The following is a 72,089-nucleotide window of genomic DNA, read 5'->3' as shown; positions in this document are numbered from 1 at the left end:
AAAAAACGAGAATAAAAAAAGAAAAAATTATCAATTCAAATTGGGGAATAGTTTCATGTTGAAGTATGCCACCAGAGTGCCATACAAAATGAGTCTTTTTCCCTTATTGTATGGATGGGAGCAACCCGACAGAACAAAATATATCAGATAGAAATTTTAAGACACCTAAAAGGGAGAAAAGGAAGATGTTGATCCTCATTAAGATTTAAGATACAAAAACTGTTCTCTAACAGTATCATCACAATTTGTTTATGATGAAGGCAAGGGAAATATCTTCACAGTACAGTCCAATTTCGAGAATATATGAGACTGAAATCCCAAAAAGAGCAGGGTGGCGTTTCTCAGACAATTCGCTCCAGCTCCCTTGCATAGCTGAGTGTTTGAGTGATAAGCTGCAGGGATGGTATCTCCTTGCAAGGCACGGAATCTTTTACTTTCTGGAAAATCACAAAGCCATTTTTGATCTCCCACTCTGGATGCTCCTGCAGAGAACAATAATAGCTGCTGTTGCTTGTAATTGATCGCTCTATGTGCAGAGAAGAGTGGCAACAGTATCGGGAAGGATTCAGACAAACACAAGAGTCAAAGGCCATCCACAAAACCGGCAGGTACACATCCAGTATCCCGGAGGCTGAGAGAGCTGGGTTCTATGAGGTACAAGGCTTTAAGGCAATGATGTCCAGTATAAGCCACATGTGGGGTTTTACTACTGGTTTGAGCCGGCAGTCCTTTAAACAAGTATCTGGCTGGTGCAGTTGCTATTTTCTGATTTTACCATCATATTCTCTGATGCTAAGCAAGACTACTAGGAATATGAGGAATATTCATACTAAGAACCTAGCACAATACAGTAGTACTAAGGTACGTCAGCACCTATCAAGAGGACTCATCTACTTTGTACCTACTTTGTCCTTGGAGCCTCTACCAGCATATCTTGCGAACAGAGCAGAGATGAAATAAAGGTGTTCTATGTGAGAGGCTCAGCAAGCTGAGAAAAAAATTCTATCTAATTCAGTGAAATATGAGAGTTTCCCATATATAGTTGAGGAGAAGGGCAAGTGACAAAAAACAAGAAGCACGGGCATTTACCCAGGCTTTGTTGGGTTACGGAGATTTGTGGTTGAGGGGCGGTCTGGAAAAGAGTAATAATAAGAGAAAGATGGTCTGGAAAGCTGGTATGGAGGACTCTTGCGAGTATTTAGCAAATGGGAATGCTGTCTGGGTGCGGGTGTGGCCCGGGAGTGAGTTTCTCAGAGATATGGTGGCGAAAAGAGGTATAAGAAACAAGATTTCAGATTTTTTTTACTATTCCGGCATCATATATAGGGCTCCAATTTGGTGAAGAATACCAAACACAACAACTCTAGGGCAAAGGGTGGTGGAGAAATTTGAGACAAATCGGAAGAGGTTGCTAAACCCTAGTTAACAATTTATCAGACAGCCTTTCGCCTTATATTATGCCATGTTCCCGCTGCTGTCAAAGTTGGAGAAATTGGGAATTAGAAGAAAATTCCTATGGATAAAGTGGAACACAATGATCCAACCAAAGGAGGGGCGTTTCAGCGTGCAAAGGAAGGTGTTTGGAACTTGAGAATATATATATATATATATATATATATATATATATATATATAGAGAGAGAGAGAGAGAGAGAGAGAGAAGGAGACTCAGATGGAAAGTTGAAAGTAGAGAAAATTTGATAGTAGAGGAGAATTGTGTGTGAAAGCAGCTTATAATGTACCATCCAGCTTTGTAGACAGTTGCATCCATTGGTCATGGCAGTTACAATGGGAAACTAGAATCCCCCTGAAATAGCAGGTCTGGATCAAACTTCAAGACGCTTGTTTAACACAGAACTATTTAAGCAAAATGGGTTTCATAAACAGCAGATCTCAACAGATTTGGGGTTGACGCTTACTTGATTGATTGAATAATAGATGGAAAGAAAAAGCTACCTGAAGTGCTCAGAAGAGGCAGAAACATTGTTGCTTTGGATATTCAGTTTAGGCAAAACTTGAAGACTGAAGCGGTCGACTATCAGGAGGAAGTTTATAACAATTAGTCCATGCGGACCACCATTGTATAACCATTCATCAATGGATGCCGCTTCCAAGATTGGGTAGTTTTCCCTGAGCTGGTTGCTTGAATCTATAGGCTACCTTTCCCATCTGCTTTTCTACAAGGTCTACTTTCAGACGGGACCAAGCCTTTAGGTTGTTTAAGTAGGTTTGGGCTAAGGTCAATCTAATACCAATATATTTCTATGTCCTGTACTTTATATTTTATACTAGTCAATAAAATCTGTTGAATTGTTGTTCACATTGAAAGGAGTCGAGATTGATAAGGACTATACTCCTACTTTACAGTGAGGAGATCATGGTAGAAGGATCTGACTGCTGGAGTTAAATGCAGAAAGAGGGTTAATTCTCTGTTAAGTCTTCTATAATTTTCTGCTTAGGGGAAAGTTTGACACTCTAGGGCTCCTTAGATAGCTTAGGCACCTAAGAAAGTGAATTGTTTTATATTTCTCTAGACAGCAGCACAGGAAGGAATTTTAACTGAAGAAATTTGGGAAAAGAAGATTTAACACACTAGCCGGTGTTTGCTCTCCAAACAGATGGATATGAACATCTGTTGGCGCACTATAGAATTGATTTAAGACTTTGGACCATGAAGGTTAACCTTAGAAGAACCACTTGGTTCATCAGGCAATGTGAAGAGCCTTTTATGGAACTGGAAAGGACACCGAAGTAATAAGAGAGACAAGGCATGGTAAATGATCCTGAATGCAGTGACGTGGAGAATATGGAGGGGAAAAAAAAAGAGATGAAAATTTGAAGGAATACGGTATTCTACATCCCAAACTGAAAACATTATGATGCTTTTGTGTACTTCTGGAGTACTTAAAGCTTTCTAACTTTTCTTCTTCTTGTTCTTTTCTTTTTTCTTTTTTTTTTGCTTTGAACTCAGAGCTTTCTGACTTCCACAGAAGATTGGATGTCATTTGCAGAAATATTGTTGTATAGTACTATTTGCCTTGTACATGACTTGCATATTTGTATAATAGAACTTATTTCAGAACAGAAAAAGGGAAAGAGGTAGATTTACCTCCCTAACATATTCAAGTAGTTCTTGGTCTGAGGAGAACAGCAACATCTGTCGAGCATCACTACTTGAAAGACAGTCATACGCCTTCTCACTGCATCCAGCTATCTCATCCCTAGCAGTGACAAGATGATTTACACCATTTAAATCTAAAGCTGAAATTGTCACAAGGAATTATAATTGTATACAATATGATGGATTGGCAATCAGCAGTGGAACCGAGTTTTATTGACAAAGTTGTAAATTGTCTGGCTAATAGTGAGCTTAGCAAGACAGTTCCCAAAAACAATTGAGGTTAGGTTATAATAGGTTGTCTGAAAGTTCTTGTAAGTCATTCTTCAAAGAGCACCAAAAGAGTAAGCAAAAGTAGCATCCAGTATCATCAGCCTGGTGTTCTGCCAATAGCTATAGATACTGTTGGTGATATCCGTTATTTTGCTAAAACCAATAGAACATACCTTACAGTCTTTGCTAACAGGTCCATGAAATAAACGTAGGTTGCATCAGGCACGGATTGCCTCGCACTCAACACACGGTGGTAAGCCCCTTCCATGAAGGATTGCTCCAATTCCACAGCATGCTGTATACAAGGGTTGTCCAAAGCACTAGGAGAAAGCAACTCTAGTTCTGTGTGGAATTCAGCAATCCTATTCTGTACAAGGAGTCTCAAAAGATTGAGACCTAAGATTGGATATTCTTGTGCAGAAGGTGGAAGACGGCCACTGTTCCATCACAACAAAAAGAGAAGCACAAGCACAATGGTTAAATTCAAGTACATTGCAGCAACCAAGCAGACTCAACACGCCGTTCTTACAATGATAAAAACAAAGCATGTGAGAATAATACTTAACATGTTCTATTCTAAACTTTAAACCCTCAATTAGTTGGAAATGGCAATTTGAAGCTTGAAGAGAAGCACTGTAAGGTGCCAATCCAGTTGCAATTTAGCTTTGATGCAGAAAGCTTATTCTGCAACCTCATTTGACATGTATATTTGACGTGTGAACATCAGATTTGTTTCCCCTTTCTTTTTGAATATGCAGAAGAATGAATGACAGGCAGGATTAAAGAGTGACCAGCTAGTTACCGAGCATCTGTGTAATAAGGTTTCAGCTGGAAAAAGTCCCTCTCAAATGCATCCTGGTCTTCCATCTTTACAGCTAGAACAACTGCATGCTCATATATATCTCCTGTAAATGTTATGTCACTGATCGTTAATCCATTATGAGTGTGGAGAACAGGAAAACCATATACTTATACCAATTTCCAAATACATACAGCTAAAGATCTATCATTGTCACATTTGAAACCCAACAAGAATCCCAACAGATTGAGTATAACAAAATGAAAGCAACAACAACAACAACTACCCAGTGAAATCCTACTAGTGGGGTCTGGGGAGGTTAGTGTGTACGCAGACCTTACCCCTACCCCGAGGGGGTAAAGAGGTTGTTTCCGAAAGACCCTCGGCTCAAGAAGACAAAAGAAAAGAGGCAATATATCAGTACCATCAATAGAAATCATAGAACAAAGAACAGCATCACCAGAACCAGAAAATAAGTGAAAAGCAAAATAATAACCGGTAGTTAAAGCATAGCACTAAGAGGAATGAAAGAGTAGTGTGAACGCAACGTTTATAACAAAATGAAAGCATAGGTAATAAAACCATTGTGTTTCCTAGCTTTGTGAAGCTATCTGCAATGTGTTCTATAACAATGAATAACAAGGATGCTGGGATACTTAAAGCAACTATCGCAGGGAATAAGCAAAACATTGAGATTTATTTTGAAACTACCACAAAACTAAAAGCGCAAGCAAGCAAATTCTCATCTTTTTAGAGTTTCACAAAACAATGATGTCCAATTATTTTCTCACTAGCCACACCCACCAGATAGGAAAATGGTACTAAATCTACCTGATAACTGGCCTCATAGAATATAGGTCTTGTCTTCTCACAGTCACTGATTTTCTGATTTACTCTCGTCTCACACATGAAAATGTGTAAGCATCTGTATTCATCTTTAATTATTTGTTTAACAGTTCCATCTTTCAAACTTTCATATTACTTTATGTACTTCCTATCAATGTTTCAAAAGTCAGTAGAAAGCAATAAGCAGAGAACTAAAATAAAATCAGATAAAAAGAGTGGAGCATATTACTTGCAATCGTCAACTCTCGGATAGCATTAGGTGTGTTCTGAAATAGGGGAGGCAGGCTCTTGTATTCGGTCAATAGAACCTGCAACATCAAAAGAAGATAATGTTAAGAATAAAGAAAATAATTAACACTGATTTCAACCAGTCGGAAGAATTACTGCCAATGTCTAGCAAAGAGAAAAAGGAGAAACAATTCCGCACAAATGCAAGTATTGATGAGCTTGAGCATTTGGTAGTGGATTTGAAGCGATTACCTTCAGTTGGGAGAGAAATCTAGTGCAAGTTTCGAATTCGTTCCGTACAGTTGCAGCTTTGAATCGTTCGAACAGCTGTGAAATCTCTGTAAGCTTTGGATCCATGTCTATGTTCTTCCAAAAGCTTTGCTTCCCTTCGGCGCTCACAAACAAATCAACAGGAACATCAGAATTTTTGGGATTAATTGGGGGACAAAAGCCACTAGCTATTTAAAATATAGCCATTATTTGCATTGTATTTTAAAAAATAATCACTATTTCAAAAAGGGGTAAATTATGCTATATACCTATAGAAGACAAAATAATTAACCGTATCTACCCATGTTCATTTATTTTACGTTTTATACCTATGCGGCATATTTATTTTGCCCCCTCCATCCATTCTTACCTTCCCATTGTTTAGCATGAAAGCTCGTGTTCTCATAGATTCATTTATGCATATTTTTTATATCTTTTAAGTGTATCACATTTTTTCAATATTTTTCATCATCTTATCATAATAATACTAATTAAAAAATAATATAATATTTATTAAATAATATATAATATTATAAACATATATGAATTTGTAGAACACAAAAGGATATTACTATTATTATTATTTTAAAAAAGATATCCATCAATATTTATGCTCACACATTTAATAGCATATTTAGAAAGTAAATTAGCAAATACTGGTTTTTATTTCAACGTATGCCAAAAAACTTTTTTTTAAGAAATTTTATGTTTCCCCATCTCTTCTTTTCTTTATCTTTTTATCCTTTGATATAATTTATCTTCTCCCTTTTTTTGTCTTTTTCTTTTTCTTGAAAAAGTCAAAACCACCATTGAAGGACCTTGAATCTTGAAATTCATATATTGAGTTTATAGTTGTTTTTATCCAATTGTACTTGGGTTTGTTTGAAATGTTAATTGAAGGTTGTAGCTAAACATTGAGTGAATTTTTGTGGAGATTTTGCAGTAAATTTTTTAATTTGGATTAAAGTTGAGTTGAACTAGAGAAGAAGAATTTGTATTGTATACCAAAATGATATAGTACATACCATTCTGGTATACAGTTCATTCCAACGGTATACTGTTACAGTATATTATATAATGTAACAGTATACTATTACAATTTTGTCCTTTTGAATTTTTTTTAAAATTTTAATTGAGTATTTTTCAACTTTTCAACAGAGTTCTCATGTTTTTTAAAAAAAAATTCTTCAAAATATTCAGTTTGAAATATTTGATTGGAGGTTGTGGCTAAAGTTTGATTTAATTTGATGGAAATTCTTGGGTAGATTTTTTAAATTTAGGTTAAAATTGAGTTGAACTGGCGAAGAAGACTAATTGTTACTATATACCAAATTAATATACTATATACTTTTTTGGTATATAATATTTAATTCAATAGTGTGTAATTTATTGCATTGAACTGGCGAAGAAGAATTTGTATTGTATACCAAAATGATATACTATATACCATTTTGGTATACAGCTCATTTCAACAGTATATTGTTATAGTATACTATATAAAGTAATAATATACTATTACAATTTGGTCCTTTTAAAATTTTTTAAAATTTTCATTGAGTTCTTTTTCAACGGAGTTCTCATATTTTTTAATTTTTCTTTAATCAAAATATTTAGTTTGAAATATTTGATTGGAGGTTGTGGCTAAAGGTTGAGCCAATTTGTTGAAAATTCTGGAGTAGGTTTTTGAAATTTAAGTTGAAATTGAATTGAACTAGCGAAGAAGACTAATTTGTATTGTAAACATACTATATATTATTTTATATATAATATTTAATTCAATACTGTATAATTAATTACGTTGAACTGGCAAATAAGAATTTGTATTGTCTACCAAAATGATATATTATATACCATTTTGGTATATTGTTTCATTCTAACGGTATACTATTTCAGTATACTATTAGCAAGCAATTGGTCCTTTTAGAATTTTTTGAATTTTTCATTGAGTTCTTTTTCCACTTTTCAACGGAGTTCTCATATATTTTTAAAAAAAATTATTAAAACAAAATATTTAATCTAAAATATTTTGATTGGAGGTTGTGGGTAAAGTATGAGTCAATTTGGTGGGAATTCTGGAGTGAATTTTTGAAATTTAGGTTGAAATTGAGTTGAACAAGCGAAGAATACTAATTTATACTATATACCAAAATAACATACTATATACCATATTGGTATATAATATATAATTCAATAGTGTATAATTTATTGCAAAAATATACTATTAAAGTATATGATATAACATAACAATATAGTTAAATTTGGTATTTTTTAAATTTTTCAAAAAAAAAAATACGGGTCCTTTTTTAATTTTCTAACAGAGTTCTCGATATCATATACCTAGTCAGTATATGATATATAGTATGTAGGTATCATAGTATACTGCAATAATATACTTCAATTGCTACAAATATATTATTTTTGATATACCATATGGTAAATGTAAGTTATTTTCTAATAATTAAAATATAAAAAATACAAATAAACAAAAAGAACAAAAATAAAGGAGCTAAATGTGTGTGGAATTAGATTGCGAAAATAGGAAATAAAAAATGATTTGAAACAATAATAAATAAAATTAAAAAAGAAAAAAATGAGCGCAAAAAAAGAGAAGAGAAAACAGTTATAATGTAGTTGCTCTAATAATTAAATTAATAAAAAGACAAAATGCATATTATACCAGTTATATTTTCAAAAAAAAGGTGAACAAATATTTATTTTATTAATTATTTTTTTTATTATATAAAAAAGAAGAATAATAAAATAGAGCAAAAAAAGTCAATAAAATTAGATTATGAAGAGAAAATGAAAATAAAAGAAAAAGGAGTTAAATGAAATTAGAAAAGAAACAACAAATAAAGAAAATAAACAAATAAATAAATAAGGAGCCAAATATGAGTGTGAATAATAATAATAATATGATTTGGGGAAAAAAAAATAAACAGAAAAGAAGAAGAAACGAGAAAAACGAAAAGGAGAAAAGAAGGAAAAAAGAATAGAAACAGAGAAATAAAAATAAAAAAGGAGAAAAAAGAGGAAATTACTTACAAAAGCTACTATGGGCAGAAAAGGTGATTAGTTTGATGGGTAAAAAAGTAAATGGGTAGACAAGGATAAATAGTTTTATTTTTGTGGGTAATTGTGTCATTCACCCTTAAAAAAGCAACGGAGACCCGCCTTTTCTTCTTCTACTTGTTTGCGCAAAAAAAATTTGAATGCACAAATAATACTTTAATTTCTAACTTAATTCCAACAACTTGCCGTGCACCAAAGATACATCTCATTTGTATGGGGAAAATATTTAATTTTGAACCCTCTATCTATTTATTCTGTTAAACAAAATCAAACAAAAACTTATCCAAGCTTTTGAATTGAAAAAGAAAACTCCAAAGACGAAAACATACCCTGAGATTTTGGTAAAGTATAAAGTACGAGCATATGCACATTTATTTTTTTGTTTATTATTAAATTAACTACTAGATGAAATAATTACATCAAATTTTATAGTAAGGAAAATAATATAGAAAAGGGGGGTGGAGATAGTGTGAGAAAATTTACACTTTGAGTAATGTAAAAATTAAAATAAATAATACTCAAAAATATTATTGGTAAGTTTAAATATTAATCTGAGCTATAGAATAAAATAACACAGGAATAAAAGTAGATGAAAAATTTCATTACAAGAAAAAGAAAAACCAAAGTCTTTGTTATCATGAGAGTAGCAGAAAATATCAACAATTCTAAATTATGGGTAACTTAAACATGGACAAGAAAATCCCAAAAAAGGGAAAAATATGTAAATACAAAATTTTAGTGTTGAGATATATAAAAGGATAAGACGTATTTGATCTTTGAGATGAGAACGTTTTTTGAAATAATTCATATGGTCATGCTATATAGATAAAATCGTGTAACTGAAAATATTACAATAGATAAAATAAAAACAAAAAATATAGACAACCAACATAATTCTACGAAATAAATAAAAATATAAAGAAATAATTTAAATTTTAATGTAGTAATTTTAATAAAAAATTAAAATCAACTTTCATACTAAATACAATAAGGACGGAGAATTTAATTTAATTGCTTATTGAAAGTGATACTAAAATAATAATTATTATAGTTCTTAGTAGATTTATGATATATAACAAATGAACTTCTCTGTTTAAACTTTGAACTAATTTAACACCACGTATTTAGAAAAATAGCATATTATAGATAAACGCTAAATTTAAAAAAAACTAAAGTATTATATGTAATGACCCGACAGGTCGTTTTACTTTTTAGATTTCCGTCCCCCTAATTAAGACTCTCCGTATGTACTTTTACTATTTTATGGCTTACGGGGATGGTTAGTTCGGGTTTGGAAGGGTTCGGGTTGAAATCGGAACAAGTAGGTTCCTTAATATTTGCCTAAAATAGTTAAGTTTGACTTGAGTCAACATTTTGAATAAACGACATCATAACCGGGATTTGACGATCCCAATAGGTTCGTATGATGATTTTGGACTTGGCGTATGTTCAGATCAATTTTCGGATGACTCGGGAGCGTTTCGGCGCTTAATATTGAATGTTGGCGCATTGAAGGTTTTTCAAGTTCTTTAAGTTTGGGTTTGGAGTAGGTTTTGGTATTATCGATGTCTGTTTGGGATTCCGAGCATGGGAATAGTTCTGTATGGTGATTTGTGACTTGTATGCAAATTTTGGTGTCATTTCGAGTAGATTTGATAGAAATCGGACGCGCGGAAGTGTTTCTAGAAATTATTGAGTTTTATGATTTAATTCATGGATATTGGCATCCTATTCGTGATTCTAGATGTTATTTCGGTGTTTTGATCATGTGAGCGAGCTCGTATGGTATTTTTCGACTTGTGTGAACGTTTGGTGTGGAGCCCCGAGGGAATGGGTGAGTTTTGGACGCGTTCGGAGGGGTGGAAGGACTTCAGTTTTCTGGGTTTTTTTGCTGGTGCCTCGGGTATCGCAAATGCGAGGTTTTGTTCACATTTGTGAGGTGGGCTTCGCAATTGCGATGAAGCCTGGGTGAGGCAGGACTCGCATTTACGAGCTTTTCCTTCGCTTTTGCGATCAATACCTCTTCGCAAATGCGAAGTTTTTGGTCGCATTTGCGACCATGTCAGAGATGGCCAGCCTTCGCATTTGCGATGGTTTTGTCGCAATTGCGACCCTCGCATTTGTGAACAAGATGTCGCAAATGCGATATCTTCGACTTGTGCAAGAGTATTTTATTACGGGACTTAGCTTCATTTCCTTCATTTCCCACTTGGTCTTAGGCGGTTTTGAGAGCATTTTGTGGAGGGATTTCATCAACATCAAGAGCTAAGTGATCCCTATCAATTCTTTAGCTAAATACACGAATCATAAATACATTTAACATGGAAACTCGTGAAATTAAAGGGGATTTGCGAAAAAACTAGGGTTTTGGTAAAAATAAGATCTAACCACGAAATTGGTTATGGAATTAAGTAAAAATTATATATTTAAGTTCGTGAGGCTATGAGTAATATTTATCTTCAAAAAATTCCGAAATTCGGGTACGTGAGCCCGGGGGTGAATTTTATAAATCTTCTAATTTGGGTTGGGTAATTACTATAATAGCTAAATTATGAACTTGTGAACGTATATTGATTAATTTATATAACATTTGACTAGCTTCGGATTGTTCGGCACCAAGTTGAGGCTTTAGAGCGAATTTGTGGGCCGGAAAGTGAGCTTTGAGACGAGGTAAGTTTCTTGCCTAACCTCGTAAGAGGGATTTTACCCCATAGATATTTTAAATTACTATTTGCTTCTAATTGTGGGGGTTACGTATGCACGAGGTGACAAGAGCTCGTGCATAGCTACTAATCATGCTTAAGTCCGAGTAGTTTTAGGATCCAAATCATGAAATACTTGTGTTGTTTGCACTCTACTTATTAATGTAAGTTCCTAACTTATATTGAAACTTGAAAAAGGATTCGTAAAGGCCGAATTTCACTTACTTTGAGTTTTGGCGGGTTATTTGACCGTTAATAAAAATTGTGCTTCCTTGTATATTAGTCTTGTGATAACTTTTAAATTGGATGTTCATAAAGTATTCTCTCTTCTTGTGGAGCGGGCCGAATGCCTCGCCAGTATAATAGATGCATCTATGGTTCGTGCTGCTCGACCCTCGACAATGTACACATTATTCTGGATCGGGCTGTACGACCTCGCCATAAATCGTGCATGTTAATACTTGGAGACCGAATACACTTGATATTATTTTTATGACTTAAGAGGTTATAATTTATTTATTGGCCCGGAATTGTTTTGGAGTTAGTATGTGTTAGTTGGAGATTTTGGAAATTACTATCAGTTAAAGAATTATTTATTTACTACTTGCTATTATGCTATTATGCTATTATTATTATTATTATTATTATTATTATTATTATTATTATTATTATTATTATTATTATTATTATTATTATTATTATTATTATTATTATTATTATTATTATTATTATTATTATTATTATTATTATTATTCACATATTCCATGCCTATTTAGAATTTTTGTATTTTTATTATTGGCCCATAGTAAGTGTCGATGTCGACCCCTCGTCACTACTTCTTCGAGGTTAGACTGGATACTTACTGGGTACATGTTGTTTATGTACTCACGCTATACTTCTGCACTAATCGTGCAGGATCTGAGGCAGTTGCATCTGGTATTCATTCAGGCGCGCACCCCCCGTTACCCTACGGCAAAGTGGTGAGCTGCTCTCCGAGTCCGTTATGCAGCATCCGTCGTCTCTCTCTTTTGTATTTACTTTCTGTCTATCTCATTTCAGACAGTAGTTTAGGTGTTTTGTATATTCTACTAGTTGCTCATACACTTATAACATCGGGGCTTGGAAATATGCTAGTAGACACTTGATGGCTTTTGAGTATTTATTTCACCACACTTGTTATTTTATTTGTTTGCGCTTTACTTTATCAAAATTTTCACTTCTCATTTACTTAATAAATAAAAAAATCAACTACTTTGAAATAATTAAAGGAATAAATACATGGCCAGTTCGCCGTTGGCTTGCGTGGCAACGTTAGGCGCCATCACGGGCTATAGGAGAAATTGGATCGTGATATTATAGAACAAAAACTAATATATAAAGAGAAAAATAAAGATAATATGATTTTATCTATACTTTAAATTTATTTGACAAAAATAAGTAAATAAATAATACTCAAAAATATTATTGATAAATTTGAACAACGAGAGAATCCTGATAAATAGTCATACAAGATAAATTCAATTTAAATTCTACGAGTAATACAAAACTATATCCATTTTATTAAATTAATGTGGTAAGTTACTAAATATTTCATGTCATAATTTGATAATACTAATAAGCAAGGAACAATTTTTTTTTTATAGAAAAAATATAGAAATATAAGACTTATAAGTAGCATTATGATGAGAAAATTCGTACATATACTCATAATTGAAATTATAATAAACAAAGAGTCATAAAGGAAGAATATTAAAGAAAGAAAGAATTCCAAGTGATAACGTAAAATGTAGATATTAATTAATTTTTTCATATAGGAAGTTTTAGTTATTAAATAGAAGAATATAACTCATACTTTCAAATTAAAAAAACAAATAATAGTAGGATATTTATACATAAGATAAAAATATTATATATATATATATATAACACAAAATAATAATTATTAAAAATATCAGTATATTTTTTTAAAAATTAAAAGACTTATATTTTTATATTTTTGATGAATTCAAAATTATAATTTATCCAATAAAAAGATATTACATAATTCTAATTACAAGTAGAATGCAAAATGAGAAAGCTAATCAAATATTACAGTAGAAAAGAATGTATAAAAAGAGAGGGATAAAGATAATATTAAAATATTTTGTAATTTATATTAATTAATAAAAATAATAGGTAAATAAATAACACTCAAAAAATATATTAATAAATTTAGACAATTAAAGAATTTTAAATAGTAAAAATAATAAAAATATTTTGAGAGTAAGAACATATATATCTATTTTATATTATAAAAAATAGTGATAAAATATTAAGCCAATTGATAAGTGTTTAGTAAATATTTAGTACTAAGTACTTGCTAATTTAATAAAAAATAAAATAAGAAATACATAATTTATTTAATTACTATATGATGTGTATCCTTTAATTATATAAATTTGTTATATTTTTGCACATTGTACTAGAAAATAGAATAGCAACTAAAATTTATTAAAATAATATGATATATCAGATCATAATTTCATAAGATTCTTTTGGTTTGTCCGTGCATGGCGCGGGGTATAACACTAGTCTATATATAATAAAAGGAAAGGCAAAAGCACATTATTAAGACAAGTGACATAACCACAAAAAGTCAAGTGGCATTATTAAGACAAAATAAACTACCTTTTTAACTAAAAAAAACTTTTAAAATTTTGAATTAATTGGTTACTCTATTTGAATTAATAAATATAGATATATTATAATTAGCTATATTAAAAAAACGAAAATATATAAAAAATAATAACTACTCATTCAAATTGGGGAGTAGTTTCAAGTTGGAGTTTAAAATTTATTTTAAAATTAAAAAACAAAAAATCTATATATAATAAAAGGAGAGGCAAAAGCACATTATTAAGACAAGTGGCATAACCACAAAAAGCCAAGTGGCATTATTAAGACAAAATAAACTACCTTTTTAACTAAAAAAACCTTTTTAAATTTTAAATTAATTGGTTACTCTATTTGAATTAATAAATATAAATATCTTATAATTAGCTATATTAAAAAACAAAAATATAAAAAAAATAACTACTCATTCAAATTGGGGCGTAGTTTCAAGTTGCAGTTTAAAGTTATTTTGAAAGTAACAAACGAAAAATAAGAAACAATTAAATTAGCTACAATAAAAAAAATAACAAAATTAATAATAAAACAAAAATACCTATTCAAGTTGGGGAATAGTTTCAAGTTGGAGTTTTAAAAAATGAAAAATCTTTATATAATAAAAGGAGAGGCAAAAGCACAATATTAAGACAAGTGACATAACCACAAAAAGCCAAGTGGCATTATTAAGACAAAATAAACTACTTTTTAACTAAAAAATACCTTTTTAAATTTTGAATTAATTGATTACTCTATTTGAATTAATAAATATAGATATCTTATAATTAGCTATATTAAAAAAAACAAAAATATAAAGAAGATAGCTACTCATTAAAATTGGGGAGTGGTTTCAAGTTGGAGTTTTAAATTATTTAAAATCTATATATAATAAAAGAATAGGCAAAAGCTCATTCTTAAGACAAGTGGCATAACCACAAAAATCCAAGTGGTATTATTAAGACAAAATAAACTACCTTTTAACTAAAAAAAAACCTTTTTAAATTTTGAATTAATTGGTTACTCTATTTGAATTAATAAATATAGATATCTTATAATTAGCTATATTAAAAAAACGAAAATATAAAAAAAATAACTACTCATTGAATTGGGGCGTAGTTTCAAGTTGGAGTTTCAAAGTTATTTTAAAATTAAAAAACGAAAAATAAGAAAAAATTAAATTAGCTACAATAAAAAAATGAAAAAATTAATAATAATAAAACAATACCTATTCAAGTTGGGGAATAGTTTCAAGTTGGAATTTTAATTTATTTTAAAATCTTTATATAATAAAAGGAGAGGCAAAAGCACATTATTAAGACAAGCGGCATAACCACAAAAAACCAAGTGGCATTATTAAGACAAAATAAACTACCTTTTTAACTATAAAAAAACTTTTTAAATTTTGAATTAATTGGTTACTCTATTTGAATTAATAAATATAGATATATTATAATTAGCTATATTAAAAAAACAAAAATATATAAAAAAATAACTACTCATTTAAATTGGGGAGTAGTTTCAAGTGGGAGTTTTAAAGTTATTTTAAAATTAAAAAACGAAAAATAAGAAAAAATAAAATTAGCTACAATAAAAAAAGGAAAATAATAATAATAAAAAAACTACCTATTCAAGTCGGGGAATAGTTTCAATTTGGAGTTTTAAATTATTTTAAAATAAAAAACGAAAATAAAGAAATAAAAAATTGCCAATTCAAATTTGGGTGTGGTTACAAGTTGGAGTTTTAAAACTATTTTAAAATAAAAAATGGAAATAAAAAAATAAAATATTGCCAATTTAAATTGGGGAGTAGTTTTTTTCTAATATAGTAGTCTTTATATATATATATATATATATATATATATATATATATATATATATATATATATATATATATATATATATACACACACACACACACACAACACGAATAAAGAGAAGTAAATAATTATATGATACCAAGTGGTATATCCATGAAACGCCAAGTATAGATTTTTAGGATAAAGCTCCAACAAAGTTGGTGTTTTAAAATTATTTTAAATAAAAAATGAAATTGAAAAAAATAAAAAATTACAAATTCAAATTTGGGAGTAGTTTCAAATTGGAGTTTTAAGATAAAATAAGCTACTTTTCTAACTGAAAAATCTTTGAATTAATTGATTATTCTATTTGAATTAATAAATATAGATATCTTATAATTAGCTATAATAAAAATTGAAAAACAATTACCCATTAAAATTGGGGAGTAGTTTCAAGTTGGAGTTTTAAAAGTAAATTAAGATTAAAAAAACAAATGAAAAAGTAAAATTAGGTATAATAAAAAACGGAAATATATAAATAAAAGAAATACCCATTCAAATTGGGGAGTAGTTTAAAGTTGGAGTTTTAAATTTATTTTAAAATAAAAACGAAAATAAAAAAATAAAAAAACTTTCAATTCAAAAATAAACTACCTTTTCTAACTAAAAAATCTTTTGAATTTTAAATTTTGAATTAATTAGTTAGTCTATTTGAATTAATAAATATAGATATCTTATAATTAGCTATATTAAAAAAACAAAAATATAAAAAAAATAACTACTCATTCAAATTGGGGAGTAGTTTCAAGTTGGAGTTTTAAAGTTATTTTAAAATTAAAAAATGAAAACTAAGAAAAAATCAAATTAGCTACAATAAAATAATGAAAAAATTAATAATAATAAAAATTACCTATTCAAGTTGGGGAATAGTTTCAAGTTGGAGTTTTAAATTATTTTAAAATAAAAAATGAAAATAAAGAAATAAAAAATTGCCAATTAAATTGGGGTGTGGTTTCAAGTTGAAGTTTTAAAATAATTTTCAAATAAAAAAGAAATAAAAAATTACCAATTTAGATTGGGGAGTAGTTTCTTTCTAATATAGTAGTCTATATATATATATATATATATATATATATATATATATATATATATATATATATATATATATATATATATATATACACACACACACACACACACAAACACACACACACACAAAAAAAGTAAATAATTATATGATGCTAAGTGGTATAATCATGAGATGCCAAGTATAGATTTTTAGGATAAAGCTCCAACAAAGTTGGTGTTTTAAAATTATTTTAAATAAAAAATAAAATTGAAAAAAATAAAAAATTACAAATTCAAATTTGGGAGTAGTTTCAAGTTGGAGTTTTAAGACAAAATAAACTACTTTTATAACTAAAAAATCTTTTGAATTTTAAATTTTGAATTAATTGGTTACTCTATTTGTATCAATAAATATAGATATCTTATAATTAGCAATTAGCTATAATAAAAATCGAAAAAATATTACCCATTAAAATTGTGGAGTAGTTTCAAGTTGGAGTTTTAAAAATATATTAAAATAAAAAACAAATTAAAAGTAAAATTAGTTTTAATAAAAAACGAAAATATATAAATAAAAGAAATACCCATTCAAATTGGGGAGTAGTTTCAAGTTGGAGTTTTAAATTTATTTTAAAATAAAAAACAAAAATAAAGAAATAAAACAACTTTCAATTCAAAAATAAACTACTTTTCTCACTAAAAATCTTTTGAGTTTTAAATTTTGAATTATTTGTGGAGTTGTTTCAAGTTGGAGTTTTAGAATTATTTTAAAATAAAAAACAAAATAAAAAAATAGAGAAACTTTCAATTCAAATGATAAATACAAAATACAGAAATAAAATAACTTTCAATTCAAAAATAAACTACCTTTCTCACTAAAAATCTTTTGAATTTTAAATCTTGAATTAATTGTGGAGTAGTTTCAAGTTGGACTTTTAGAATTATTAAAAAAAACAAAATAAAAAAATAAAGAAACTTTCAATTCAAATGATAAATACAAAAATATAAAGATACTATTAGGATATTATACATAAGATAAGCATATTATATATATAGCATCTCTTTATACTTTTGATGAATTCAAAATTATAATTTAGTAAAAAATATTACATTATTTAAATTTTTAATAAAATACAAATTTAGAAAACTAATCAAATAAGTATTACAGTAGAAATGAATATACGAAAAGAGGGGGATAGAGATAATTTTATGATATTTATATTTTAAATTAGTTAAAAAATAAAAGATAAATAAATAACACTCAAGAAAATTATCAGTAGTACTAAGTACTTGCTAATTCAATAATAAAAATAAAAAGGTTCAAATAATTTATTTGATTACTATATGACGTGTATCCTTTAATTTTGTATAGATTGTGTTATATTTTTGCACACTATATTAAATAATAAAATACAACTAATATTGATTAAGTTAATATGATATATTAGATCATAATTTTATAAGATTAATATTATATCATATTATCCGCGCATCGCGCGGGTTCTTATACTAGTGTTGAAGAAAAATAAAAAAAAGACTTTATAAATATTTTGCGTCACCACTATGGAAGCAGAGCAAGAAGTGCTTTGTAGCTCTCATCGTTTTAATTCTTTTCATTCGCAACAGATACATATTTTCTCCTTCACTTGCTTGATAATTGAACTATAAATAATAACATATTTGTTATCTGGACAACATAAAATCACTAATTAAGTGAAACTGTGTCTTGAAGTTCAGGCTTGTGTCTTGAAGCTGGAACTCATGTCCTAAAATTTCAAAAAGTGTCTTGAAATTTAAAATAGCGGGTCTTTGCTGCTCGAGATGTGGCTATATCTTAAATACTCTGCAAATGTTGAATATTTTTTGAACAGCTACCTTAAAAATGGTTCCAAATTTCCAATACACTTAGCCCGATAATTTTTCATTTGATAGCTTAATTCGTAGCTATTTAGGGGCTGGCCAATCTGACCAAGAATATTTGTCATTTGATAACTTCTTTCATATCCTTTTCGAAGGGAAGAAATTCAAAAATAGCCAGATTTACAAGTGATAATTAAAAAATAGCCACAGTTTCAAAAATAATCGAAATTTAATCATTTTCATGTAAAGATAAATCTGAATGAAAACACTATTCAAAATTCGGAAAATATTCCAGCATAATATGCTGGAGTTCCAGTATAATATACTGGTCCAGCATAATATGCTGGAAGTTCATACACATGTGCTCCAATCTCCAGTATATTATGTTGGAACTTTCCGCGTGTTGGAGTTCCAGCATAATATGCTGGAAGTTCATACACATGTGCACCGATTTCCAGTATATTATGCTGGACCGGTCTGTATTGCAGCAAAATAGTTGCTATTTTTCAATTACTTTACAAACGCTGGCTATTTTTGAATTACCAGTCCGAAAACTGACTAGCACGTGCTATTTTTACTTTTCGAAGCTGGCCAGTCCAACCAAGGTATTCATGGGCTTTTTAGTTGGGTTGGATGATCATGAGATATTCTAATTAAAACGAATACCACATTATAGCACGTGGAAAATGGGCCATATGCACAAATAATCACTTTTAATGTAGCTCTTTAAAATATAATCACAAATTAAAAATTAGTGCAACATTAGCCTTAGCCAAACTTCAAACCACACAAACTACTAGTATGAGCTATGAAGTTTGAACTGGTGCAAATTAATAGCCTTCGTAGTTCGAATTAACGCAACCTACTAGTTTGAGGTTCGAACTGATGCACCTAACTTAGACAACTAAGTCCATGAGAATAGGAGGGAGGCTAAAGAAGAAGCAGGAAAGAAGAGGAAGACGAGGAAGTAGAAGATGAAGCCTATGTGCAAATAATGACTAGGTTTGCAATACTTGTTTTAAATTGTGGCTAAATTTAAGGTAAAAACACGCATAAGCGGCTACAAGGTGTAAATAATCATGCAGAAAAGTATATTTTTCTCTGCCAACACATCAAATCAATTAGTAGTATAAAATAATTAAAAAAAAATAGTTATTCATTTATTATATATTAAAAAATAGGTTGGATAACAAACTTTTAAAAAATGGGTCAAATATATTATCTACTTAGAAAATAAATAATTAATAGATTTAAATTTTATATTTGAAAAATCTCCTCAAAAGTAATCATATTTAAGAGGTAATGGATAATATGAATTATACCTGTTAACTTATTTTTTGTTATTCTTATTAAATATGGGTCGGTTCTATTTTTGCATTATCCCGGTTTGACCCGCCCATATCCCGACTCCACCCCGTTTGCCACCCTAGAACCAACTCTGCTTTCCCCCCTTATCCAATCTCTTCATCACTTCCAGCTCTTCTAATCGACTCTCGGTCCACACCTTCACCATATGCAGTAACATCAAAACCAAGTCACAAGAAAATGTTCTCTTCTTCACTATCCCCAGCTTTGACCTCCACACCCTCTTCATTGAACCCCCTCTTAACGCTTTCTCATTTTCACCCATTCTCGACTTTCCCCATAACTTCCAATGCCAAAAATGTGAACCATTCTTGTTTAATTCTGAAGGCTCAGACTTTAGAATTTTCGGGTTCCTTCTTTGAACGTGGGTTCGGGGGAGATGACGACCCGCCAACTGCTCCCGGGTCGGGCATTACCGCTGTTGAAGATAAAGAGGAGCCCCAGTGCCCTCCTGGATTGAGGCCATATGAAACTATGGCGGTTTTAAGGCCTGATATGTCTGAAGATGAGCGACTCGCTCTTACCCAGAAGTATGAAGAGGTATATATATTTGTAGATTGATGTGTGTACATTGTTTAATTTTAGTGCATTGTTAAAATTCCTTATACTGTCTAGGTATATAAGTTAAATTTGTATGTGATATAGCATATAAATATGATTTTATGCGTTAACTGTGCTATTAGTATAATTTTTTGGCTAGGTTAATTGATGGTTCAGAAAATTGCACATTTTAACTAGGCTCGAGACAGAATGTAGTTACCCTCATTTGTATTGGAGAATTAGGGAGGGAAAATGAATGCAGGAAGAAAATAGTAAGCTGAAATAATTTATGCTGTGTTTCCTGTCAGCTCTCAGGCTGAAGAGATGAACAATAGTGAAGACTCAACCAAACATGAAAAAAGTCTCGCTCTAAGTTTACGTTCTAGACAAGCTACATTTTATGTACTATGCTTTCGTTGAATTAATTGTTAACCAAACATGACCTATAGACCATGTTTGATGATATTTCACCTTTAACATCTAAATTTGCTTCGTTTATGTTTTCTAGCTAGTAGCTATGATTCTGTACAGTAGCCTTAGTTTGATCTGTGATTAGTGACAAAGATTTGTTCGTAGTTGATCGTTAAGGAACAGAAAAGAAGAAAAGGAAAAAGAAACAGAGAAGCAAAGCAGTGGAGGGAGGGATATCTCTTCTCTCTCAACAGTTGATTCACTTGTAGGATTATCTAGTCTGGGAAATACTTTTAAGGGAAAAAAGACATGCTTGGCATGTAATATCTTGATCAACAGATTGCTATCACTATCTTCATTATTACTCTTATCACTATGTTGAAGCTTGTTATTTTAATTTGCCCCTCTCATTTTCAAAACTACAGCAACTTCTATTAGAAAGATAGAGATTTGATGAAGAATGGGAGAAAACTACATAGAATCACGTAAAAGAATTACTCAATGACAACGAACTATGTCTCATCTTTCACAGACAAATGAATGGAGAAAATGTTCTGCAGTTTGTGAAATCCATGATATACCAAAAGAAAAACGAGGAAACTTTATATGTTAAAAATTTATACCAAAGAAACTACAAGCATGCATCTTCCTGTCCTCCACCCTCCCACCTATGTTTTTTCCAAATTTTATAGTAGTATTTTACTTAAGATATTTACTGTCAAATAGATGGAACTATGAGCACTAATGTTTCCAATCTGCTTGTTTTCCGGCTAAACTGCTCTATTTTACCATACAAAAACTTACTTGAACCCCACCTACCAGGGTTTGGGAGGGAAGGGAAAAAAAACACATTTCTTTACCATCTATCCTTTTCTGTATATAGGAATCTCTCATCGTCAATGCCTTTTGCAGCGCTGATCTCATTTTCTCTCGTTTGGTAACCGCCCCTCAGCCCACATCACCAAAAGTTCCCATAACCAATCGATGAGAGTATGGCTTGTATTACTTTCGTTTCTCCTTAATAAACTGACATACAACCTCTAATGATAAATCTAAGAACTGACTCCTCTCTAAGCCTCCACTACCCAACTCAAAGTCTCCACCTACATAAAGTGTGGCAAACCTGCTTTTCTTCTTTAGGGCCGCAACAACTCTCCTCTTCCTTTCTCCCTTTTCTGATTGACCAGAATAACTTTGTTTCTTGCAATCAGTTCAGATTCAATATCTCTTCCCCACCTTCACCCTCCCCAACCAGTTACTGTCTAAAGTCAATAAGTATGCTTAATTAGAACATAACCATTTTGCTTTATCAGCTATGTCTTCTTATTTCAGCAATAAGTACCTTAATTTGGATTCTTTTTCAGAGAATTTCATCCGGTCAGTATCATTTTGATTTCAGCCTTGAATTGCTCTCTAAATTGTTATTTCAATTCTGATCTTTTAATGCATATAGTCAATAGCTCTATCTTTGTGCATTATAGATTGATAGTATTTGCATTACAAAGCTATACAAAGTCCTGATGTCTTTTTCCCTCAAGTGCAACTGCACAAGATTGTTGATTTTGAAAGAAGATTCGACCACAGGGTCTTAGACAAGTGTTTTCCAATGTCTTTTTGCTTTTCTTTTCCTTGGACAGTTGCTTGTTGCTGGTGGTGGCATGTATGTGGAGGTGTTCAACCGAGGGGTTATTCCCCTAGCCTACAGCATCAGGAGGAAAAATAAAGCTGGAGAGACCAATACTTACTTGGACGGGATCTACTTGCTATTTACTTACTTTACCAAACCCGAATCCATGACAGCTCTTGAGGCAACACTTAATACTGATGATGATGTTATCCGATCGTCCAGCTTCAAAATAAGGAAAAGAAAATACTAGGTAGATTAGTTAATTGATTTGTTTAGCGGTGAAAGGGGACGACCGCGATGAGACAGGTATTGCTCATTTCACCTCACTAATGTTATCTTCAGAAAGTTTTCAGAATGTATCAATTTCTAATGTTTGTAAGATTACTGAAAATTGCAAATACATTCTGCTTTTGTATACTCCAATTCGGCTTCATTGTAATTGGTTAAATTATTGAGCAGCTGATAGTCCTATCTGAGGCTTGTACACAGTGCATCTCTTTTCTTCTAGTTTCTTTGGTGCCAATTTCATACGTTAAGGATCTTAAAAATTGCCATTTAAAACATGAGAAGTTACATAATCTCCCTCTTCTCTCTCCTTCCCTCCCGCGATCTATGGCTGCCTGGCTGGTGAGAGGCTTGTTTGATTGTATTTGCTCCTAATAGAAGCTAAGTTGCTCGGACTCTTCACTTTTGGTGCTGCACCCGTGTCGACACGACGTGGGGTGTGGGTGTGAGATTTGTACCGGATTTGGTCAATCGATTTTGGGTACTTTGACCAAAATCGACGGAGAAATTCAGGTTAGATAATCAAAACAAAAGTTAGGGCGAAATTGAAGAAAATGGAATACCTTGTATATAGAAATTTTTATGTCAGGCCTTTTCCTTTTTTCTCCTTCTCGGATTCTCCTCTTGATCAATATTTCCTCCTTGGAATACCTTAAGTTTACCACATAATGTCCCACATAATGTCTCATAATTTAGACACTTTTATAACTCTACTTTTAGGTATCTGAATTATTTTTAGCCGAATTGTCACACCCATATCCCTACCTGTATCCATATCCCCGAATCTTAAAATGTAGATCATGAAAGATCCGACCTCTAGATCCGCATTCGTATCGGACTCCCGCACCCGAGTCCGAGCAACTTAGAATAGAAGTTGAGAAACTATATTTCTCGTTTGCACCCAAGTGTATGGCCTAACAGTTCTCTATCTTTGTGATATACCAGCCTAAAATAGTAGTAATTATTTTGATCATTAGTTTTAAAGGATATCCCCCATTAGTTTTTCCAACTAGCTGTATTGGCCGTATAGTAGCTCCATGTCAACTTAATTATAGTTAACCAAAACTAAATTATAGTTATATATAATAGATCGTTGACACTAATTCTTACTATTAGTAAATGATGAAAAATAGTAAGTGTACAACGGCAACAACAATCCAGTATAATCTCACTAGTGGGGTCTGGGGGAGGGTAGTGTGTACGCAGACCTTACCCCTACCATGAGGTAGAGAGATTGTTTTCAATAGAAATTCGGCATCCTTCCCTCCAAGAACTCCCCACCTTCCTCTTGGGGTGACTCTAAATTCACAACCTCTTGGTTGGAAGTGGGGGTTGCTTACCATCAAAGTAACCCCTCTTGTTGAAAAATAGTAAGTGTGATTTTTTTTTTTTTTAAAGGAGAAAATGTTTATGTTACTCTCAATTCTTCAGTTATCTATTTGCAGTTTGCTTCTACCTTGATTGCATCGTCTTTTTTTGCTTGTGTCGATTACTTATTGAAAGGAACAATATGTCATCGCTTTTATTCATATAATAGAGTTGAAGCCATAAAAACTACTTTATGGTAGGAACATATAGGGCTGGCACCCGGGCCGGTCCCAAATTTAACGGGTCAAACGGTCCCGGGCTAAACGGTCCCGGCCCGCATGCTAAACGGACTAAGTGGGCCCAACATATTTAAAAAAAAAAAAATAAATTAAATAGATATTAGAGACAAAAGGATGTTAAAAAAAATATCTAAGACAATGCTTTGTAAATTTTATTATAGAATTGTGACCTAAATTTTAATATTTAATATTTAATATCGAATATATATAGTATATAAGATGTATATATAGTATAGTATATATATATATAAGTAATAAGCTATATTCGATAAGCTATATATAAGATGTATATATAGTATAGTATAGTATATATACTAAATGTATAAAAAGTTTGGGGTTAAAACAAAGTTTGGGGGGGGGGATTAAATGACTTTTTTATAAATAGCCAACGGCTATTTTTGACAGGCCAACGGCTATATTTTTAAATAAAATAAAAATAGCCGTTGGGACCGTTTGGCCCGCTAAGGGACCGGTTCCGATCCTTGGCGGGCTAAATCATAGGACCGGCCCAGGCCCACTAAAATCGGGCCAAACGGTCCTGGCCCATTTAGCCCGTTTGGCCCGCGGTCCCAGGCCTGGACTGGTCCACTTGCCACCCTTAGGAACATACAACAACATCCATTTGCAAAGACGATTAACGAGTTCAAACTTCATTTAACTTGGATAGTTCGTGCAGTTTCAGATTACACACACACACTACTGCATCATATTACATTTAGGACATTACTGGATTTCAAGGGGGGCAATTTCAGATTGAAAATTCTAGAAAATGTAGCAAGCTTCTGTACTTATCTATTACCATATTAATATATCAACAAGAGGAGATATATAGCCTATAGAGGAATATTAGAAGGATACTCTTTTGGACGTCTCTTTATAGCATCTCTAATATACCTCTCTTGTTCTTGAAGATTTGAAGGAATCTGGTCATAAACATCAGTAAACAAATCTACCAACGGAGGTTTCTCTTCTTCCTCAGCAGCTTGAATTGCTTGCAACACCTACAATAAATAGATAATAAACAAATAAACACTGTAATAGGATAGAACAAAATCAGATACACATTTTAGGATTTTGAATCTTGAACCTGCTCTCTGATATTTCCCCGGAATTCGAATTCATCTTCATCGCTCCACCAACCATTTTTCTGTATCCATTTTCTGAATCTGGCGACTGAGCTTCGTCTTCTCCGGTACTCGATTTCCTCCATGGATCGGTACTTGGTAGAATCATCAGATGATGCATGGTCGCCCACTCGATAAGCCATGGCCTAATAAGTGAACAAATGAAGTTTTTATCATAAAACCTTAAAGGAATAATATGTTCATAATACTGCTAAGATTTTATATTTGAATAGTAGTCAAGTTCCTGAAGTGGCCCCTGGAGCAACGGTAAAGTTGTCTTCGTGTGGCCTATAGGTCACGAGTTCGAGTTAAGAAGCGACTAATGCTTGCATTACATCATACCCCTTTGGGTGCGGCCCTTCCCCGGCAAAGGCGAAACCAAAATTTGAAGCTTACGTGTTTAGTATTCTAGTTCTTTTAAGTTACTGGGTTTTAAATTAATCATTTGTACAAATTCCATAGATTTCACAAGATAAATACAGGATTTGGACAAAAGTTAACGGGTTCGGCCGAACCCGTAAGCAAAGGTCTAGCTCCCCCTCTGTTTCTCGGACCCTGTGTGAATACGGGATGCCTTGTGCATCGGGCTGTCCTTTAATATAATAGTAGTTAAGTTTCCATTTAGTTTTTATATAGATGTTTTCAGATTCAACGTGATCCGTAACTTGAACTATATTTAGTTGGATCACAACATATATATGAGAAGATGAATTTCACACCTCTACTAATATTGGCCTTTGTTCTTTTATTGCCATTTTACGAGCAGAACGAATAGCACTATAAACTGCAAGAGCATCATTGCCATCTACTCGAATGCTTCGAACTCCATAACCCTGCCCTTTAATGGCGATTCCATCACCTACATTAAAGAAATGTAGGAGAATATAAGTTAAGTATATGTGGTATTAAGACTATGTTTGGTATGATGAAAGTCGTTCTCAGAAAATATTTTCTGGAAAAAAAGAAGGTTACTCCATTAAATATTGATATTATATTAGCAAATCGTATAGTGTTTTGATGATTTTTTGAGTATTAAAGGTTGATAATAATATTTTAAGTATTGATTAAAAGAGTGCTATGAATATAAGAATTGAGATATTTTAAGTTTTGATGATTGTATGAGTTTCGGGAAATACTTCGAAATTGTTCAGCCACAGGGGTGCTAATTGCCCATCCATTATTGCGACATAGAAATATAACAGGAACTTCCAGAACTGCCGCAAAATTTAAAGCAGCATGGAAATCTCCCTGACAAAAAATTCAAGACAAATCTCATTAAAAAACACCACTTCATCTTCAACTAAGAATGTGATAAATATATTATACTTAGGGCCCATTTGGCCATAAGTAATTTTTCATTTTTCTTCGAATTTTTTTTACTTTTTTCGGAGTCAATATTTGTCCATAAAATTTTTAAAATTTCACTTGAAATTGAATTTCGGAATTTTTCAGAAATTTAAAAAACTCCTAAAAACTGTTTTTCAAAATTTTCACTTCAAATCACTCACAAAAATTCATAAACAACTCCAATTGTATTCATGTCCAAATAAAACTCTAATTTTCAAATACCATTTTCACTTTAATTTTTTTTTTCTTTTTTTGGAATTTTATAAATTCTTTTGTCCAAACGCCCACTTAATCCAAAATCACCTCACTAGTGGTGCCATCTCCAAAATAAGTGACAACACAAGCCTCCTTTTTGTCCATTTTCAGAGAATAAGCCACGCCTACTGCCTGTGGAAGCTGTGTGCTGGAGAAATGAACATTAATATACTTAAATTGCTTAAGTAGACGAGATATATATGATCTGAATCATGTGCTAATTGGGAAATAGATTCTTACGCAATAGTTGAAGAAACGGTGAAGTAATTGAGCTTGTTAGAGCCATAATGTATTGGCATTTGCCTGCCTTTCCCATTGTCACCCTTGTTTCCAAGCAATTGATTGGCAAATTCTTGTAGGGTGAAGCCACGCCATAAAAGAACCCCGGGCTCCCTGTACTGCAAAAAAACAATAACAACAATAATTACGCCCCAATCCCAAACAACTTTAGGGGCTCCCTATACTGCAATCATAAATTCATAATAAAATATTTAAATTTGCATTTAGCGAATTAAAAGGCGGGGGCTGAGGCATAACATTTTACCTGACATGTCACGGAACAATGGTCAAGACTATCAAATAGCCGAGTTTAGGGACAATTAAGACAAAAAATAATTCAAATATGTACTGAAGAATCAGTGTCATTTTACTTCTACTACTGTCTAGCCAGGGCCGGTAGCACCTTGTTCTACGCACACCAATTCGTCGAAGTTTGTTAAATAATATGTATGTACAAAATAATAAATAAAATTAAAAATTAGCTATAAATATTTAAAAAATGCCACTGCTTGCTATTACAGTAATTTATTCATTCAAATATTGAGTTCATTATTCAAATGGTCACTCAACTTTCCGAAGTTATCTACCAAAGTCATCTTTCTTTCGTTTGTAACAACAAACTCACTTAACTATGTCTATAGCACTCAGAAGGTCACTCAACCAGATTTATCAAACTTTTGATCGCCAAATACCTATTTTACCCTCTAAATTATTAACTTTTATCTTCTTCTTCTTTTGCTTTTTCAATATTATTATTTTTAATCAACATTATGAACTTACCTATAAAATAAAAATATTTTTCTAGCATATATAATGTCAAAATAATAATATAATTGAGCATAATATTCAAGAATATGTAATGTATATTACCAAATACCTTTATTTTAAATAATTATTTTCTATAGTACGTGCGTGGAATATATATTTTAAAACCTTTATTTTCTTTCATTCTCAATTGTGTAAATAATTTTTTGAGTTATTTTTGTTAATATCAAAATTATTATTACGAACAAATTGTTCTAATTAACTTTCTACTATGCTCAATATTTTATTATTCCAATATTGTATATGCTTAAATACTATTTTAATTTTTTTAATTTATAAATAAAATTTATTTATTCTAAGGTAAGTCCATAATATAAATTAAAAATATAAAATTATCATATTAAAAAGCTAAAAAAATAAAAAGAAGATAAAAGTTGATAATTTAGAGGGTAAAATAGGTATTTGGCGATCAAAAATTTGAGAAATCTAGTTGAGTGACCTTCTGAGTGTTATTGACATAATTAAGTGACTTTGTTGTTACAAACGAAAGAAAGATATATTTGGTAGATAATTTCGGGTAGTTGAGTGACCATATAAGTAATGGACTCTTCAAATATTGACACTACTTGCTAAAATTCTTGCGTACGCCACTGTAACTAGCTAATTAGTTGTGTGCATTTTATTGTGATGTGATAGTAAAATGAGCTGGAGAATTAAGACAGCCGAATTACCTGAGGCAACACAATGTCTTCTGGGGTAAGGGCAGCAGCAGAAGCTATGTTAATGACCTCTTCTCCAACAGTTGTTAGATAAAAGGATAACCTGCCCTGTTTTTTTGCTTCATCGAAAATGGAGTCCATAATTTGAAGGGTAACCATTGTTCTATACATTTTCACTGCCAAATCTTTACTCACCTACCAAACAGCAAACGACATTACTTAAAAATTAATTTCTACTAGTACTTAACTATTTACATGCACCCAATGTTTTTTAAAAAAAAAAACAATTTTACCTTAACAGTTAAAAATTAAAATTGAGTACTAAACATATCATTTGACTATATTTAAGTGATAAACATTTATATGAAAGACAATAATGTTCTGCATTATTTGATTTAGTGTAAATGCAACGTACACGTAATATTTTTACCGAATTGAAATTACCTGCTCGAATACACTGCCTGGAATTAGATAGCCATTATTGTCAAGGATACGATAACAAGCTAACCTTGTTTCGGATGATTCAGGAATGAATTTCATTTGAGAAGTAAATGGAATTTTTCCTCCTGGGAAATCCAAGACCTGGTAATGGAGTATTGATTAGCTAGGAAAATAGGATCATCAAAAATTTCACAGAATGATGAAAATCAACATAATGTTTCTTTCAAACAAAAAATAAAACTATCCTAGTTTAAAAGCTTGTGAATACAATTATCGCAATATCATCTTAATCAACTTCTTAGCATAAAAAGGAGTGAGAGAAAAACAAAGTAAATCCATGGTCTGATTGATACTAACATGAATATAATGTTTATAACTCAAACACAAAAAGAAAATAGGGAGGAAAAATACTCCGTAGTTCTTTATTTCTATCGGGTTTGTGAATAATTGGTAGCTGAAAAATTGGAAAGCTACATATAAGATATATGAATCTATTAATGATGTGAGGTCTTTTGGGAAAAATTGTATGTGTTTAGCCCAAAACTCATAATATCACACCATGTTAAGCCCTTCTTTGAGCTGGTTTAATCCAAGATTTTCATTTCATTCATCTTTTACAAGGCAAAATAGAAAATTGGCTGGTTGTTTGATATTAATTGCATTTGCTAGCCGAGAATATATATAACATATGTAATTTTTTTTATATAATACACATATATACTTTAACAACAAAAAAAAAATTGTCCGCTATTATTTTTGGAAGCAACCAAAAATATACATTTCTCTACTTTACAAGCTGAAAATAGTACTAGTTGTATTTAAGGTGCATAAGGAAAGATTTAGAATGAGAAAATAAAATAATCCTGCTGTAACAAAATAACTAATGGGGGTATTTGTGAAATTAATAGTGGCTCATTTTAAATATTTTTGACGAAATTACTTTTATATCTTGATACTGCATTATATTTATTTGAGATAGAAAGACTATCAAAACCATTCTTTTTTCATCCAATTTAATTTGATGTTGAATATGATCAGAAAACCGCCCTTTATATATTTACTAGTCCCTTGTCATACTACCATAGTACCATTGAGAAACGTTGCAAAGGGGCTGGTCGAATAAAGGAGAATTAATCTATTAACGCAGTCATTTTATTTTTATAACTGACTTATTATCAGATTAAATTATCATCAGTGAGTGCATTATGAAGGGATTATAATGAAAGGAGTGTACAGTATAATAGTATATTAGATCAATTTTACCAATGCTGTGCTCATTGTGTAAATTAGGATCATTATTAAAATTTTAATTTTCCGAAGCAAATTTCTCATAAGGAATTAAGAATATTTAAACCTATGAATAATATTAGAACTCAAAGTGAATAATATTACCACCTAAAGGGTACATGTACATTAAATAAATAAGGTGCGGTCTCAGTGTTAAGGGTGTGAGTTTTCTAGAAATGGAGGTAATGGGGGAAGTAGCTAGTAATCCCTTTGGTATTTTTATATGTGAGTAGCGTAAAAAATTAAACACAATCATATTAATTATTAAAACATAACTACTTATTAAATTATTCATAACAAATGAAAACTAGTTACATGAAAAACAAAGCAGCTAACATGTGATAATCCATTATTCCTAAATTACATTGCTAGTGTAATTTTTTTAGAGCGTTAATCTTGTATCTTTTCTTACCAGAAAGGTGTAAAAAAATTCATATCGTCAGTATATCACTGTGGGAGTAAAATACAAAATAAAGTAAGATTATACATTGATCAGCGTGGAATAAAAATGGAAATAGTATAAAGAAGAAGGTGAACAAACATTACTTGGTTCTCATCAAGATTAATTTCAACATGATAATTATCCTTCTCATAGTTGTGTGGGCACTCTATTTGCTCTCTTCCTTTCGTGGACTCGAAATAGGAAAATGGCCTTGAACTTCTCTGGTGGAAAAGAGACAAGGGACAAGCCCTTTGAAGAGAATGGTTAAAGATTCTTGTAATTGATCTTGAAATCCAAATGGCCATTGATGTTGCTTGTGGGAGAAATGAAAAGAAAAGAGCTAGAAGATTGGTTTTATATATTGAAGAATACTAAACATGCACTACTCCAATATTGTTAAAGGACGAACGAGTTTCCTCTTTAGGATATAGAGTTATAGACAGACTCCCCTAATTCAAGCATTAGTGGCTACTTCCACGGCTTGAACCCGTGACCTATATAGGTCACACGCAGACAATTTTATCGTTGCTCCAAAGCTCCCCTTCAAATAAATAGAAAGAAATTTGGGATTCAAATCCGGGTATCGGACACCGACGGAAAACCAAAAAATGATAGAGAGAAATTCGGTTTTAAAATAACTGTATGCACTAAAATAAAGTCAAATATAATAAATGTACACTTTGAAAATGTCTTTAGCTACATAAAAATAGGGAAGGAAAAGGAAAAGGAAAAAGGATACGTGATTATAAAGGGATACAACATTATATAACATATAGGGAGATTGCATATTAAGAATGTGTAATTAACTAGTAATTATCTGAACTAAGAAGAAATATTTTATCAACATAGGTCGCAGAGAGAGGAAAAAAGAAATAATGGAATAAGAGAGCTTCAATTTATGTTCATGTTAGTGGTTAGGGAAAGATTTAGAGCTATATGGATAGGTTTTATTTCATCCAAAATGATTTATAAATGATAATCGATTTTGAGCCAAGTAGAAAAGGCAGTAAATGAATCATATGTTAGGCACATGGTTTTTCTTTCTTTCTTTTTTTGTGTTAAAATATTAATGATGTTAAAAATAAGATTCCATTTGAGATCTACCAGGAGGGTGCTAGCTTTACAAAGGAATTACAAGATTGTGGCTATTTTTTAAGAGATTGTGGCTCTAGGGTTAGAGGTAATTTTGTAAAATTTGCGAGAGGTAGAGTTAAATTTGGCCGGATAATATAACGGATGTTAAATGTAGACAATATTCGAAAGTAAATCTAACCTTTTTCTCTTTAAAAAAGTTAGGATGGTTCGGCCAAAGGAATAATGATAATAATTTCGAGATAAATGATGATATTATTTTATCTTATGTTTGGTTGAAATTTTTTTATTCTCATATAAGTAATTTGGGATTATTTATATAGTTATGATTTTAATATAGCTATCTTGAGCGAATCCCAGTATAACTAAATTAGACGATAAATTTTTGTGACTCGAAGATTCTTCTTCCGAAGTCCTTTAAGAATGTAAAAATAAAATTTATCCAAGATTATTAAATGTAAAATCAAGCACATAATTTATTTTAAATCATGTATATCTCATTTTTAATCTAATACACTAAATATCTATAGGAAAAAATTATTCATGAAATAATCTCATTATTATTTAATTCTTATATTATAATCTTAGTATAACTTGTTTGCAGACTAAACGACTCCTTTACTAAATTATGCGCACATTAAAAGAAAGGATTTTTACACAAATAGTCAGCGAGATTCACTGTTTATTTTTCTAACCGGTATACATAGATTATACATTAATTATACTTAGTTACATATATATTATACATTCGACGGCTATTTTTAAGAAGAATTAACCCAAAAAGCCGTCCATCCAATTGCTTAAACTAAAAATAGTTGGTGGATGTATAATATGTGCATAATTTATGTATTATATGTGTATAATTATGTATATTCAATGTATAATCTATGTATATGGCTAGAAAAAGTAAACAATAAATAGACCGACTATTTGTATAAAAATCCCTATTTTTAATTTACAAAATTAGGCGGGCGGGTACAAAACACTACTTACTACTATTAAAAGAATGGGACAAAACAACATACAGACCATATAGATTAGGTACCAAGATGCTCATATAAAAGTAGCGATGAAAAAATGGGATATTTACGCAACTAGTCAGTTCAATTCAGCTTTATTTTTTCTAGTTGGTACATATAAATTATAAATAATACATAGATTATGCATATATTATATACCTATCAATTATTTTTAGTTTAAGGGATTGGTAAACACCTATTTAAGCCCCGTTTGTTTATAAATTTTTTTTTCAAAAATGTGTTTGTCCATAAAATTTTGTAAGTTTTTTAAACAATTTTTAAAATGAGCAAAATTTTCCCGCTCACAAAACTATAATATTTTTTTAAGTGAAATGTATGTGCAAGGACTTACTTGCATTAATTCTTGCATGCCTCTGCAACATATTACTACAAAAAATTGTCCTACAAGTTAATGGGTCGATGTCGAGGTGGATTGGTCCACTCAAAATCTAAATTGTTTTGACTTTAACTGTGCGCACTATAAATGAGACGGAGATAATTGATGATCGTAACATTTACCCTTTCCTTAACTTGGTAAAGTCCCCAACTCCCCTCCTCTGTTCTTGCCCATAGCTTGCACAAAAATGGAAAAAGAAAAAGAAAGACATTTCCTTTTTCATCAAAAGCAAAAAAACCCTTTCAGTATAACTACACTATGCAACGTCTGCTACGCATTAATAAAATCATAAAGATGTACCTACCGAAAGTTGAAAGTATTTGCAAATGACGTCAGGGCCAAACATCAAAACTTTGGTTGGTCATTTACGCGGATCTAGGATTTGAAGGTGGCGGGTGCCACAATTTCCTGTAATGTACACCTTATGATAATCAATATAGAGTTTATTCGAAACGTTTGTTAGGTTCATTTTGTTTAGTTTATTCGGGCAATTTAATAGGTATTTTTTATTTACAAATATAAAAATTACATCTCTTTTTCAGACCCTACTTGTGAGCTTTCACTAGGTATATTATTTTTTTTTGTATGAAAATTACATCTAAGCAAATGACATAAGCATTTTAAAGAATGAATCATACATTTATTATTAAAAATATAAGTAAAATCAATATTTTCACTAGAAAAATACATCTTTTTTTATGCTAAAAATAAATATGCACAAATAAATAACATCTTCATAAGGGAATTCCATCAATCAGAATAAGAAAAATAAAAAAATTATTTTCAATAGATAAATTATACCCCATAGGTAAATGTAAAATTAAATAAACTACAAGATCCCAAAAATTAAATTCATAAATCTCATACTTTTTTAGGCAATGCTTGAAATATTCATCATAATTTAATAGTAAAGAGATTTAAATTATATTTAAGAACCATAGAATAGCACATTTTTTTATGTTATAATAGAAAAAAGAAATTACAAAAATTAAATTTTATCTCAATCAAAAATTCCGATCAAGACCCAAGTTTTTTTTATTTTGAAAGAAAAAAACTAAAAGATTTGTGATTAAGAGTTATTTTATGAAAATTTTTAAATTTTGGATGCTCTTTTATGAGTGTTCTTGCTAAAGATCACAAATAAAATAATAGAATAGTGGAAAAAAAATATAAAAAATAATAAACAACAAAGAGAAAGTTGGGAGGTATCCAAAAAGAAAAATAACTGGGACAAAGGAAATAAAAAGCACAAAAGGGAAAGTCAAATAAGATTCAAGATAAATTCAAACTTGAATTTTACACACGAGAAAAGCTTTTAAAAAGGTATATCAGTCATGACACCTTTATCTAGTTTGCGACTGGAGGTGACAGGATCAAATATTGAACCTAGTTTAAGAAAATTTCTACATAAATATAGAATAATTTTACTAACCTAGCGGGTGTCATACCACCCCATCCTAAAGGGTGAATCCGCCACTGGCTAGAAGCCTAACATGAAAAATTCCTTGAGGTGACATTGTAAACTAAAAAAGACGTTAGTGGGAAGGTGTAATTATAATTTGAAATTTATACATTCCTACAATTACATATTTTGAATTAATATTTCCTCCGATCTATTTTACTTATTGTAGTAATTAAAAATAATTGGTCCAAAATACTTGTTATTTTAGAAAAGTAAGATAGAATAATTAACAGTTTTCATCTTTTATCTTATTCTAATAAATAAGGAGAGATATTAATATGGTAGAAAATAAATAAGGGTAAGTTAGCCAAATTATTTTTGTATTTAATATTTTCTTAAGGGGCGTGTAGAAGATAAACATGACCAAGTGAAATAGATCAGTGGAAGTACTACAATAAGACTTGATTTACAGTTAAATATTTATAGATATTTAATATATTTTTTAATACTAATTTATAAATATTTATACAGCCGACAGACAGACAGATTGGTTTCAGAAAATAATCTCTTTTCTCTAAACCAAACACACCTAGAAAACGAACTAATTACACAAACTAAAACGAATAGATGCGCATTCAATTTGAAACAGGAATAGTATCAATTTTTTAATTTTTTTCAATGAAAGCCTATGTTCTTCGGATTCGATTTCTTTTCCTCTGCTCCCTGTATTGGTGGTAAATAAATGATACACGCGGAATTATATTTAGCTGACAGAGCATGATACGTGGAACAATGAGGAAATGACAACTGACATATTTCATTTAAAAGATGTATGAAGCGCAAGAGGTACGAGGCAAACACCCACGAGATAATGGAGAATCAATATTCGAACCTAAAACAATTGCTGAAGAGGCACGAGCGGAATGAATCAAGACTGGAAAAAGGGAAGATTCACGGACCTACAATTAATGAAGAAGGGGAATCAAAATCGTTATAAAATCTTCATAGACAGTTACGATTACCAATCATAACGTACAATTAATGATGTTAAAGCTCATAATGATTCCGCCATAAATAGGAGGAAATGTTATATTTGTAAACTCCTATATAAGGGAGGAGAATCTCATTTGTAAAGATACGTTCGGAGTACTATCGAAATATATTCACTTTCACTTGCTTATTCAGGACAATCAATTATTCTTTCTTTTTAATTACTTTTTGTCAACTTTATTTCCTTCTAAGTAAATTACTGAGGAAGTAGGGAATTATTTGGTTATCAGTAACCCGAGTTCTTTTAAAAATAGGCTTTGACTAAAGATCTTATTTTTTTGGTTAAACAAATTTGTTTTGTTACCGGGAATCTAATAATCTTTTTACTTTCCAAATCCTTCTTTCTCACAACTAAATTATATCAACTGTCAACGAAAATAACCAACAGGAGGGAGGATCCCCTCCAATTCCTTCACCACAGGAATCTCCACATCATTCTCGAGAAGAAACACCTGAAAGATCCTCGTCTCACACAAATGAACAACATGGAGACGAGCAGACTGCCGAGCAAGATGCTTTAAAATAATTTATAGCCGAACATGTGAACAATGCTATCCAAGCTTTTGTCAGGGGATTGCCAACTGCACCACCAACTCCTCCCCCAAATAATACGACAACTATAGAAAATTCACGCTCGAGGCTTGCCAATTCAGGAAGCGGGGGAACTCCTATTGAATCACGTGATGGGGGGTCAGGTACACCAAATAACTCTGATTTACAAAATTTGGTACTAACTTTGCAAAAACAGATGAAAGAGAAAAACGACCGTATAGAACAAATACCTGGCGTACCACCTGTGATTAAGGGAGTGGATATCGATAAATATTCACAACAACCTTGGAACCCGAGCGCGGCCCCACTGCCCATTCCTAAGAAGTTCAAAATGCCTGACATCCCAAAATATGATGGAACAACTGACCCACGAGATCACGTAACTGCATTCACAACAGGCGTAAAAGGCAATGATTTGACCAAACAAGAAATTGAGTCAGTTTTGGTCAAAATATTTGGAGAAACACTCACGAAAAGGGCATTAACATGGTATTCTCTTTTATCTAAAAATTCTATTGATTCTTTTGCTGAGTTTGCAGATTTATTCATAAAAGCACATTCGGGAGCTCAAAAAGATAAAAAGGGGATGGAAGATATCTTTAAGGTAAAACAAGGAGATACTGAGTTACTCAAGGAATTTGTGGATAGATTTCAATGTGAAAGAATGATGCTTTCACGAGTACCTGATAATTGGGAAGCCATGGCGTTCGCAAGTAATTTGAATGAAAAGAGCTCAGAAGCCACGAGAAGACTCAAGGAAAGCTTACGAGAATTCCCTGCTACAACATGGAACGATGTATATAACAGGTACATCACCAAGTTGCGGATTGAAAAAGACATCGTCGCACAGTCAAGGGTTGATGAAAGAACAAATTCAAGGCGGTCAGGGTTTGAAAAAAGGTCTGGTAAAAATAGGTACGAGCCTTATATGGGACCCGCAAAGCGGGACTCACGATCCAAACCAGAAAATGTACGGTCTAACCCTAGATCGAGGAATAGAGATGCGGGATCATCATCCAGGTTCAGAAAAGAACGAGATGTACGTGATAGAGATACCAACACGAATACAAGGATTGGTGATTACAGTTTCAATATTAGCACATCTGAGTTGGTAGATATTTTAAGGAGTATGGGAGATAAGGTTCGGTGGCCAAAGAAAATGAGATCAAACCCCAAGCAGAAGAAATCAAGATTTCTGATGCGAGTTTCATAATGACCATGGCCATAAAACAGCGGATTGCAGATGATTACAAGGTAAAGTAGAGCATTTGCTAAAGCAAGGTTATTAACCGACTTATTTAGCAAGAAAGGCAAGCAATCTTATATGAAAAATAGACAAGAACCTCTAAAACCTCCGTCTCCAAAAAGAACAGCTAACGTGATAAGCGGAGGGGAAGAAGTCAATGGTGTAACATACACAGCTGCGAAAAAGACGTCAAAATTCATTGTGACCCAGGGGAAGCGAGTTCGCCAAGTTTTGGAAGAAGATAATATAACATTTGATGATGCAAATGCAAATGGCTTGATAATACCTCACAATGATGCACTGGTAATATATTTACTTATACATGATACTAATGTAAAACGAGTTTTGATTGATCCAGGTAGCTCCATGAATATTATTCTTCTAAGAGTGGTGAATGAAATGCAAATGGGCAACAAGATAGTACCAAAAGCACGATCCTTATCTGGATTCGATAATTCAACCGTTATTACAAAAGGGGGAGATAGTGCTTACCACATTTGCAGAAGGAGTTATCAAGGATACGAAATTCCAAGTAATAGACATGGACATGGCTTATAATGTGATTCTTGGGAGGCCATGGATTCATGACATGGATATTGTACCATATACGTTACATCAAGTCATTAAGTTTCCTTCACAATGGGGAATTCGGCAAATCCACGAAGATCAACAGTTTCTAAAAATATTAATTCAGTGGTAGATTCGTGCACGATGAATGAAGATACGAACAAGAATCCCGTCGAAGATGTGGTAAATCAGATCTCAGCTGAAAGTGGCTCAAGGCAAACAGATGTAGATTTCAGACCTGATGTCATTCAAGAACTAGAGGAGAATGAAAATATCAAAACAACGATTGAAGAACTTGAAGTTGTTGTACTATTCGAGCAATGGCTAGACCGAAAAGTTTATATTGGAGCGAAGCTGAGCCCAGAAATGAGAGGTAAGTTAGTTGAATTTTTAAAAGCTAATGAAGATTATTTTGCCTGGTCGCATTCAGATATGACAGGTATACCCCCGGATGAGATGACTCACAAACTGAATGAAGATCCCTCGTACCTACCTGTCAAGCAAAAGAAGAGGAAGCAAGGCTCTTTCAAAAATCAAGTGATTCAGGATGAGATGCATATTCGGGTTATAATCAAATAAAGATGAATCCCCTAGATGAGGAAAAAACTTCATTTATTACAGACATGGGGACTTATTGTTACAAAGTTATGCCTTTTGGTTTGAAAAACGCTGGGGCCACGTATCAAAGATTGGTGACCAAAATATTTCAAGAATACATGGGAAAGACTATGGAAGTCTATATTGATGATATGCTAGTCAAATCTGCACGAGTAGGAGATCACTTTCAACATCTTTCAAGCACCTTCAGAGTTCTTCACAAATATAATATGAAATTAAATCTAGAAATATGTGCCTTCGGCGTGGCTTCAGGTAAGTTTTTAGGTTTTCTTGTATCTAACAGAGGTATTGAAGTGAACCCTACGCAGATCAAAACCATTGAAGAAATTCCAGATATACTCACGAGCAAAAAAGAGGTACAAAGGCTGACAGTGAGAATAACAGCTTTGGGAAGATTTATTTCCAAATCATCGGGGAAAAGTTTAAAATTCTTTTCAGTATTGAAAAAGCAAAATCAGTTTGAGTGGACTGATGAATGTCAACACGCCCTTAAAAATTTAAAAGCATATTTATCAAATCCACCCCTGCTAGCTAAACCAAAGGATGGAGAGAGGCTACTCGTCTATCTCGCAGTATCAGAAATGGCAGTAAGTACGGTTTTAGTACGAGAAGATAAAGGTAAACAATCTCCAATTTATTATGTTAGTAAATCTTTGTTAGATGCTGAGACTCGATATCCTCACTTAGAAAAACTTGCTTTAGCATTAGTTATGGCATCTAGAAAGTTGAAACCTTATTTTCAATATTATCCTATCTCTGTAATAATTGCTTACCCTCTAAGGAATATACTACATAAACAAGAATTGTCAGGAAGATTAGCTAAATGGGCTATAGAACTCAATGAATATAATATTATGTACCAACCTAGAACTGCAATAAAATCATAAATTTTAACAGATTTTGTAGCGGATTTTAGCACAGAAATAGTTCCTGAAACAGAAAAGGAACTACATGTATTCACCGGATTTAGTCCAGGTACATGGACTTTATTTACTGATGGCTCATCGAATGTTAAAGGAGCAGGTTTAGGTATCATTTTAATACCAACTTCGGGAGAAAGTATAAGACAAGCAATAAAATGCTATCCAATTACTAATAATGAAGCAGAGTATGAGGCTTTAATTGCAGGTTTGGAACTGGCACTAAAATTGGCTATAGAGTAAATCATAATTAAAAGTGATTCCCAGCTGGTAGTTAACCAGATGCAGGGGACTTATATAGCTAGAGAGGCACGAATGTAGCAACATTTGGAAAAGGCACGAGAATTGATAAGACAATTCCAGACATGGAAAATTGTGTAAATACCCGGGGAAGAGAATGCGGAAGCAGATGCACTAGTGAATCTCGCGTCAGTTACGGAAATAACAAATGCAAAAATTACTATCGTAATACATTTGTTTCATTCAGCACTCGACCAAGATAAAAATGAGATAAATTTCAATAATATAACTTGGGACTGGAGAAACGAATTTGTTAATTTTTTGCAGTATTGAACCTTACCTGAAGACAAGAAAGAGTCTCAGTTACTTTGACGAAAAGCTGCCCGTTACTGCTTAATTCGAGAAAATTTATATCAAAAAATATTCGGAGGACCTTTAGCAAGATGCCTCGGACCTGCTCAGACAGAATATGTGATGAGAGAAGTACATGAGGGACATTATAGAAATTACGCAGGAGGAAGATCCTTGGTAAAGACTTTAATTAGAGCAAGATACTACTGGCCGAAAATGGAAGAAGATGCAGAAAGTTTTATGGCAAAGTGTGATAAATGCCAACGATATGGTAATAACATGCATCGCCCAGCAGAGCTATTATATACGGTTATTTCCCCATAGTCATTCATGAAGTGGATGATGGATATCGTGGGACCATTGCCACAAGCTAAAAGAAAGGTACGGTTTTTGTTAGTATTAACAGATTATTTTTCTAAATGGGTAGAGGCAGGAGCCTTCAAATAGGTACGAGAGAAGGAAGTCATAAACTTTATTTGGCGAAACATTATATGCCGATTTAGAGTGCCAAGAGAAATCGTATGTGATAATGGCCCACAGTTCATAGGCACGAAAGTCACAGAACTTTTTCAGAGTTGGCAGATTAAACAAATAACTTCCTTACCTTATCACCCCATGGCCAATGGACAAGCTGAATCAACAAATAAGATTATCATTAATAATTTGAAGAAGAGATTAGAGGAATCAAAAGGCAAGTGGCCTGAGGTGCTACCAGGAGTATTATGGGCTTATCGAATGACATCAAAGATAGGCACGGGAGAGACTCTATTTTCACTTATTTATGGTGCTGAAGCCTTAATTCCAGTTGAAATAGGTGATCCAAGTATGAGATTTACACAAGTAACTGATGAATCAAATGGTGAAGAGATAAGAACGAATTTAGATTTACTCGAGGAAAAGAGAGAAGCTGCTCTAATAAGAATGGAAGCTCAGAAGCAAATTATTGAGCGATACTACAACAGGAAAGCTCATCTTAGATACTTCAAGATTGGAGACTTCGTTCTCAAAAAAGTTTTTCAAACAACAAAAGCAACTAGTGCAGGGAAGTTGAGTTCAAATTGGGAAGGTCCTTACAAGATTCAAAGCATCGCTGGAAAAGGGGCTTATGAGTTGGAAACCATGGAAGGCAAGGTACTACCGTCGAATTGGAATGTTGTTCATTTAAAAAAGTATTACTTCTAGGCAAAGGAAGTACCCACTGTTAGGTATCGCTCAATTGTGATTTTATTTTGTTCTTTTAAATTATACTAACAATTTTAGATGATAGGCAAAAAGCTAGCCCATACCAAATGATGACATTAGACCCGAAAGACACGCGGAATACAGAATTATTCCCGGTCTAGGTTATAACCTTTCTGATGGAATAAAAAGGGTTAAGCAGTCATCATCTAAATGTATAACTCTGAGTCCCGTATGTATTTTCCTTTTCAGGAAATGGACCAAATGGAAGGAACAATCAAGTGCTTGAGATTTCATATTTCAAAGCTCTAACACTTGGGGGATTGTATATATAAAGGCAAAGAAGACTAAAATTCAGAATTCAAGCCTGGATCAGCCCAAAAGTCAAAAGTCAAGAGCTAACCAAGAGCCAAAAAACAAGCCTGAGTCAAAAACCTTTAAAATAGCCTTGATAAGGTATAAACTCGTGGGAAAGATACAAGATGGACACAAGATATATTTCAAGTTCCTACGAGTTGATAGGTTAAGGGCAATAATTAGTCGCGGGTTACTAAATAGACCCGAAATTTTGAAACTTGTTACAAAAAAAATAGTTATGAAATAATTGTAGATGTTGTACAAAAAGCTATTTGTATACATGAAAAGTGTTATATAAAATTTGAAAGTTCAAAGCATGAAACCTCCTCAAATTATTCATGAAACTTCCTTAAAGTATTCCTTTTTCTACTACTTTCATATATTTACACCAATATGAAGTTGAGACGTCTTCTTCATTAGTGTCACTTATAAAAGGGCCATCTTTTATAAAAATTCGTGTCTATCAAAATTACGAAATATTAAAGCATTTTAAATGCATGTTTAAAAGCCAAAGAGTACAAAAAAAAAACTCAACATCAAAATAAGCAAAGATTTATATATTAAACTTGGCCAAAACTAAGGTACTTGTTTGTTATCAAACCCCAAAATAAGATAGGGGTAAAAACTAACATCCATTCCAAAAAGAAAAAAAAACTTCCCATCAAAAAGTTTCAAATAAAACTAAGGGGCAACATCCAATGTGGCATCATCAGTAACGGGAGAAGATTCAGCTTGGGGAGTAGGGGTTTGAGCACTAACTTCACCAGGAATAGGATCGTCACCTTCGGAAACATCAATCTCAGGTGAGGAAAATCTTTGACTTTGTTGAGTTTTTTTAATCGTTTCTTTAGCTTTGGCAATCTTAACATTCAGGTCGAAGCCTTCCTGGCTAGCCTCTATCAAAGTTTCGAGGCGGGTATTCAAAAAAGCCCAACTCACATCGAGTGTCAACTTATCTTCAAGAGCTTCATAATCTTTCTCCCAATGATCAATCTCAGCCTTCAGCTCTTCTTTCTCAACTTTGGAAGCATCGAAGGCAGTCTTTAAAGGGGCAAGAGAACTCTCCAAGAACTTGATCTTATCAGAAGAGGCACTGAGATCTTCTTGAGTTTGTGTAAGAGAATGAACTAACTCTCCGGAATAAGTCTCTTTCTGGTTAAGAAGTTCCTTCAGACCCCTTATCTCTTCAGTGACTTTCGAAAGCTGCTCAGTGAATGAAGACTCAAGGATATCCTTGTCTTTGCCAACTTGACTTGAAGATGCATTTTCAATTGCTAACTCAGCCGCAACCATCTTTGCTTGTTTCTCCAAGGCATTCTTCGCTTCAGCCAAAACTTCCTTCTCCAGTTGAATACTCTCAAATTGCTCCTTCCAGTTGTCAGCTTCGGTACGATAATCAATGACTTGTTGCTCGGTATGAACAATCATTTTCATAAGCTTCGTGCCTATCAAATTGATCTACAAAAGAAAGGAAGGGAGTTATGGTTAAATAAAAGAAAACAACAACAAGGAAAAGAAAAGAAGTAAAGTTAAAACTCGAACCTTCAAAGATGAATGAACAATATCATTCATCCAAGTCAATAAGTCGTGACTCTCCAATTTTGCCTTCTCTACTGGACCAAGCAAAGGTTTCAACCATACATTAGCTTGACCAGATTTTTTCAGCAAGTTCCCACTCTCAGGAACCTCAATGATAATCTTCTTCATCGCTTTATTGCTACTAGAAGGCCCAACTTCTGTATGAGAAGTAGTAGCAACTGGAATAGTAGAGAAGGTGGAAGCAGTCACGGGGGGAGCAGTAGAAGCAACTTCAGGTAGGGGAGCTTGAGAACGAACGAGGACTGACACTGGAAGATAGGCTAGAGGCAACTCTTCAGAAACGGGACCAAAGGCTTCATTATCAAAACCACGGGTAAACAACTGATCAGCAGAATCACAGGGAGGAATGTTCATCTCTTCAACGGAAATCACTAATGTAGCACTTTCAAGATCATCTAAAAGTCTCGAAGGGATTGAACTTGGAGGAGGGGTAGCTTCATCATCGGAAATAACGCGCCTCCTAACCCGAGGCCTGCACACTAAAGAACCATCTTCTTGTTCTTCTTCATCCTCAGAGCCACGGGAACCATCAACTTTTCTTTTAGATGAAGAGCTTAAAATTTTCTCTTGAGCAAGAGATACAGAAAGTCTTATAGAAGAAATAGAAGCTGGATTGACACCACAAATAGGAAATCCTAACAAAAGAGAGTAAGTTTGGTAAGAAGCTCCTAAGCCAACACAAGAGAAAAAGAGAAATTGAACAGAAAAGGTACCGCGTGTTTTGACTTTCCAACCAAACCTTTGAGAAAGGTACTTCCAAGACATTCTCCCCATAGGGGCAACTGACAATAACTTTTTTACCCAAGCACAGAAGTTAGGAATCTCCTCGAAAACTTCCATGGTTGCTGAAAAAGTAGACACGAGATTAAAAGTTTCTTGTTTCAAGAAAGAAAAGAAAAGGTAAAGGAAAAACACTTACGTGCAAAATTCCACTTTTCTGGAAAGGGCATATTCTCTTCACCTACCAAAGCACTTGTGGGAGCAGCTACAAAGCGAGCACACCAGTCACGGTCTCTATCATCCTTGGGGCTAACCAATACCCTCTTGCTTCTGGCCACAAGTGAAAACACTCCTTCACGAAATAATTTGAGGGAATAAAGATGAAGCAAATGATGAAAGGTGAAAGGCAAGTAAGCCAAGTTAGATAGGTAACGAAGGCATGCAACGACCCTCCAAACAATGGGGCTAATTTGTCCCAGGCATACATTAAATAAGCGGCAGAATTCAATGATTACTGGGTTAATGGGTAATCTAAATCCTAAAATGAAAAGATATGTATAAATAAAGGAATAACCAGCTTGATATGAGGTTATTCTTTGGTTTGGATCAGAAACTAAAACTAGGAAGTCAGGTTTCCAGTTACATTCTCTTTGAACAAGAGAAATTAAACAAGTGGTAATTTGAGTAGGATAAAATCGGCACGATCATGAGAAGCTAAAGAAGAAACTTGATGTCTTATGGTTTCTTGATCAGATGAGAAAGAAAATTCCTGTGGAACAATTTCATCAACTGTTGGTTCACGTATAGATTCACTCGATTCCCTATTTCTAGAAGAAGATCTAGGGGTTAAAGAAGCCCTAGGTTTAGAAGAAGAAGTGAGAGTAGTGGTTTGAGATGAAGAACCACGAGTGGACAGCGAACCTAAATTACGAAGTCTGCCTCCTCTTCTACATCTCACATGAGCAGATGAGGGAGCAAGTTCATCATCAATTACGACTTTGGGAGGGTCAGGAGTTAATGAAGACATGGTTGTATAAGGAATTAACAGAGGAATATGCGTCGAAAAAAGAAGGAAGAATGAAGAAGAAGAACACTGTAGAATAAAGGTTTCATAAAACCTAAGAAGTGTGAAAAGTCCTAAAAAATGTTGAGAAGCCATAGAACCAATCATCAAAAGCCACATGGCATATACATTAAATGAAAGTGACATACAACGCGTTAATTCTGAAGAAAGCACAATGATGTTTGGGAAACAGCGGCAAAGAATTCCCGCCATAAATACATATCACTTACCGAATATTCAATTGTAGAATATTCAGAAAGTGGGGGGACTATCTGTATTGGTGGTAAATAAATGATACACGTGGAATTATATTTAGCTGACAGAGCATGATACGCGGAACAATGAAGAAATGACAACTGGTATATTTTATTTAAAAGATGTATGAAGCGCAAGAGGTACGAGGCAAACACCCACGAGATAATGGAGAACCAACGTTCGAACCTAAAACAATTGCTGAAAAGGCACGAGCGGAATGAATCAAGACTAGAAAGAGGGAAGATTCACGGACCTATAATTAATGAAGAAGGGGAATCGGAATCGTTACAAAATCTTCATAGACAGTTATGATTATCAATCATAACGGACAATTAATGTCGTTAAAGCTCATAATGATTCCTCCATAAATAGGAGAAAACGTTATATTTGTAAACTCCTATATAAGGGAGGAGAATCTCATTTGTAAAGACATGTTTGGAGTACTATCGAAATATATTCACTTTCTCTTACTTATTCAGTACAATCAATTATTCTTTCTTTTTAGTTATTTTTTGTCAACTTTATTTCCTTTTAAGTGAATTACTGAGGAAGTAGGGAATTATTTGGTTATCAGTAACCCGAGTTCTTCTAAAAATAGGCTTTGACTAAAAATCTTATTTTTTGGTTAAACACTCCCTAGATCAAGAATCAAATTCTAATAGATTGTCAATTGATGTGGGTAGAAGAAGAAAAGCCAACCTCCAATTTACTTTTTCCTTTTTAATCTGTCCGTACAAATATCTATACACATCTGCACATATTGCAAGTATATCATATGCCATAAGGCTCAGAATTTCACAAGTCACAATCACTGTTTGGATCAAACCTTGAGCTTTTTTTAGGTTACATGTATGAGTTAATTAAAGAACTTAGTGTTGTTAAAAATATTCCTATACTTCCAAGGAGGTAGAAAGGGGTAAAGTACTTAATTAAAGTTTTACGATGTCACATTGGTGTTAGTAATTCGTTAGACAAGAATTAAATTGTACTATCCTGCACTTGCGACGTCTGAACCTTATAAATATAATGCTATAAGCAATTACTTAGTAATTAGTACATAACATAGTTTCTGTTAGATTAGTTAGTGTTTGATGGGTGTATTGATGGAAAAAGACATGACATATGGACTATCAATAAGCTGACAGGGCATGGTACGTGGAACATCGATATAAGGACAAGTGACGTTCTTAATTAGACGAGTTAAAGAATGCGGAAAAGGCACGAGAGAAACACCCACGGGGTCACACTGAGGAAAAATCCTGACCTGACAACTGTAAAAGGAGAAAACATGAACGAAATGAATAAAGAATGTGAAGAAGGGAAGATATACAAACCTGCCTTAAATAAGGAAGGGAAATCGGTGCAGTTACAAGAAATCTTTAATCATAAATATTTCTGTTACGGTTGTACATGATAACGGGCAATCAAGGCAATTAATATCATTAGTGAGCCCAAATTAAGTAAGGGAACCGTTATAATTATATGCTCATATATAAGGACTGAAATCTCATTTGTAATGGCAAGAAACAATTATTATTGAAATTTATACAATTATTCTTTGCTTTACTCTCAAAGTTCTAAGCCGTAATTTTGGGAGTGATTATCAGTTCATTTCATATTTTCTTTGTCAATTATTTCCATTTCTTGATCTATTCTTTCAAATTGTTGGGAAAGTGAAGTAAATCTTGGTTATCAGTAGCCCGATTTCTTCTAGATATTGACTTTGACCGAGAAATCTATTTTTGGGTTAAACAAATTGGTTCCGTTATCGGGAATCTGACAATCTGTTCACTTTCCAATCTTTAACAATCAAATATTTCAACCGTTAACGACAACAACCAGTTGAACCAAACAAGGTGCAACTCTACCATGCCATACGCCTATGGGATCCCCTCAACAGTCTCGTGGAAGTTCGCGTGAAAGACCTACTTTACGTACTGATGATCAGCAGGGAAACAACTAAACCGTGGAGCAACATGCCCTAAAGCAATTGATTTCAGAACACGTGAACAATGCACTACAAGCTTTTGTTAGAGGATTACCCATTGCGGCGCAAACTCCTCCACCAGTTAATACAACGACTTTGGAGAACCCGTGTTAAGGGCTTGATAATTCTGGAAGTGGAGAAATCCTAATGAATCTCGTGATGGAGGGTCAAGTACTCCAAATAATTCTAATTTACAAAGTTTAGTGCTCACTTTGCAGAAACAGTCAAAGGAACAGAACGATCGTATAAAGCAGATACAAGGCGTACCACTCGTAATCAAAGGGGTGGATATTGACCAGTATTCACAATAACCCTGGAAGCCAAGTGCAACACCTTTATCAATTCCCAAAAAGTTTAAAATGCCTGATATTCCCAAAAATGATGGAATAACTGACCCTCGAGATTATGTAACTGCGTTCACTACTAGCGTGAAAGGCAAGGACTTAACCAAACAGGAAATCAAATCGGTTTTGGTTAAAAAGTTTGGTGAAACATGCGTTAACGTGGTATTCTCTTTTACCTGAAAATTCTATTGATTCTTTTGCTAAGCTTGCAGATTCATTTATAAAAGCACATTCGGGAGCTCAAAAAGTTAAAAAAAGGATAGAAGACATCTTTAAGGTTTAATAAGGGAGTACAGAATTGCTCAGAGAATTTGTAGATAGATTCCAGCGGGAGAGGATGATATTACCTCGAGTACCTGATAACTGGGCGGCTATGGCATTCGCAAGCAACTTGAATGAGAAAAGTTCAAAGCCATGAGGAGGCTAAAAGAAAGTTTGCGAGAATTTCCAGCAATAATTTGGAACGATATGTACAACAGGTACAATACGAAGTTGCAGATGGAAGAAGATATGGTCACACAACCAAGGGCCGATGAGAGTCCAGGATCGAGACGTTCAGAATTTGAAAGAAGGTCCAATAAAATAGATATGAGCCATACATGGGACCTGCAGGTCGAGACTCTCGATCTAAACATGAGAGTGCACGATTCAATTCAAGAAAAGACACGAGTTTTTCATCTAGGTTCAAAATAGAACGAGATGCCCGAAGCAATGATTCCAATACACAAGCAAGAATAGGTTATTACATATTTAACATCAGTGCCTCCGAGTTAGTGGTTGTTTTAAGAGGTATGTGGGATAAGGTGTGATGGCTTAAAGAAATAAGATCAGATCCAAGCAAAGGAAATCTAGATTTCTGGTGCGAATTTCATAATGATCATGGCCATAGAATATCAGATTGTAGGGTTCTGCAAGGCATTAGTTGAAGAAGGGTTATCTTACTGATCTGTTCAGTGAGAAAGAAGGACAATCATACATGAAGAATAGACAAGAGCCCCCAAAACCTCCATCACCAAAAAGAACAGTCAACGTAATAACTTGGGAGATGAGGTCAATGGAGTAACATATACAGCTGCAAAAAAGAAATCAAAAGTCACGGTCACTCATGGAAAGAGATTTCTCCAGGTCTTGGATGGCGACAATATAACATTCGATGATGAGTATGTGGACGACTTGATGATTCCTCACAATGATGCACAGTAATATCTTTACTTGTACATGATACTAATGTAAAACAAGTTTTGATTGATCCAGGTAGCTCAGTGAACATCATTTTACTGAGGGTGGTGAATTAAATGCAAGCTAATGATAAGGTCATACCAAAAGCGTGATCCTTATACGGGTTTGACAATTCAAGCGTTATTATAAAAAGGGAAGTTGTACTAACCACATTTGCAGAAGGGATCGTCAAGGATACAAAGTCCAGGTGAGAGACGTGGACATGGCCTATAATATAATTCTCGGAAGACCGTGGAATCATGATATGGACGTTGTCCCTTCCACATTACATCAAGTTATCAAATTTCCTTCACAGTGAGGAATCCGTCAAATCCGTGGAGATCAACAAGCTTCAAGAAGTATCAACTCACTGGTGATCACAAGCACGGTAGCCAATGATGCAGACGTGAAATAGTAATTATAGAATTTGGTTGAGGACATTGTTGCGAAAACCTCAGCTAAAGACACGTAAGGATAGACTGATGTTGATTCGAGACCCGATGTTATTCAAGAGCCAAAAGAAAATAAAAATATTAAAACAACTACCGAGGAGATCGAAGCTATAATATTATTTGTCCACTAGCCAGAAATAAAAGTTTACATCAGAGCAAATTTAAGCCCAGAAATGAAAGGTAAGTTAATTGAATTTTTACGAGCTAACGCATATTGCTTTGCTTGGTCGCACTCAGATATGACAAGTATACCACCAGAAATGATGACTCATAAGCTGAATGAGGATCCTTCACACCCACCTGTTAAGCAGAAGAAAAGAAAGCAGGGGTCCTTCAAAAATCAGGTGATCCAGGATGAGGTACAAAAGCTTTTAAAAATTAGTTCAATACGAGAGGTAAAGTACCCTGACTGATTAGCTAATACCGTTGTGGTTCCAAAAAAGAATAAAAAGGGCGAGTTTGCGTAGACTATATTGATTTAAATAAGGCTTGTCCTAAAGATTCATTTTCTTTACCACATATAGATTAATTAATTGATTCTACTGCAGGGCATGAACTTTTAAGTTTTTTAGACGCATATTCAGGTTATAACCAAATAAAAATGGACCCTCTAAATGAAGAAAAAACTTCGTTTATCACAAACAGGGGGACTTATTATTACAAAGTCATGCCATTTGGCTTGAAAAATGCTGGAGCTACATATCAAAGATTGGTGACTAAATATTCCAAGAACATCTAGGAAAAACTATGAAAGTCTACATAGACGATATATTGGTCAAGTCGACACAAGCAAGGGATTATTTTCAACACTTGTCAGACACCTTTGAGATTCTCCGTAAGTACAACATGAAGTTAAACCTGGAAAAATGTGCTTTGGCATGGCGTCAGGTAAGTTTTGGGGTTTTCTTTTTTCTAACAGAGGTATTGAAGAGAATCTCACACAGATCAAAGCTATTGAGGAGATACCAGATATACTCATGAGCAAGAAAGAAGTGCATATATTAACAAGCAGGATAACAACTCTGGGGAGGTTTATATCAAGTCACCAGAAAAAAGTTTTAAATTCTTTTCAGTGCTGAAGAAGCAAAATCAGTTTGAATGGACTGACGAGTGCCGGCAAGCTCTCAAGGGCCTAAAGTCGTATCTATCAAACCCACGTTTGTTGGCCAAACCAAAAGAAGGTGAAAGATTGCTCATTTACCTTGATGTGTCAGAAGTAGCAGTAAGTGCGGTGTTGGTACGAGAAGATAAAGGTAAGCAATCCCCAATTTATTATATTAGTAAGTCTTTACTAGATGCTGATACACGGGATCCACACCTAGAAAAGCTCGTGTTAGCGTTAATTATGGCATCTAGGAAGTTACGACCTTACTTTCAATGTCATCCTATTTTTGTTATAACTGTTTTCCCCTTAAGAAACACGCTGCATAAACATGAATTATCGGGTATACTAGCTAAATGGACAATAGAACTCAGTGAGTATGATATCATATATCAGCCTAGAACAACAATAAAATCGCAGGTGTTAGCAGATTTTGTAGCGGATTTTAGTACGAATTTAGTTCCTGAGGCATAGAAAGAACTACAGGTGTTTACCGGAGCTAATCTGGGGACTTGGACTCTGCTTACTAACGGTTCCTCAAATGTTAAAGGAACAGGTTTAGGAATTGTTCTAATTCCACCCTCAGGTGAAGTCATAAGACAAACAATAAAATATTATCCAATCACTAACAATGAGGCCGAGTATGAAGATATGATTGCAGGCTTGGAATTGGCATGAGAACTTGGTATCGAACAAATTATGATAAAAAATGACGGGCAACTAGTGATTAATCAAATGTAGGGGACTTACGTGGCAAGAGAGACGCAAATGCAGCAATACCTGGAAAAGGTACGAGAACTGCTTAGATAATTTCAGACATGGAAAGCCGTGCAAATACCCAGGGAGAAAAATACAGAAGTAGACGCATTGGCAAATCCCGCGTCTGTCGCGGATATAACAAATGCAGAAAATGCCATTGTGATACATTTGTTTCATTTGTCACTCGATCAAAACTAAGAGTGAACTTTTAATAATTTAACTTGGGATGGGAGAAACAAATTTGTGAACTTTTTGCGGTATGGTATCTTGCCTGAAGATAAGAAGATGTCACAATTGTTATGGCAGAAAGCTGCTTGGTATTTCTTAATTAGTGGAGATTTATATCATAAAATGTTTGTTGGACCTTTAACACGGTGCCTCGGTCCATCACAAATAGAGTATGCAATAAGAGAAGTATATGAGGGGCATTGCGGTAATCACGCCGGGGGAAGATCGTTGGTGAAAACATTAATAAGAGCAGGATATTATTGGCCAAAAATAGAAGAAGAAGCAGAAACAATTGTAGCTAGGTGCGATAAATGTCAACGATATGCCAATAACATGCACCGACCGGCAGAGCTGTTGCATTCAGTTATTCCGCCATGGCCCTTCATGAAATGAGGCATGGACATCGTAGGGTCATTTTATCAAGCTAAAGGAAAGGTACTGTTTCTGTTAGTTTTAACAAATTATTTCTCAAAATGGGTAGAAGCAGGTGCTTTCAAACAGGTGCGAGAAAAAGAAGTCAGAGATTTTATTTAGCCAAATATTATATGTCGATTTGGAGTTCTAAAGAAAATTGTATGTGACAATGGCCCACAGTTCATAGGCGCGAAAATCAAAGAATTTTTCCAAAGTTAGAAAATCAAACGAATTATATCCGTACCTTACTACCCTGCGGCCAACGGACAAGCTGAATCAAAAAATAAAGTTATTACCAATAACTTAAAGAAGAGATAGGAGAATCAAAAGGCAAATGGCCAGAAGTATTACTAGGGGTGCTATGGGCTTACCGAACAACCACAAAAACTAGTATGGGAGAGACTCCGTTTTCACTTGTATACGGTGGAGAAGCTTTGATTCTGGTGGAGATAGGTGAACCAAGTACGAAATACACGCATGCCACTGAAGAGGCAAATAAAGAAGAGTTGCGGATAAATTTGAATTTATTAGAAGAAAGGAGAGAAGCAACATTAATTCGAATGGCAACTCAAAAACAGATGATTGAATGATATTATAACAGGAAAGCTAATTTGATGTACTTCAAAATTGGGGACTTCATCCTCAAAAAAATGTTCCGGTCAACAAAAGCAGTGAATGCAGGAAAATTGAGCCCAAATTGGGAATGCACGTATAGGGTTCGAGGTATTGCTGGGAAAGGAGCATACGAGTTGGAAACCATGGATGACAAGGTATTACAGTCGAACTGGAATGTAGTCCATTTAAAGAAGTATTACTTCTAAAATGAAGAAAAGACCCACGGTCAGGTATTGCGCAAATTCAATTTTATTTTGTTCTTTTGAATTTTACTAACCATTTTAGATGATATGCAAAAAGCTGCCCCGTACCAAATGATGATATTAAACCCGAAAAACACGCGAAATACTGAATTATTTCCGGTCTAGGTTATAACTTTTCTGATGGGAAAAAGGTTATGAATTCATCATCTAAGAAATTACCTCTAAGTCCCGTTTGTATTTTCTTTTTTAGGAAAAAGACCAAAAGAAATGAGTGATCCAGTGTTCGAGATTTCATACTTCAAAGATCCAACACTAGGGGGACTATGCATATAGAAGGAAGGAAAATGAACCACGAGCATAGTTGACCCTTAATCAAAACCTTGAAGAAACACTTGAAAACTTTTCAAAGGAGTTCGAACTCGTAAAAAGGATGCAAGATATTCCCACGAGTTTCTAGGTTAATGCCATAAATTTAGTCATGGGAGAATAGACCCGAATTTGCAAACTTGCTACTTATGAAAGCAGTTATGAACGTGTTGTATGAACAGTTATGAAAATGATGTACGGAATTTATTTATTTGAAAGTTCAAAACATAAAACTTCCTCAAATTATTTCTCTTTTCATGTCTACTTCATGTTTCATATATTTGCACCAATATGAATATGAGACGTCAACTTCATCAGTGTCATTAATATAAAAGGGACCTCTTTTATAAAAACCCGTATATATCAAAGTTACGGTCTATTAAAGCATTTTTAAGTGCAAGAGAAAGCTCAAATACTAAAAGGGCAGAAAGCATAATATGCGGCAAAAGCAATAAATATATTTATATCATAACCCCAAAAAGACAGGCGTAGCAAAAACAAACCTTCCAAAAAAGTTGTCCAAAAAATATAAGGGAATTCCAAGCAAAAACCAACAAACAAACACTTTCGACAAAAGTTGTCCAAGAGACAGGGGTTTCATCATCAGAAATCACGCATCTCCAGACACGCGATTTTCTCACCAAAGAACCTTCTTCTACATCCTCTTCATCATAAGACCCACGGGCTTCGACAGTTTTTCTCTTGGAGGAAGAAGCACTCAAAATCCGTTCTTGAGCAAGACTTACAGAAAGCCTGGTTGATTGAACAAATATGGGGCTAATGCCACGAATAACATACCCTAATAAAAAAAGGGAGAATGATGAAAAATTTATGTATAAATAAGTAAAGGAGGAGAGGAACTGCAAAGATAAAGAATACCGTGGGTCTTCACTTTCTAACCAAAATTCTATGAAAGAAATTTTCAAGATCTTTTGTCCATAGGAGCAGCAGTCAATATTTTTTTTGCCCAAGCATGGAAGTCAGGAATTTCTTCGAAGACTTCCATGGTTGCTGAAAAAATAAATATGTGGTTACATGAAGGAATTCAAGGCAACAAAGAAAAAAAACTTACATGCAAAGTTCTATTTTTCTGGGGAAGACATGTTTTTTCACCCACTAACCCACTAGTGGGGGCAGCAACAAAGCGGGCGTACCAACCACGGTCACGGTCATCCTCGGGGCTAACTAAACCCTTTTACTTCTAGCCACGAGGGAAAAAATCCTTTCACGAAACAACTTGGGAGAGAAAAGATAAAGTAAGTGATGGAAATTAAAAGGAGCGGAAACCAAATCCGACAAATAGTAAAGGCATGCCACAGTCCTCCACATGATGGGACCAATCTAGCCAAGGCAAACATTAAATTAGCACAAAACTCGATGATCACTGGATCAATAGGAGGCTTAAACCCTAAGGTGAAAGGGTAGGTATAAACGAAAGAAAAGCCAGCATGGTAAGAGATGATTCTTTGATTGGCACCAGGAATTAAAACTGAGAAATCTGGTTTCCAGTGACATTCTCGTCGAACTAAAGAAATAAGACCAAGAGTGATTAAACTTGGGTAAAGTTCAGCAGGGTTAAGGGAAGCTATAGAAGAAACTTGATTCTTCATGGTTTCACGATCTGACATAAAAAGAAAACTCTTGAGGAACAATATCAGAAACTGTAGGTTCACGCATAGATTCATTCAGGTCCCTATTTTTAGAAGAAGACCTAAGGGTCAAAGTAGCCCAAGGTCTAGAAGAAGATGGCCTAGCAGAACTACTTTGAGAAGTAGAAGCACGAGTTGATAACGAACCAAGGCTGCAAAGTCTACTACATCTACTACTCCTAGTAGGGGCAGTAGAAGGAGCAAGCTCGTCGACGATCACAACTTTGCGAGGGTCTGGTGTTGAAGAAGACATGTTTAATAGAGAAAATACAGAGGAAAGGTACATAAATATGAAGAAGGGTTAAGATGGTGGATACAGAGAAGAAGGAAGAAGTTTTCAAGAAATCAAAAAGATAAAGTATTTATAAGGAGATACAACCGTCGTTAAAATTGGTCATTATAAAGTGTCATAATGGAACCGTCACTTCGTGACTGGCGCAACCGCAGAAATAACCCTAAAAAAGCGTTGAGAAACTGCATAACCAATCATAAGAAGCCATATGGCATGGGCATTAAATGAATGTGACATACGTCGTATCGATTCTGAATGAGGCATAATGATACTCGAGAAACGGCGACAAAGAATTCCCGCGATAAAAACTTACCACTTCTCGAATATACAGTTGAGAATATTCAGAAAGTGGGGGGACTATCTGTATTGGTGAAAAAATACATGACACATGGACTATCAATAAGCTGACGAGGCATGGTATGCGGAACATCGATGTAAGGACAAGTGGCATTCTTAATTAGACGAGTTAAAGAATGCGAAAAAGACATGAGAGAAACACCCACGAGGTTATACTGGGGAAAAAAATTGACCTGACAACTGTAAAAGGAGAAACAGGAACGAAATGAATAAAGGTTGTGAAGAAGGGAAGATACACAAACCTGTCATAAATAAGGAAGGAAAATCAATGCAGTTACAAGGAGTCTTTAATCATAAATATTTCCGTTACGATTGTACATGGTAACAGGCAATCAAGGCAATTAATATCATTAGTGAGCCCAAATTAAGTAAGGGAACCAATAATTGTATGATCCTATATAAGGACTGAAATCTCATTTGTAATGGAAAGAAATAATTATTATTAAAATTTATACAGTTATTCTTTGCTTTACTCCCAAAGTTCTAAGCCGTAATTTTAGGAATGATTATCGGTTCATTTCATATTTTCTTTGTTAATTATTTCCATTCCTTGATCTATTCTTTCAATTTTATTTTGGAAAGTGAAGTAAATCTTGGTTATCAGTAGCCCGATTTTTTCTAGATATTGACTTTGACCGAGAAATCTATTTTTGGGTTAAACAATGTGAGTATTTGAGAAGAAGTTGTTTTGTCCCTCATTGAAAAAAAAATAAAATAAAGGAAGAAGTATTTAAAAGCACTTCTTTATCTTATATGGTTTGAATATTTTGAAGGTGTTTTGGAGAAAAACTAGAATTTAACTATATTATTAATAGTCAAGATTGGGCACTTGGGAAATTGGGCCAATTAAAATAGTCCGAAATTTACTTTTTTAGTCACCTACTAATTTTGTTATTTAATAAAAATATTTAATTAAAACATTTTAACAGTTTACTAATTTTAAAAAGGTGACTATTGGTTTTAAAATGGTGCATGTTGGCAAATGTTGAGTGGTTAATTATAACAGACACCTAAAAGGGTTTATAAATACCCCATTCTTCTCCAAAACGAAAATCATCAGAAAACAACAGTTTTCCATATTCTTCTCTTTCTGCTATCTACAATTCACAAAGTTTGTTCTAGTGAAAATTCGAGTTAATTGCTGATACTCGAATTTCAGAGGCTTTGTAGAATCCTGGAGGAATTCTGTCATAATCCCTATATCAACGAAATTGGGAGGCTTAAATTCCTTTAGGACAGTGACTACATTATCAAGGCCTAATTATTTCGTTTCATATTATGTTATTTTTTCTAACAGTTTCTAATATTCCTTCTCTTGTTTTGTCATACTTCAAGTAATTTTAGGCACCAAGCATCAACAATCATATATCCCTTTACGATATGGCTTGTACTCTGACTCTCTGAAGATATATGTTCTTTCCTCATATTTAATAATTTCAACACAATGCTGAAACCTAGCGTATGTTGCAGATTTATATATGTTCACATGCAGTACAATAGAGCAAAGCATCTTGCCGAAGAAGTACTAATTATCATTAGATAAGCTAACAAGTAGCAATGATGGTAATCATCTCTTATAATTATGCTATAGTACATCATCAAGAAATTTATTTCCCTATCCCCTAAAAGCAATGGGAAGATAAAGCATAGAGTATGAATATACATGTATGATGTATCTTAAATTTGTTTAAATAGCTCTGACATTAAGAGCTTCTAATATGCATTGCTCTCGCAACTTCTAATCATAGTTTAGCTTGTCAGATGATCTACCAAGTGGTAGATTTAGAATTCTTAAGTCATGAGTGCTCAACTATTTTTAATCTAGATATTGCTGCTAAGAATGGGTGCTTAATTAATATATTTATATGACTTGCTAATTTTTCTACCTAAGTAATGGTATTTGACTCCAAAGATAATATATGTGTTTTAGCACCCATAACTCATAATATAGATCGGCCACTGGATCTATCCACGCGTCTTGATCTAAATCATCCCACAACTTTTATTAATAGAATATTAGATGAATCTACGTGATAATCTTTTATTTCTGAATGTAATAAGATACGCCTTTACCTCAGGCGATTTAATTAACGAACTATTTTCCGAGCTCGATCAATTTCAAGAAGTATTTAGTTGAACTCTAACTCGATCAGAAGCACATAACATAAAATGAAAACCATTGAATCCCTAAACTCTACATGTTTCCTCGACAAGTTTACTCCATACTCAAGTTTGGTTTTCTAACTCTAACAACTAACAGTCTTCTTCAATCACTCATTCAGGAATCTTCCAAATTAATACAATAAGGATCGCTTGGTTCACCGTTTGGTAATGTAAGAATTATAATGTAGGAATAATTATGCAATGAATATTGATAGTGTATGCATGCTTTGTTATACTGAAGAATAATACAAGATTTATTATGCAGTGATTGCCTACTTTAATTAAGGATATTTTCCTCCTCTGGATACCCTTATTCTATGTTTGTTCCCACCGAAGGTGGAATCAGGAACTCACATAGAGTGTTCAGTATTCCAACAGCGAGTCTCTTGAGTTTATAAATTGGTTCAGTTTTATCCATAAAAGTTTGATATTGATTTATAACATTTAGCAACTTAAAAAGAAAAGAAAAAAATAATAGTGATTCTGCTAAGCAACACAGAATAAATGACCAAAATTTTCCTTTAGTATCTTATTCTTCAAAATTCTCTCTTGATTCTTCTTGTGATTTCTAACGATATTTTAATATATGAAGGAGTGATCCTATTTATAGTCATGAGAAGATGAGAAGTTATATAGAAGATTTCTATTTTTAAAACAAAGAAGTCATATCGAAAATAACTCACTTTCTTTGATTTGATCGATTCACTTGAGTCATCAAAATAATTACATTGATCTTTTGATAAAAACGCTTTTAATCGACTATAATATATCACGGCATATTTGGTATATTTTATTAATATTTTCAGTTGACCTTTGAATCCTGTATATTTTGGATGTAACATTTGCTTCTTTGTTTGACTTGGTGTGCTAATTCATTTGAAAGATGATGCATAATTTATATCATTCTATAATATTCATTTGGACTATAATTTTTTGAATTTTGTATACGAATCAAATTTGTTATGGTAAATAAAGTAAAATTTAAAGGCATACAATTGAGAAAACGACAAAAATGGACTCTTCTATTTGTGGTAACTTTAAAATAATTCATTAAATATATCTCATACTAACAATTTTGATCCTTTAAGCTTGACAATAAGAAACTCGGAATGAATAAGAAAAAATTAACAAAAATTACTGAGAAAGTCCCGTCAAATTTCACAAACTACAACGCTAGAAACCGGATATACACATCAAAAAACTGCATCAACCACTAAAAATTAGACTAAAAAAGTAGAAATTGCAAAATTTACACTTCCTATTGTAATTTCTCATTAAAACTATTTTTTCACAGTCCCATTAAATATACTAACAATCAAAGTGTGTTAAATATTTGATAAACACCAAAAGTATTTATTTTTGACAAATTTAAAAGACCAAAACTACTTAAACATATATTATAGGGATTATTTTAAACCTACTCCAAACTTTAAAGACCGTTTTTAACTTTTGAGAAAGAACCGGGTTGAAGTTGCGTCAGTAGAGAAGGTGGGCCTATCCATTTTTGTAGTCCGAACTCCATAGAACATACCATTTCCTCTCATGTTTCAAGCACATGCTTAACTACAGGTCCCTCAATCTACAGAGGACCGAAATTCCTAACTAGAATCAGCGATTCACTTCTGCTAGTGTTCACAAACGCGCAACTATCAGTTTTTTTCCCCATTCAAGCTCCCGACATCGGTAATTAAACTTCAAAATTCAGCTTAGCCTTGTTAAAATTTCAATGTTATGCACACCCATGTACAATTTACGGACAAAATCTCATTGTTTGAATGATCCAATTATGCAAAGTGATTGATAAACCCTAGGTACGTTACTCTTCAAAATTTTGATTTTTTAACTTGTTTAAGTTTTTGTTTTTTTTATTTTCCAGGTGATTGAGCTAGCTATGGAGATGGAATTGTTCACGGAGGCAATGCTGGAAGAAGAAAGCTGTTCTTTTGAGGAAAATAATGACGTAAGTTATGTCGTCACTCTCTGTTAATTGGTATTGCTATGTAACCCGTGGGTTTAAATAGAAAAACTAAACAATGAATTATAATGTGCCTAATCATTTGATGTACATTTTTCTTTTCGAAAATGGACTATGGTCCCAGATGCATTATTTTCAGTTCATTTATTGAACCGAAGATCCTTATATTGAAGCATTTATGGATTTCATTGCAGGATTATTCGAGTTTGGACGGTGAAAGATGTGGGATATGTATGGATGTTGTCATTGACAGAGGAGTTTTAGACTGCTGTCAGCACTGGTATTTACATCACTCTACGTGACATTAGAATAGAGAAGGAAGCGACTGTAGTTTGACATAAATGGATTGTTCAGTGCATTTGTATTTGAGATTCCATTGGCTTCTCCCTTTTGTCATGTTATGCATTGTTCTCTTTCCTCTTTCCCTTAAGCGAAGTCAGTTGACTTACTCTTCTCTTCATGCAATCTATTTACGCAACCCTTTCCCTTCACGACAAGCCTAAGCTTACTATTTTTATGATCGCATCTTTTCATATGTGCCTGTAATAGTATGTGGATTTCAGAAGTTTCAGTGCCTGGCGGCATGCATGAAAAAGTTTTTCTTGGTTGTTAGTTATGGTTTGTTCTCTTTAAGTAGATGTTTTGCAGAATAGTTCAGTTATGACGTTTCAATGTTTGTCTAAATTATTTATGACTTGTCAGCATGTTTTCACTCTGGTAATCAGCTGTATTCTTGATCGGCCTTGTTGTTTCTGATACTTAGTTTTGTTGGTGATACCACATCACCCGAAATTATGCGAATTTCCAGTTCCATGACTTTTGTCTTCCTGTTCTGTTACTGCTTATGATGAGTTGTGTGATATTGTGAGACCAATTACCGTACCATAGGAAGTAAGGTTTTAGTTAAACGTTTGTGAATGTGGACATTACTCAGATTAACATGTCAAATGTTGACTTTTTTTATCCAACCTCTAACTGCTTGTACAAATACAAATTATGTCCTAAGCTCTTCATTTAAATTTCAGGTTTTGTTTTACATGCATTGACAACTGGGCTACCATCACAAACTTATGCCCACTTTGCCAGAGTGAATTTCAATTGATCACTTGTGTGCCTGTGAGTAACTGAAATTATCGTTGTTGCTTCACATTGTTTTTATCCTATTTTTCAATTCATTAATGAGTTCAACAGTGTCTTAGTTACATACTATCAATTAATGGCTTGATCTTTGTTTGCCGATGGTTCTGAGGTTCTTTTTCCCATCTTAAGTCAGCTCTGAAAGCTTTCATTAATGCTTACTAATTTTCATGAAGGTTTTTGACACCATTGGGGGCAGCCAGACTGATGAGGATTTATATATCAGGTATAGTTTTAGTTTTTGGTACTCTTTCAAATTTATACTACCCTTCCACCCTTCCAGGTAGGGGTAAGGCTGCGTACATCCTACCCTCCCCAGACCCCACTTGTGGGATTACACTGAGTTGTTGTTGTTGTTTCAAATTTATAACAATCCACTACATCTTTTTCGGCGATGGTCGTTATGCATTGCTATAAAAGAAAGATTCAGTTAGATTCATTTTCTTGTTAATTTGATTGGAGGAAAGAAGAGAGGAACCTTATAATTGGCAAAAGCACTATCTGCAACTCTACACTTGATGCAAGAAGCAACACGCAATGGGGAGTTGATCGTGAATGTGTGGTCTTGAAATTGTTCGAGTTATAAGATTGAACAATATGTAATATGGATATGTTAGCCAAAAATAAGGAATATGCGAAGAACTTAAATAAAGCCACAAAACGAGAGAACTTGAGAAAGCCTCAGTTTAGCTGGCTCAAAGAAAATCACTTGGCAATGACAAGTGAAAATCTAATTTCTTTTTGCAAATCCTTAAAACCTCTACATATGTATTTCTCCACAAATGTGAGAACTCGAAAGTGTCAGTCGTGCTGGTTCAAAGGAAATCATTTGGCAGCCACCAGTGAAAATTTTGCATCTATTTGCAAATCCTGAAGACCCCTACCTGTATATTTCTCCACGAATGCGAGAAAATGAGAAAGCCTCAGTCGTGCTGGTTCAAAGGAAAGCAGTTGGCATTCAGAAGTGAAAATTTAATACCTTTTTGCAAATCCTTAAGACCCCTATGGCCCTACCTATAGATTTCTACTCTACCTCAAGGGATTGTGAGATAAGATCTTCACAATTCCTTCTTCCTTCTCGAAATGGATGCTAAATAATTTCTACAATTTGTATTAGGAACTTTTCTTGTGCTTCATGATTCTACACGGCTGACCTAGTGACTATTGACTATCTGGAATACTCAAAGAGTTCTACTTATAAGCTCTTTCTACGCCCATGTTTTGGTCATTGGTACAGGCATATGATGGTGTTTTACAACCACTTCCATAAGTAGCTGCATAGTTGCAGCTCATAGAATGCTGCAAATGTGTACGTTTAGATAACTCCTTCACTATTATCAGAAATCTCAACTTTCTTTTTGGAGCTGATGCTGGATTTTCTAGATTCGCGCACTTGCTATTTGAAGTGCTCTTGCCGCCTTCTGTATCATTATTGCTCTTCCTTATTTTGAAAACTTTGGACCTTGAGGTTTAAGGTTGTTGAGTATGGAAATGGTGAACGCTTCTAGCCATAGTCGAGTTTTAAAACTTAACATCCTAAAATTTCTTCAGAGATACATTAACCAAAAAAAATATTTTCTTCTCAGGTACTTAAGTATAGATCTTCAATCTTATATCATGCATATCTTTCGAGAATATTTAATTTAATAATGTTCATTCTCTAGCAGTGGCTTGATTAGTTGCAAGCATTTACTATCGAGTATAACTTTCTGATCTTTGCAGAGATGATGATTGGTCCATTGAGGGGAAGACTAATACTCTTTCATTCCCATCATACTATATCGACGAGAATGTGAGTTACCATGTTCAATTGACTACGAATAATTGTTTTCCACCCTTGCTACTAGAACCTCAAATCTCTGTGGGAGCCATACCCATGGAAACCGATAGAGAATAAATACACTGCGAAATCTCATGACTTTCATTTGATCAGCTTAGAGTTGTCGAGATTCCTCCTTGGTTCTGTTTTTTCTCTTTTCCTAAATCCTAGTTTTCTCTCTTGGGTGCTGGTTGTATGCAAATCATGTAAAGCTGTGTTACTTTTTCACTTTTTTGAGATGCAACATAGTATGTGATCTCATTTCGTCTTTCCATGTTCCAGTGCACCAAATTGAAATTCTAATTGGTGAATGTGTGGTTTCATGCTTCGAAAAGCTGATATTGTATTTCTTGTGACCTTCACTGCCGTCATATCAGTAAGATACTCTTGTATATTAATGAAAGAGAATTTTGCAAGAAGTGGTTGTCTCTTCTTGGAATCTTTGAAATCTTACGGATTTTTTTGGGGGTTTCCATGACTCTATTTTTGTCATATTGTGTTATAATTTTGTAAGTCAACTTTTTATCTGTAATTACTACGCTTTGTCTTTTCTAGGCAGTTGTCTGCTTGGATGGAGATGGCTGCAAAGTTCGGGCCGGATCAGTTACAAATGAAGGAGATCTGAATCTTGATACGTCAATTGCTTGTGATTCGTGTGATATATGGTATGATAATATATCTATTTTCTTAATCTAATAGTATGTTTTGCTAAAATAATTACCAACTGCTAAGTTGAATAGTTCTATGTTCTGGATTATGTGAATGTTAATTTACAGCATGTATATAGTGTAGTATTGTCCCACATTGGTAGAGGAGTAGTATGTCCTTGTATAGTATAGTTATAAATAAGGACCTCTTGTGTAGTATTATTCATTCATTCAATATATCAATAACATATTTTCTCCCGTGCCTTCTCACATGGTATCAGAGCAATTGTGAGAGACTTATCGCTGTGCATAAATTCCAGCGATTCCGGGAAAGAGAAATCAGTATTTTTTTAAGGTTGGAAAAGAGAAATCAGTATTTTTTAAGGTTGTTTTCTATCTGCTTCATTTCTGTCAGTGTTGTGCAAAATCCAACACTACCACAAGAGTCGTTACTGTCCGGCGACCAAACCCCAGTGAACAACTCCGGCAGAAGCAGCCTCACGCGCCTCCACGTGCCACCAGAAGCTCAGCGCGTGAGCTCACGCGCCGGCGCGTACGACCACTTCCGGCCATTTTTTGAAAATCTTCCTTCAGAACAGTTGGGTCGCCTGGTAATTCCGATCCTACCCCTACTGTTTTCATTTCATTCCGACAACTTTGAGTTTTTTCCGGTAGCTACAGTACTATTCCGACAGCTACAGTAGATTCCGGCAGCTACAGTATTTCAGTATTCTGTTTCTGTGTTTCCGTACACTGTTTCAGTGGATTACAGTTGATTCTTTCTCCTATTTGGTAATAATTTGCAACAATGTCTTTGGGATTTGATGCTTTTGGGTCTAGAAACATGAGTTCTGGAAACTCTAGTGCTATTATTACCTCGGAACCTTTAATGGGAGGTTCAAACCTACTTAGCTTGGGCTTCATCTGTCGAGTTATGGTGTAGAGGTCAAGGTGTTCAAGATCATCTAATCAAACAGTCTAGCGATGGAGATGAAAAGGCAATAGCACTTTGGGCAAAAATCGATGCTCAGTTATGTAGCATCTTGTGGCGATCTATTGATTCCAAGTTGATGCCCTTGTTTCGTCCATTCCAGACATGTTATTTGGTTTGGGCAAAGGCACGCACCTTATACACTAATGACATATCTCGCTTCTATGATGTGATATCACGGATGACAAACTTAAAGAAGCAGGAATTGGATATGTCTACTTACTTGGGTCAAGTACAGGCAGTCATGGAGGAATTTGAGAAGTTGATGCCAGTTTCGGCTAGTGTGGAAAAACAACAAGAGCAGCGACAGAAGATGTTTCTCGTTCTTACCCTCGCTGGACTTCCTAATGATCTTGATTCAGTACGCGACCAGATTTTGGCTAGTCCGTCTGTCCCGACAGTTGATGAATTATTCTCTCGATTACTCCGCCTTGCTGCAGCACCAAGTCCACCAGTGAGCTCATCACAGATACTTGATTCCTCTGTTCTTGCATCCCAGACAATGGATGTTCGGGCATCTCAAACTATGGAGCATAGACGAGGAGGAGGTCGTTTTGGAAGATCTAGACCCAAGTGTTCTTATTGTCACAAACTTGGACACACTCGTGAAATGTGTTATTCCTTACATGGTCGTCCACCCAAAAATGCTTACATTGCTCAGACCGAGACTCCAGGTAACCAAGGATTTTCTTTATCTAAAGAAGAATATAATGAGCTCCTTCAGTATCGAGCAAGTAAGCAGACATCTCCACAAGTAGCCTCAGTTGCTCAGACTGATACTTCTGTTTCTGGTAATTCTTTTGCTTGTGTTTCCCAGTCTAGCACTCTTGGCCCATGGGTCATGGACTCCGGCGCTTCTGATCACATCTCTGGTAATATATCACTTTTGTCAAATATTGTATATTCACAGTCTCTTCCCACTGTTACTTTAGCCAATGAATGTCAAACTAAGGCAAAAGGAGTTGGACAAGCTAATCCCTTGTCTTCTATCACCCTAGATTCCGTTCTTTATGTCCCTGGCTGTCCTTTTAGTCTTGCATCTGTTAGTCGTTTGACTCGTGCCCTCCATTGTGGTATATACTTTATTGACGATTCTTTTATTATGCAGGACCGCAGTACGGGACAGACAATTGGTACAGGACGTGAATCAGAAGGCCTTTACTACCTTAACTCACTCAGTCCTTCCACAACATGTCTAGTTACAGATCCTCCAGATCTAATCCACAGACGTTTAGGACATCCGAGTTTATCCAAACTTCAGAAGATGGTGCCTAGTTTATCTAGTTTGTCTACATTAGATTGTGAGTCGTGTCAACTTGGGAAACATACCCGAGCCTCCTTTTCGCGTAGTGTTGAGAGTCATGCAGAGTCTGTCTTCTCCTTAGTTCATTCTGATATATGGGGTCCTAGTAGAGTCAGTTCATCCTTGGGATTTCGTTACTTTGTCAGTTTCATTGATGATTATTCAAGATGTACTTGGCTTTTCTTAATGAAAGATCGTTCTGAGTTATTTTCTATATTCCAGAGTTTCTGTGCTGAAATCAAAAACCAATTTGGTGTTTCTATTCGCATTTTTCGCAGTGATAATGCCTTAGAATATTTATCTTCTCAATTTCAGCAATTTATGACTTCTCAGGGAATTATTCATCAGACATCCTTGTCCTTATACCCCTCAGCAAAATGGGGTTGCTGAGAGAAAGAATAGGCACCTTATTGAGACTGCTCGCACACTTCTAATTGAATCTCGTGTTCCGTTGCGTTTTTGGGGCGATGCAGTTCTCACAGCTTGTTATTTGATTAATCGGATGCCTTCATCTCCCATCAAGAATCAGATTCCGCATTCAGTATTGTTTCCCCAGTCACCCTTATACTCTCTTCCACTTCGTGTTTTTGGGAGCACGTGTTTTGTTCATAACTTAGCCCCTGGGAAAGATAAGTTAGCTCCTCGTGCTCTCAAGCTTGGTTATTCTCGTGTTCAGAAGGGATATCGTTGTTATTCTCCAGATCTTCGTAGGTACCTTATGTCAGCTGACGTCACATTTTTTGAATCTAAACCTTTCTTTACCTCTGCTGACCACCATGATATATCTGAAGTCTTATCTATACCGACCTTTGAGGAGTTTACTATAGCTTTTCCTCCACCTTCGACCACAGAGTTTTCATCCATACCAACCGTTGAGGAGTCTAGTGTTGTTCCCCCTAGTTCCCCGGCCACAGGAACACCACTCTTGACTTATCATCGTCGTTTGCGTCCTCCATCAGGCCCAACTGGTTCTCGTCCTGCACCTGACCCTGCTCCTGCTGCGGACCCTGCTCCTAGTACACCGATTGCACTTCGGAAAGGTATAAGGACCACACTTAACCCTAATCCTCATTATGTCGGTTTGAGCTATCATCGTCTGTCATCTCCCCATTATGCTTTTATATCTTCTTTGTCCTCAGTTTTCATACCTAAGTCTACAGGTGAAGCGTTGTCTCATCCAGGATGGCGCCAGGCTATGAGTGACGAGATGTCTGCTTTACATACAAGTGGTACTTGGGAGCTTGTTCCTCTTCCCTCAGGTAAATCTACTGTTGGTTGTCGTTGGGTTTATGCAGTCAAAGTTGGTCCCGATGGACAGATTGATCGACTTAAGGCCCGTCTTGTTGCCAAAGGATATACTCAGATATTTGGGCTCGATTACAGTGATACCTTCTCTCCCGTGGCTAAAGTGGCTTCAGTCCGCCTTTTTCTATCCATGGCTGCGGTTCGTCATTGGCCCCTCTATCAGCTGGACATTAAAAATGCCTTTCTTCACGGTGATCTTGAGGATGAGGTTTATATGGAGCAACCACCTGGTTTTGTTGCTCAGGGGGAGTCTCGTGGCCTTGTATGTCGCTTGCGTCGGTCACTTTATGGTCTAAAGCAGTCTCCTCGAGCCTGGTTTGGTAAGTTCAGCACGGTTATCCAGGAGTTTGGCATGATTCGTAGTGAAGCTGATCACTCTGTGTTTTATCGGCACTCTGCTTCAAGTCTCTGTATTTATCTGGTAGTCTATGTTGATGATATTGTTATTACTGGCAATGATCAGGATGGTATTACCAACCTGAAACAGCATCTCTTCCAGCACTTCCAAACTAAGGATCTAGGCAGATTGAAGTACTTTCTGGGTATTGAGGTTGCCCAGTCTAGCTCAGGTATTGTTATTTCTCAAAGAAAATATGCTTTAGACATTCTTGAGGAGACGGGGATGATAGGTTGCAGACCTGTTGACACTCCGATGGATCCGAATTCTAAACTTATGCCAGGACAGGGGGAGCCGCTTAGCGATCCTGCAAGCTATAGGCGGCTGGTTGGAAAATTAAATTATCTCACAGTGACTAGACCCGACATTTCCTATCCTGTGAGTGTGGTAAGTCAGTTTATGAATTTTCCCTGTGATAGTCATTGGGATGCAGTTGTCCGCATTATTCGATATATAAAATCGGCTCCAGGCAAAGGGTTACTCTTTGAGGATCGAGGTCATGAGCAGATCATTGGATACTCAGATGCTGATTGGGCAGGATCACCTTCTGATAGACGTTCTACGTCTGGATATTGTGTTTTAGTAGGAGGAAATTTGGTGTCCTGGAAGAGCAAGAAACAGAATGTAGTTGCTCGGTCTAGTGCAGAAGCAGAATATCGAGCAATGGCTATGGCAACATGTGAGCTAGTCTGGACCAAACAATTGCTCAAGGAGTTGAAATTTGGTGAAATCAGTCGGATGGAACTTGTGTGCGATAATCAAGCTGCCCTTCATATTGCATCAAATCCGGTGTTCCATGAGAGAACTAAACACATTGAGATTGATTGTCACTTCGTCAGAGAAAAGATACTTTCAGGAGAGATTGCTACAAAGTTTGTGAGGTCAAATGATCAACTTGCAGATATCTTCACCAAGTCTCTCACTGGTCCTCGTATTAGTTATATATGTAACAAGCTCGGTACATATGATTTGTATGCACCGGCTTGAGGGGGAGTGTTAATTTACAGCATGTATATAGTGTAGTATTGTCCCACATTGGTAGAGGAGTAGTATGTCCTTGTATAGTATAGCTATAAATAAGGACCTCTTGTGTAGTATTATTCATTCATTCAATATATCAATAACATATTTTCTCCCGTGCCTTCTCACAGTGAAGATGTCAAGATGAATACAACCCTATGTTATTTTGTCGTCCTTCCCTGTCTTGCTTATTGCCTGTTTAGAGCATGTTAGAATTTGTGTATACAAAGCACTGATGGAACAGAATAATGTGATTATTCAGAGGGTTTATATAAAATTGTTAGCATTGTTCTTATGGAACTAAGATTCAGTAAGGAGAGTGATCTACGGATGGATGCTATAAGCTTTTGCAACTTGGAATTTGATGAGAGCTTGAGAAGCACTCCATGGGCCTCGTAAGGGCACACTCTTTATTGTGAACTTCTTGAAATATTTTGCATATTCTACAAAAAGTTACTTCGTCCATCTCAAAATTTGTCCTACTTTGACTTGCACATAGATACCTAAACGAATATTCTTGTTGCCTTTGCTAGACTAATCCATATTGGTTGATGGAATGGATGTCTCCTCATATCATATTGAATTGGACAATCCTAATCTTTTGGCCTAGTTTTTGAAGCTGAGTTAAATCCAATATCCATTTCTGTTAGCATTGTATCAGAGATAGACCCGTCTATGTTCTTTGTTCACCCAAAGCGAACAATACCTTGACAGTTGGGCCTGGGTCATGACAGGTGGTATCGGAGCTGGTACCTCCCTAGTACAGTGGTGGGGCGAATCTCAGCGAGGATGCTGAGTCCCTAAGGGGGGTTAGGGCAACCACCTAGGGACCGCTGGCGGTTGAACTCGAAAGGGGGTACTTTATGCTGTGAAACTTGCCTTACGCAAATCACACATTCGAATGAGGGGGAAAATTTAGGGGTCATGTAAGCGCGAGTTCAGGATTTAATTGCTGAGACGTCTTTTGGATTAAACCCAAAGTTACAAAACCGTGAGGCCCAAAAGCTTTTAGGTGGCCTAGAGGGGTCAGGACAAAGCGGATAATACCTTGACAATTGGGGCTGGACCATGACACTCGCCTGCCCAACCAATTATTTCCTTTTCTTTTTTAATATGTTTGCTATCATGTCTCTTTTGCATGATGGAGGCACCACTCTCACCTCCACTAATAACGCGACAGAATCGTCTTTTTTCTATGATCACTGTGTTAGCACTCTTTAGCTGATCATTCTTGGAACGCTGCCTCTTCTGCCCAGTATTCTGGAAACTTTAACAAACAAAATGTTTTTTCAAGATTCTTTTCGTTTCTTTTTTCTTAATGGTATCAAAGTTGGGTATTTAGACCCTCCTTTGAAGATTGGATTTGAGGTCATTACTATGAAAAAGTTCTTATTCTACTTTTGTTCTTTTTGGTATCAAAAATTTGGGTAGTCCACTGAATTTTCGGTCACTCTTCCAAAATAGTCTAGTTCTCATTTGTTTCTCTATGGTATCAAAGTTTGGGAATTAAATCCCTTTGATCACTGTATTTCTGGTCACTGTTTTAATAAGTCATCATCTCTTTCTTTCTTTCTGATATTCGAGTTGTGTATTTAGTCCCTCCTCAGAATTGTGTATTTAGTCCCTTCTCTAATCATTGTGTATCCGTCATTGTTCGGAAAAAAGACTTCTTCGCTTCTCTTTCTTTATGGTCATAGAGATATGGTACTAGTGCCTCCTTTGAATGTGGAATTTCCCGTCAATGTTTCAAAATATGTCTCCTCCTCCTCCTCCTTATGAATTCATGGTTGTGCCATTGCCTAGTTGTTTTTTCTCACAGCAGTAATGATGAGATAAAAGCTGATCTGACATACTCAATTTGACTTTCCAGTTTTAATCTGCAAAACCAAGTTACTTCATTACCTTATTTTTTTGGTTTCCACTCGGTGTCCGGTACCCGCATTGGGGACTCGATTAATCCAGATTCGCACATAAGGCCCATAAAGAGGAAGTGCTCCCTACAAGAATTTTTTTCATTCTCAAGGCTCGAACCCGATACTTCTAGTTAAGGGTGAAGAGATCCTATCCATCCCACTACAACCCTTGGTGGTTTACTTCAATACCCTTGAATTTGAGGGAGCGTTTTGAAAGTTCAGAGAAAGTTATGTATCTTTTTAGTTAACTTCTGCATATATAGATTTATAAAATTCACGTAAGAGAATACTAAAGAATATTTCAAGACATTATAGAATATTTTGTATTCAGTGGCAGAATATTTACTGACCAAGTTAGAGTGAGAATACCTATTTACCATCAATGTTGTGAAAGGCTCTCTTGAGGCGTGCTTAAACCGTGAAGCTCAATGCGAAATAGGTTCTATGCTTTGCCTTGCTTAATCAGTGCTTCAGTGCAGGCACTAAGGCTTGCATATCATTGCTCATGTGTCTATCTTAAAGAGGACTATACTAAACAATAAACATTTTACCTAATTATAAATTTTAATTATAAATTTTGTTGTCTTTTGTTGTTTTTTGGTTTATAGTTATTATTTTGAACTACACACACACACACACACACACACACACATATATATATATATAAAGCTCGTGCTTTATTTGTATTTTGCGCTTAAAGCCCCAATTGACTTTAGCGCTTTTTTCCCCGCTTTTAGTCTTTGATAACCCCACTTGGGTTGTTGTTATTGTTGTCGTCGTCGTCGTTGATAACAACACTGTACCATATGGTAAAGAACCTAGGGTTTCTATATAAGGAGTCATTCTTGTGCATTGTTACTAAGCCAATCAAGAAATCTTCTCTCTTTTCACATTAAAATGCGACGTCATGTGCATTTATATGATAGTCTAGACATATTTTAACATTCTCCATTCATTTTTATAAATATTAAAATAGTTGATAAGTTGAGTTACAACTTACAACCGTTAGGTACATGAGGTATCTTATCAGTAGGTCTGATAGCTCAATCAACTAGCATTTTCCTTGATATTTAATGCAAAATGCGAGTTTCTTACCTGATTATGATACACAGTTTCTAAAAGCCTGCTTATGTATCTTCTAAATGATATAATCTCTTTCTTCGGCAGTGGGTTTCTCTGTTACATTTTCTCCTAATGTACTGCTAGCGGTCAATGTTGTGTTTACACTACTCTTCCATTTTCATAGTGTCGGGCCTTATTTACTGGTTATTATTTCCGCTTTCCATCTATTTACTAGTTCTTGTGATGTTGTTATTACTTCTATGGTTTTTTCTATGGTTTTTTGTTGATAGTACTGATATATTGTCTCTTTTCGTTCTCTTGAGCCGAGGGTCTATCGGAAACAGCCTCTCTACCCCTCGGGGTAGAAGTAAGGTCTGCGTACACACTACCCTCCCCAGACCCTACTTGTGAAATTTTACTGGGTTGTTGTTGTTGTTGTTGTTGTTGTATTTTCTCCTAATGTAAACTTTCTTAAACTGAGAACGTGTTTCATATCGCCGAAGTTCTTAATTTCCCTATTTTTCTCTAGGGTTTCTCCTTTGATTGATTCTTTGCATATATTTGTGTAGGTAT

General features: G+C 34.2%; 6 protein-coding genes across 11 annotated transcripts in view; 4 read left to right on the top strand and 2 right to left on the bottom strand.

The window, feature by feature from the left end:
* The window catches only part of LOC104106863 (26S proteasome non-ATPase regulatory subunit 8 homolog A-like), a 6,625-nt gene extending 928 nt beyond the window's left edge, over window positions 1-5,697 (bottom strand). Inside the window, exons 1-6 of one of the 3 annotated variants that reach the window (XM_009615512.4) lie at window positions 5,516-5,697; window positions 5,265-5,343; window positions 4,193-4,295; window positions 3,564-3,827; window positions 3,109-3,220; window positions 173-482 (exon numbers count right to left, since the gene is read on the bottom strand). In XM_009615512.4, the coding sequence (XP_009613807.1) occupies window positions 342-482; window positions 3,109-3,220; window positions 3,564-3,827; window positions 4,193-4,295; window positions 5,265-5,343; window positions 5,516-5,620 (804 nt within the window). In that variant the 5' untranslated portion in view covers window positions 5,621-5,697 and the 3' untranslated portion in view covers window positions 173-341. Of the gene's footprint in view, window positions 1-172; window positions 502-3,108; window positions 3,221-3,563; window positions 3,828-4,192; window positions 4,296-5,264; window positions 5,344-5,515 lie in introns of those variants that run through there. The other 2 variants (XM_009615511.4, XM_070191546.1) reach the window with 2 other exon arrangements.
* A 14,364-nt stretch (window positions 5,698-20,061) lies between these two features.
* LOC104106864 (small ribosomal subunit protein bS6c-like) lies at window positions 20,062-23,043 on the top strand. Its single transcript, XM_009615513.3, has 2 exons — window positions 20,062-20,582; window positions 22,631-23,043. The coding sequence occupies exons 1-2, from the start codon at window positions 20,223-20,225 to the stop codon at window positions 22,868-22,870; spliced, it is 600 nt and encodes a 199-aa protein (XP_009613808.1). The 5' UTR covers window positions 20,062-20,222; the 3' UTR covers window positions 22,871-23,043.
* Window positions 23,044-25,133: 2,090 nt separating this feature from the next.
* LOC104106865 (2-oxoisovalerate dehydrogenase subunit alpha 1, mitochondrial-like) lies at window positions 25,134-31,520 on the bottom strand. 2 transcript variants are annotated; one of them, XM_009615514.4, is made up of 9 exons: window positions 31,276-31,519; window positions 29,446-29,583; window positions 29,014-29,196; window positions 27,479-27,636; window positions 27,287-27,386; window positions 26,773-26,884; window positions 26,356-26,495; window positions 25,600-25,782; window positions 25,134-25,513 (listed from the first exon to the last, which is right to left on the bottom strand). In XM_009615514.4, exons 1-9 carry the CDS (start codon window positions 31,474-31,476, stop codon window positions 25,346-25,348), a joined length of 1,383 nt encoding a protein of 460 aa, XP_009613809.1. In that variant the 5' UTR covers window positions 31,477-31,519; the 3' UTR covers window positions 25,134-25,345. The 2 variants fall into 2 exon arrangements, with proteins under 2 accessions (XP_009613809.1, XP_018629879.1); XM_018774363.3 differs by lacking the exon at window positions 29,446-29,583 and having other exon boundaries at window positions 31,276-31,520.
* Window positions 31,521-38,007: 6,487 nt separating this feature from the next.
* Window positions 38,008-38,487, top strand: LOC138903252 (uncharacterized). Its single transcript, XM_070191188.1, has one exon. It carries the CDS (start codon window positions 38,008-38,010, stop codon window positions 38,485-38,487), a length of 480 nt encoding a protein of 159 aa, XP_070047289.1.
* Window positions 38,488-41,240: 2,753 nt separating this feature from the next.
* Window positions 41,241-42,116, top strand: LOC138903251 (uncharacterized). Its single transcript, XM_070191187.1, has 2 exons — window positions 41,241-41,756; window positions 42,057-42,116. Exons 1-2 carry the CDS (start codon window positions 41,241-41,243, stop codon window positions 42,114-42,116), a joined length of 576 nt encoding a protein of 191 aa, XP_070047288.1.
* A 17,333-nt stretch (window positions 42,117-59,449) lies between these two features.
* LOC104087815 (uncharacterized protein At4g10930) overlaps window positions 59,450-72,089 on the top strand; it is a 22,161-nt gene continuing 9,521 nt past the window's right edge. For 2 of the 3 annotated variants that reach the window (XM_009592376.4, XM_009592375.4), the window contains exons 1-8: window positions 59,450-59,630; window positions 59,824-59,907; window positions 60,117-60,202; window positions 60,948-61,038; window positions 61,236-61,285; window positions 62,782-62,851; window positions 63,434-63,543; window positions 72,086-72,089. The exon at window positions 72,086-72,089 is cut by the window's right edge and continues 62 nt beyond it. In XM_009592376.4, coding sequence (XP_009590671.1) covers window positions 59,839-59,907; window positions 60,117-60,202; window positions 60,948-61,038; window positions 61,236-61,285; window positions 62,782-62,851; window positions 63,434-63,543; window positions 72,086-72,089 — 480 coding nt within the window. In that variant the 5' untranslated portion in view covers window positions 59,450-59,630; window positions 59,824-59,838. Of the gene's footprint in view, window positions 59,631-59,823; window positions 59,908-60,116; window positions 60,203-60,947; window positions 61,039-61,235; window positions 61,286-62,781; window positions 62,852-63,433; window positions 63,544-72,085 lie in introns of those variants that run through there. The other variant, XM_009592377.4, reaches the window with a different exon arrangement.

Source organism: Nicotiana tomentosiformis, chromosome 12 (genome assembly GCF_000390325.3).
Source record: "Nicotiana tomentosiformis chromosome 12, ASM39032v3, whole genome shotgun sequence".
NCBI lineage: Eukaryota > Viridiplantae > Streptophyta > Magnoliopsida > Solanales > Solanaceae > Nicotiana > Nicotiana tomentosiformis.
The sequence above is the reverse complement of the archived record's forward strand: the minus strand, read 5'-3'. Positions and strand labels throughout refer to the sequence as shown.

What these genes read in the sequence shown, in the direction of transcription:
- LOC104106864 (XM_009615513.3), top strand. Translation starts at nt 20,223, where the DNA reads ATGTTCTCTTCTTCACTATCCCCAGCTTTGACCTCCACACCCTCTTCA. An exon ending in TTACCCAGAAGTATGAAGAG is followed by an intron (nt 20,583 to 22,630) that starts GTATATATATTT and finishes TTCCTTGGACAG; the next exon opens with TTGCTTGTTGCTGGTGGTGG.
- LOC104106865 (XM_009615514.4), bottom strand. Translation starts at nt 31,476, where the DNA reads ATGGCCATTTGGATTTCAAGATCAATTACAAGAATCTTTAACCATTCT. An exon ending in AAGACATTGTGTTGCCTCAG is followed by an intron (nt 27,637 to 29,013) that starts GTAATTCGGCTG and finishes GTTTTTTTGCAG; the next exon opens with TACAGGGAGCCCGGGGTTCT. An exon ending in GAGATGGCACCACTAGTGAG is followed by an intron (nt 26,885 to 27,286) that starts GTGATTTTGGAT and finishes ATTTTTTGTCAG; the next exon opens with GGAGATTTCCATGCTGCTTT.
- LOC138903252 (XM_070191188.1), top strand. Translation starts at nt 38,008, where the DNA reads ATGAAAAATAGACAAGAACCTCTAAAACCTCCGTCTCCAAAAAGAACA.
- LOC138903251 (XM_070191187.1), top strand. Translation starts at nt 41,241, where the DNA reads ATGGCCAATGGACAAGCTGAATCAACAAATAAGATTATCATTAATAAT. An exon ending in TGGAAACCATGGAAGGCAAG is followed by an intron (nt 41,757 to 42,056) that starts GTACTACCGTCG and finishes TTTCCTTTTCAG; the next exon opens with GAAATGGACCAAATGGAAGG.